Source organism: Rhinolophus ferrumequinum, chromosome 21 (assembly GCF_004115265.2).
Source record: "Rhinolophus ferrumequinum isolate MPI-CBG mRhiFer1 chromosome 21, mRhiFer1_v1.p, whole genome shotgun sequence".
NCBI classification, from domain to species: domain Eukaryota; kingdom Metazoa; phylum Chordata; class Mammalia; order Chiroptera; family Rhinolophidae; genus Rhinolophus; species Rhinolophus ferrumequinum.
In genome coordinates, this window is record NC_046304.1 from 41,685,171 (window position 1) to 41,757,259 (window position 72,089).

Here is a 72,089-nt window from a genome sequence, read left to right on the forward strand (position 1 = left end):
TCGTTTTCTGAACACACAGGACCTGCTGAGTGGCGGTAGCTGCCCCCTCTGCCCTGAGCCAATTTAGGTTGGGCTTTAGGAGACCCCTAACGGGCAAAAGAATTAGCTAGGGCAGCTTCTCAAAAACAGAAACTGAAAACTACACAGGAACCATAAGCTTATTTCACAGCAGCCACCGAGCTGTCACCTAGTGGCCCTGGCCTCTGGAGCAGGAGAAGTCACAGGCTAAGTGCTGCACTGCAGGGCCTTGGATCCCCAAACACCCTGGGGAAAGCATCTCCACCCTTCCTTGTCACTGTAACAGCCTTCCTCTTTAAAAATTCAATCAGTGCCTCCCTGATGGATGTGTGTGTGTGTGTGTGTGTGTGTGTGTGTGTGTCCCCTAAATGTGGCAGACTGTGCCATTCTATATTTATGCTATTTTAACCCTATTTCTGTGTCTATCAAATAGGGAGCAGATTTCATAGCTCTAGGCCCGGGAATAAACACCCTGTTTGGTACACCAGGGACATGCTATTCATAGAGCAGCCCCACAGATGCTGCAATGCCTCTGGGAGGCTCTGCATGGCTCCAGCTGTGAGTGGAGTGCCTGCCATTCCCGGTAGTTCAACTAGGTGCCAATGCACAGTCTACGAGCAACGAGAGGAAACCAGAGAAAGCATCCGTCTGCCCCAAGACTATGCCTTTGGTCCGACTTCCTCATGTGCTTGGCCAATAGCTTCCTGCATTCTGACGGCCGTACACTTTTAATTGTTTTCCTCAGGTTATAAAAGTAGTCGATGTTCCTTGTAGGAACATGTAGAAGAGGATGAAGAAGAAATAACGCCCCTCCCCCCAATAATCCAAAACTCCGATGTAACTGTTCAGGAATTCAGGGGTGGGTTGCGAACTCAAGACCCCTGGGCTATTTTCATCTTGCAGGTTGTACTTGGGCTCAGCATTTGAACTTCGTTAACGTCTTCCGGTGCAGCATGTATGTGCTGGTTTACCCCGGGCCCTGCAGCCCTGGTTTTATATTTCTCCTGCCATACCCTCCTATTCCCTGAAGGCATTGGGGTCTCTCTTATCTAGAAATATTGTTTTAAGAAACAAAATGGGGACATTTGGGCATACACAACATTATGTCCTGCTTTATTTCCTTACAACTTTTATTGGGACCATTGTCTCCTGCCATTAAATTATTTCTCAAGAGCACGATAGTGATCATAGTATAAGGACACATTATATAAATGTATTTTAATTGAACGCTTCTCCTATCTTTGGGCATACCGATTGTTTTCGAGTTTTTGCTGCCACAAAGTACACTGTGATGAATGTCCTAGCTCAGACATCTTTGACTACTTGTCTTATTTTCTTAGAACAGATTCATAGGAATTGGAATTGCAAGGTCGAAAGGTACAAACTTTCCAAAGACTTTTGACACATGTTGCCAAATTCCAGTTTGTACCAAGTTACTCTACAGGTAGGATATGAAAGCATCTCTCTTAACCATGTCACCAGCAATGCATGCCAAGGGCTTGGCATAGCATCTGACACAACAGTGCCCAGGAAGTGTTAATTATTAATTTCACTATCAGTATTGAGTATTATTTTAATAAACTTTCATCAATTTGGTAGGCCAAATTTATGTAAATTTGTATTTATTACTTAGTGAGGTTGAAGTTTTTCCTTCCCAAATGTTTAGTAGCTACCTACATCTCTTCTGTAAAATTGTCTGCTCTGCCTCTTCCCCATTTTTTCCGGTAAGTTTTATTCATGGTTTTCTCATTGATTTGTAAGAGCTTTCTACATATTGCCTCTTTGTTACATTTGCTTCAAATCTCTGATATAATTCAAACGTCTGGCTCCTGCTCCAATTGATGCAAACCACTTTAGCATATGAAAAAAAAGAACAAAAGAGAGACTAGTGTGGAAATAATTAGGGAATGATAAGGAGCACTGAATATAATATAAAATTGAGACAAATTCTCAATGAATCTCAGGATAACGGAAGGTGTCTTCTGGGTGCAGATGGAGGACTGTATGAGCCTCAGGGGTCCAGGAAGGTTTCACGCATGGGAAACCTCACCTTTCAAATAGTATTCAAGAGTTCATCGAGGGCCATTGGGAGGTGGCAGGAGAGAAACGAACAATAGTTCACTGCCCACTATAGTGCTGGTCAGTATATTATTTCCTTCAGTTATAGCAATGCAATGAAATGGATTTCATTATTCTTATTTTAAGACAAGAGAACTATAACCCAGAGTGGCTACTTGACACCCAAGGCTCCACTGCTACCGTGTTTCCCCGAAAATAAGACCTAGCCGGACAATCAGCTCTAATGCATCTTTTGGAGCAAAAAGTAATATAAGACCCAATATTTATATTATATTATATTATATTATATTATATTATATTATATTATATTATATTATATTATATTATATTTATTATATTGAAGACCCAGTCTTATAGTAAAATGAGACCAGGTCTTATATTAATTTTTGCTCCAAAAAATGCATTAGAGCTGATTGGCTGGCTGGGTCTTATTTTCAGGGAAACATGGTAGGAGGAAAAAGAGCTGGAATTAGAAGTGAGGTCTTCCCTTCCCGACAGGAGGCCTTAGGTCATCGGGGCCTGTGGATGTCTAGGTGCTACAGGTTCACATATGCTCTAACTGCCCCTAATTCCAAGCCATCCAAATGCTATCATCTTCTATATTTACATGTGTCCATTTCCATATTTTAAAACAAAGGCTACTGTGTTCAGTGGGTGGCGAGGAAGTGAGATGCTCGGTGGCTCCCCCAAGGGGAGAACAGGTCCATGGCAAGGCTGGCTGTCAAGTGCGGCTTTCCTTGAGTCCCACGAGGTTCTGTAGGCCCTGTCTTTCTGTCTGCCACCACAGTAGAGGGCAACATGGTTAGCAGAGCAGCACGGCTTAGGCCTTAGATGAATGCTCAGGACTGAAAGAGGAGGTGTCCACCAAACCAGCATTTTGAAATAAAGCATACATTCATTTGATGTTATTTCTTACACATGTAGAACTTGACACCTTGGATCAGAGGGAGAAGACCTCTGTGGGATGTGAGCAGTTTGCCCTCCACACACAGCCACCCTCCCCTCCTGGGAGGTGGGTGGGAACTGTGGCCAAGTGAGACATTCCCAGAGCTTCTCCACCTCCCATTTCTGCCCCAACTCCAACAATCATCACCCACCACCCAAATGCCCTCTCTGGAAGCCTAACAGTGGGCAACCCACTCAAAACCATGCACAGTCACGCTTACGCAGTAATGACAGAGAAAAATAAAAAATAATCTCCCCCCTGCCCTGCCTTTCCCCACCAACTTAAGGAAACTAGATCCAGTGGTTTGCTTTTAAAAGCTTTTAAGTGTTTCATTTTAAAGTGCACTCCCCTTCACATAAAAGCACAAGTGTCTAAAAAACCCTATAGAATTCATCAGGTAACAGCACAAGTCAGTTCTCCTCTCTGAGGAACGAGACGCATGAGCCCCGGGTCCTTACCGGCTCCCCTGAGGGTCGGCACCTTCGCAGGCAGCAGTGATTTCTGTCTGCTTCTGTTCCCACATGCTCTTGGGCAATGTGTGTCTGGGCTGATGGTCAGTCTCCCCAGGTTTGGCCTCCTCTTCCTTGATAAAATCTGTTGTGCCTGGGCTGCTGAAAGGTGCAAAATCTTTTCAATAATTTTTTACAGGAAAACATCACCTGTCTAAAGAATGCTCAGAGGGCCTGCAATAGGAAAGGCAGTTAAGAGAATGGACCCAGGAGGTCAGAGAAGAGTTGGAAGAAGAGTTGGATTTGAAACCTAATTCCATGCCCTTGTAGCCATGTGGGCTTGGGCAAGTCACTTCACTTTTCAGAGCCTCCGTTTCCCCACCTGTTATGTGGAAATAATAATACCTACTTTACAAAGCTGTTATAACCATTAATGAGCACCCATGACACCTACAATGCAGAGTCTGAAGGGGTCTTTTGCTCTGAAGTTTCTAGCTTCCAGTTCATTGAGGTTAGGATGAGCCCGTTGGTAACACTATCCAGAACCTTCTATAGCTGGGGCACACAAAGGCCCTGCTCCTTACATGTCATCCGAGTTTGAATCACAGCCTGTTTTGTACCCGCATATTCCTATCCTCAGGTTGTTTATTAGCTAATATGGCCTTCCAATGCGGTCCCAAGCATTGGGGGCATTGGGGACCATATACCTTTTTTCTTGCCTTTGAGTTACTCACCACAGTGCTGGGATGATACACTCACGGGAAGACGGTAGCTAGAGTGTACACATGGATTGAGTTGCCAAGGAATATATATATATTTTTTTCTTTTTCCCTCCAGAGCCCATCAGCTCCAAGTTGTTGTCCTTCAATCTAGTTGTGGAGGGCGCAGCTCAGCTCCAAGTTCAGTCGCCGTTTTCAATATTAGTTGCAGGGGGCACAGCCCACCATCCCATGCGGGAATCGAACTGGCAACCTTGTTGTTAACAGCATGCGCTCTAACCGGCTGAGCTAACCGGCTGCTCCTGCCAATGAATATTTTTAATTTACATTTCAAATTAGGTTGCTGATTGGTCGGAATAATCTCAATTTCCTTCTTCACAGGTACTGAGCATCAGGGTGCGTGAGTTTGGGAAAAAGTTTCTGTATTTCCCATGCATCTCCACAAGTTCTTGAGTTCACAAGCAGTTAAAATTGTGAATAGCTGGACTAAATCCTTCCAAGAGAATTTTCCTGGCTCATCCCCTTTTGGACAGTTCAGAAATTTCACAAATAGCTGTAGCCAGCAGGCAACAGGGGTAAAGCTGGGAAGGGTCCCTGTGTTGTGTGCGAGTGAGCAGCTTTCTTGGCACATGAAGACAACTGGATTTATGTTCCAGAGTATAAATTGTGGTTGCGTGAATAGTTTTCCTCCAGATTCAGGAAAGGAATGAAGTTCTCCTTGGCAGCCCATGAAGTCTAGTTTCATACAATGATAGGTACTACCTACTTTCCAGGATAGGCCCCAGGAGGGGAAGTCAGTGAGTTCTGTGCCTGAGACAGACAGGATCATGTTCCACAGGAAACTTACTAGAAGAGGGAAGCTGCCTCTGGTGTCGGGTCCAGCTTAGGGCCAGTTAGTGGAGCCCAGAGAAGCTGTGGGCGTGACCAGAAAGGAGAGGTGAGAGCTCTCCAGAGATTGAGAATATAGTCTTTGGAGCGTGGAGGGTGGTTATTAGACACAATTTCCCAGACCAAGAGGAGAGTGAGAGGAGGAGGGTGAGAGAGAGGGATCAGGGGCTTTACAGTAAGGGACCCAACACGGTGAAATGGGGGAGGAACTTTCTCAGCACCAAGAGTTGCTTTCCTCCAATCCAGCTGCTTGTCCTTGAGGCCTCATCCCTCCGCAGCTCTCAGAATTCAACAACTACCTCCTGCCTCTCACCTGACTGACAGGGGAAAAAGCAGCAGGATTCTTATTTACTGAGGAAGAAGTGGGGGGCAGGAAGGGGTGGAGAAACCACGGAAGGGGCCGGCTTGGGGCTCAGGCCAAGTCCAGTGCATATTTGGGACCCAGCCCAAAGGTCCTAGTCACAAACATTTCACTTTGATTCCCAGCAGGAACCCCCATAGAATATTCCAATTTCCTTCACACCCCAGGCGGTAGAAGAGTCACAATGCCCACAGCCTACTCCTCCACTCCATCCATACCACTCACCCTCAGGGGGAGTGACCCTCGCTCTCAGAGGGCCTGCCAGCCAGTAGGTCCTTCAAGGTCTATTTCCAACTGTATGTCCACCAAGTCTGCTCTGATTGTGCTTTGGCCAGAACGTACAGGGTTCTTATGTCCTTTAGCATTTAAATACTCCGCAGTTGCCTATTGTGTGTCTTTTCTCTCTAACTGGAATGTAAGCTCCTTAAGGTTGAGGACCCTGTTTTAGCCAGCCTGTGTGTTGTTTCGCACTCCCTGCAGGACAAATACTACTCACCTAGTACGATCTGCAGGGCTCGAAAAGGTGCATTCAGCTGAAACTATGGGGAAATCCCAGAAGTAGAACAAATTTTTTTTCTTGTGCAAAACACCCAAGGTGGCTTACGGTGGCAGGTGATTTTCTTGTCTTATTCAAAAAAGTGCTTTCTTTAAAGCATCAGATCTCTTAAATTATTTCCATTACCATGTCTCCTCTAATCAAGTTTTCAGCAAACTAAAGTAACGAAGCTGAATGACTAGAGATTGTTTTACCAGGTTTGGCAGTGAAAACATCACCATTGGTGGTGCAGGCAGAATCCCCTGACCTTTGGCAATTTGAACCTCAGTATTGGCATCTATAAAATGGGAATATTCCTATCTTGTTGAGCTAGGGTAAAGTTTAGCACTAATGTATGTAAATGATCTAACACAGTGTCTGGTACTTATTAGCTGCTAAAAATGGTAGCTGCGGCTTCTTCTATAAATAGTCATAATAATTGGAAATCTGAAGTCACTCCCATGAGAGAACTGAATTTGACCAGGACCTTATTGTTATGCAGGCTTCATAGGTTGAGAATAACTTATTCAGCAACCTTCATTCCTGACTCCCTCAAACCTTTCACAAAATCCAAAAGGCAAATAGCAACTCTCTTTTTATTATAATTTGTTCGACAAATACTTGTGTGTCTTTGCTTTGCCATAATTTGAGGATGCGCAGAGATGAGTAAGTTCTTTTGGTCATAACCTTAAAGATTATCATCTAATTTGGCTGTACCCTGTGAAACCCTTTAGGTTCTATGGAAAGCTAATTCTTGGGAACTGTTCCTTCGTGTCCGTCTGTAACTGCAGTCATTAATGAGGTGCCTTGCACTGCATAGTTTGTATGTACCTGGACTCACCTCACACATTCCCCAGTCATCAGTCACCTCACACACTCCCCAGAGTGAACCAAACGTCAGACCTTTGGGGCGTTTCCAGGATTGTCCTCACCATGGCACGGTCCATAGATTAATTTGCAAGGAGACCAAGTCTCATTTACAGTGAAAGATGAAAGATAACTCCCTCTTCAGGTAGTACAACAGGCCTTTTGCCTCACAAAGAAGGGAGGGCACTGTGTTCAGGAGATTTGTCCACCAGGCAACTCAATAACCTGAAGTTTGTCCGTGAATTTTGGGAAGATCGTGGTTTGCTTGGGACAACATGAAACCTGTACTTTGTTGTTCTATAATAGTATCTGAGCAAGGTGACGCCTCCAGTAGCAAAGAAACCAAACAGATGAAAGTTATCTCGCCTCCGTTCTCTTGACCATGCTGGGGCACTGTAATTATTGACTGAATGGTTATGAATTGGACCAGGAAAGGAAATAAAGGTAGAAATCTCTTATTTATACAAGCCCTTGACAACTGGGCATCAGGTCCATTTAACGGTTCACATTAATTCCATGCACCTCACAGTTGTTCAGTTCCTCACATCACTCACCACACACAGATACAGTTCTTGACACACGAAAAGAATGAGAAGGCCCCAAATTCCTGAACCTTCACCCCTTCCCCTCACTGCCTTGACTCGAATGCCTGGTGTTGAGGAGGTGCCAAGGTTCTAAGAGATGCCTTTTAAAAATTTTTATTGCTTCCTTTAATTTAGATTGTGGGGAGAATTATAGCTCACTTGCCAGTGCTTATGTTTCCTTGGTGTAATAGGCAGCTTTCTGTACAGTCACAAATAATAGGCCACGTCTATTTGCCTATTTGTGTGTGCTGGAAATGTGTGTTGTCTCACATACCCAGAGGAGATCTTAATTAAAGCTTAATTATGTACCATAAATATGTTTTATTTTTGAACCCAGGAGGTGGGATTTTTGATTTTGGGAAATGTAGTACCTAATAAGTAGGCAGAAAAGGGAATGTAAACAGTGACTGAGCCCTTTAATTTGTCCCTCCTCTGTGTGGCTCTGAACGGGTTTGCAGTTCCAGCCTGTGCATTCCCAGGGCCCTGGCCCAGTGTCTCCCTCTCAGGGCCGCCTCCCACGGGCAGACAGGGAAGAGCCCGTTCGGTTTCTGGGGGTAACATTCCAGAGTGTGCCAGACACAGGAGTGAAGAAATCAAATGAGTCTCCAGGGATGACGGGATTTTATTGGTCGCTCATTCCGCAGTGCTACAAGGGTGCTGAATGAAGTGGCAGCAGCTGTCTTGTCTTCCTGCTCCCCTGCACACCTCCCCTCCCGGTGCTGGTTGTTCGTGGCATTGCCCTCTGGGCCCCTTCCCGTCCACCTGCCTTCTGGAAGCCTGATGTTCTCCTCTCCCTGACTCGACTGTGCTGTGTGCCTGGCCGAGGGTGACTTACCACAGGAGGTAAATTCTACTGGGCCTTCTGGGGCCAGGTAGGCACAGCACTGGGGTCTCCCCCTGGGTGGGGCAGGAGACTGGGAAATAGCACAGGGCTGCTGGCGACTCGGGTCCAGGGTCCAGGGAGGAGGCAGTGGGTCTCATGAAGGAGGGCAAGGAAGCTGGAGGGAGATGGGACGAAGAGTCTTGGGCTACTGGGGTCGCAGGTGGCACTAGTGGCAGGACGAGGCAGCAGTAAGTACTATTGGGCTGCAGGACAGGGGAGAAAGCAAAGACGGAGCAGTAAGGGGAATATTCAACACAGAACAGCGGATGCTCGCTGCTGTCACCTGCACAAAAGAAAAAGAGCAGTCAAGAAGGAGCCTTCACAGTGGGAAAGGACAGAAAAAAGTCCGTGAATGAATCAAAACTCAAAAATTGCTCTTCGGGGGTGGCGTCTCCAGGTTCAATGGGGCAGGAGGCGCCTCGCTTGGATTCCAAGGTCGTGGAGGAGTTAACCCGGGAAATGGCATCAACCACCATCACACCCTTTTCCAGCCAATAGTCTCTGGAGTCCCTGACAGATGCAGGAAAGTTCTTTCCCCACTAAGTTCCCGTGTGGAAGCTCTCGCTGCCTTCTCTGCTCCCACAGCCAATGTAATTAGCTATTCTGGCAGCAACATATGGTGGCCGGCAGGATCTCACTTAGGTAAGGCTCTCCCCGCCCAATCCTCCAGCTGCCCCTGGTTGGAGGTTGTGGTCATGCCTTAATCTGGCTTTTCTGCTGCAGAGGGGAAGCTTGGGAAAAGAGAAAGATGCAGAGAAATCCTGGTGGGATCACGAGAAGGGAGAGGGACCAAGGATGGGAAAGGCAGGTGGACGAGGGAGGTGTCCAAGTGAAGCTAATGATTTGTTCACTAACCTCACACTCAATCTGCCAGCCTTGCTGGAGGCAGAATATGGGCACCTGACAGAGAAGTCATGATCAGAGACCCCCTCACGCATGACAAATCTCTCAGCTCTGCCACTAACCAGCTGGGTCACCTTGGATCACCTGCCTATCTTCCTGAAAACTGTTTCCTCATCTGCAAAGTGAGGCAGGTGTTTGCTCTAGCCTTGCTCCCCCAAAGGTGGTCCTTGGACGAGCAGCATGGAGATCACCTGTGAGCTTCTGAGACCTGCAGAAACCCAGCCCACCCAAACCTACTGAATCAGAACCTGTAGTTTATCTAGGTCTCTGGGTGTTTCTCAGGAACTTTAAAGCATGAGAAGCAAAACTCTGAGATAGGTGCCCAAACCTCTGTGAGGAGAATCACCTTGAGTGCTTGTTAAAAGCACAGTTTTGCACGTCCCTTCATTGGAGATTCTAGTGCTGTGGGTGAGAAAGGGGAACCAGGAATGAGTATTTTAATTAAACACCTTCCTCGTGATTCTTATCATCAGAGAAGTTTACGAAATGCTGCACCTAAAATCAGTTCCAATTCTAAAATGCCATCGTTGTAAGCATCCAGTTGAAAACCATTAAAGGCATATCTCGTTTTACCGTGCTTTGCTCTCTTGTGCTTCACAGGTTTTGAGTGTTTTACAAATGGAAGGTAGAACCCTCCACCAGCAGAAAGACTATGGCTCGCTTTAGTGCAATAGTCGCTTTATTCCAGGGGGTCTGAAACGAAATCCACAGTATCTCTGAGGTATGCCTGTCCCTATAATGGGAGGGGTCTCGGTCCTTATTTACCTGAATCCTCTGTAGGATCTGACGCTATTATCCACTCCTTCCTTTCCAGATGCTTCCTTTGGCTCCTGCAGTGGTTCCTACCTCTCAGATCATTTCTCTGCTGTTGTCTTCTCCCATTCTTCCTTTAACTGTTCTTATCTCTCAAGGTTCTTTTATCATCACTCTTCTTACTCCATCTGTTCTTGCAGGGAATACACTCGTGGTTTCACCTGTCTTTTGTTCACCGTAGGCTCTGGGATTCCTACTGGCGGCCGAGGATCTCTGCTGAGCAGCAGACCTGGTTATCCAGGAGCTTCCTGGCGTTTCCTCCTGGACCTCCTGCCTACCCCTCAAAGACAATGCCCACAGAATGGGACCCACCCTCTTCTCACTTTTTCAGCCTTGGCAAAGGCAACCACCATTGGCTTACTTTTCTGGTCCAGAACTCCGAGTTCTTTTTAATTCCTCCTTTTTCTTTACCCCCACACCCAACAGTCACCAAGTTCCTCCAGGTTTACTTCCTTCAGCATCTCTCAAGCTCGGGCCCTCTTCTCTATCCCTTCTGCTTTTGCTACAGGTCAAGCCCTTCTCATTTGTCTCTGGGTCCATTGTAACTACTGCTTGTCTGGTCTCCCGGCCTGTGTCTGCCCTCGTCCTCCCAACAAGTCCCCTTTCTGTGCTATGGACGGAGTCAGGTTTTAAAATACTGATCTTCAGGTGGGTACTAGACTTATCGGGGGGATTACTTTGTAAGTTATGTAAATGTCTAACCACTGTGCTGTACATCTGAAATTAATGTAATATTGAATGTCAGCTGTAATTGGAAAAAACATTTTTCCAATTAAAAATTAAGATGCCGATCTGACCGCATTACTTCCTGCTCGGCCCGCGTCCATGCCTGATGCGCCATCACCTTCAGCTTGACATTCAAGGCCCTTGAGGACCTGGTCCTTGCCTGCCTATAGGGTGTCAACTTTAGACTCTCCACTTCCTGATTTGTAGCCTGACCCTAAATCAGAGCTTCTCAAACGTAGAAGTGCAGGGATCTTGTTAAAGGCAGGTTCTGATTCAGTAAGTCTGGGTTGGGACATGAAGTCCTGCATTTCTAACAAGCTCTCAGGTAATGCCTCTGCTCGTAGTCTGGGGACACTTGGAGACACAAGGCCCTAGACGATTTGTCGTTCCTCAGTGTCTGCCTGTCTGTCTCTCTCTCCTCCACGCCCTTGTGCACTTAGTATATCCTGCTGGGCACATCGTTCTTGCCTTCCTCCTCTGGCTAAATTCCTTGTCCTTCAGGAATCTCACCCCACTCACCGCACCCAAAGCTCTTAGAACTTACCTTGGTCAGGGCCTGTTGGCGTCCCGCCCTCCCACTAAGCTGTGAGCCCCTGGAGGGCAGGTCCTGTGTGTTTTATCTCTGTATCCCTGGGACCCATGCAGTGGCTGGCAGGTAAGCGTGCGGTAAATGAATGCTGAACTGCTGAATGAATGAGTGATGGGTGAGCAAACCTGTGCCCCCTGCCATTATGTACCCTGGGACAGTGGGGGCAGGTAAACATATTTGCTAGCATCCCATAGATACTGGAAAGTAGTTGTCATCATCGATAATCAAATAGTTAAAATATTTAATAATCAAGCTATAACCTCTCTTACGCCCCAAACTACAATTTCTCTTATAAAGATGCTAACCTGAGAGCAGCCTATGGGAGCAGGCTTTATAAGCAGAGGGAGGACTGGGGATTAACCTTTACCTAAGGCCCAGTCTACACTCAGCATTTTAGTCCTTCTGTCTACCTGATGAGGCAGGTAATAACTCGATTTTGCTAATGAGGAAGCTGAGTTCGGAAAAGTTGCCAGTTCACATTTATAGGGCTATAGAGTAATAGATTAGGGATCTGGACCTCAAATTGTGGGCTCTGTAACACCCCTGAACCCCTCTGTCTTGGAAGTGTTACCATAAATGGACTGAGAATTATGATTATCTGTGTAAGAAAGGGAGCATTCCCTTATGTTGGTTGTTTTCTGACTTGGGCAGATAGCTTGGAAAGTTGTTGGACACCAGTGGACTTGCCATTAATCTTGACCTTTCAGAGAAAATCTTCATCAGAATTTATTTGCAAAGTAAGTTATGAGGATTTGGGATTTGCCTCAAATTTCTTTTCCAAACTGCTCTTCCAACAGATATTTCTGAATTTAACAGAGTTATTTTAGATGTTTATCTTTATAGATCTGAATTCACTGCTTTTCCTTGGTTTTATAAGAACATGTCTTCATGATAAGCGACTATTAGGCTGAATATGTTTTACTGCTCTTACAAATCTGAGTATGGTAATGACCCCACTCAGTAATAAGGGAGGATAATTTCAGAGTGCCTGGCTTTGCTTTAAAGGGCAAGATTTTGGAAGCAGGTTAACAGGACTCCATCCAGATGCGTTTTCCTGGCATATAACTAGGGGACTATGCCCAAGCGCTAGGTGAGACGAGAGGGCAGGAGAGGGCACCCTCACCTCCCATGTGCCTGGCACTGGGGTAGAGAGCACTTGAGGACTCCAGGAGCCAGAACCCTGTAACACGATGGCTGTTGGATGCCTCTAATGCCTGGAAAGGAGAGGTGGCTCCTTTCCAGCTGAGGCTCAGGCCTGGGAAGGGTCTGGGGAGCAGGAGGAGCCCAGGAGCTGGAGGTAACCGAGCTCTCTGCACTTCCCTGTGTCCCTATGCTCGCTGGGCCTGCCTACTGCTTTGTTTCTCATGGGTCCATACAGAATTCTGAAATCAGAATGTGTAACTCTGCTAGGCTTACTTCTCACCCGATGTCAGTGTTCACCTTGATCATGAAATAGGATTTCTGAATCGGTTGCACATCAGACCCAGCTGTGTCTTAACTCTGTCTGGATTTTCCATGTCTTTTTGGAGATAAAGCAAAGCTCTGGCTTGGTAAATGCTTTCTGACTATTCATCTTTTCCCATTTGGTGTTTTGCTTTGGAAATTCAGGGTGTAGTAAAAGTGTCTGTACCTGCATTTATGGTAGAATTTAAAAAATACAACTCTGATCTTTGGCAAAGGAGGAAAACGATTAGAGGGAAAGGAACAACAGTAAGACAAAGAAAACAAAATTTTCTAGTTCATTCTTCCTATGAAATGCAGCTCTCATGTGCTTGATTCATAATGCTAGAATGTACCGAGGGCTTAAGTTGGCAGGCACCCTTCTAACAGCTGAGCATATGTTTTACCATTGAATCATCACAGCAATCCTAGCAGGTAGGATCTGTTTTGACCCCTCTCCCCCATTTTGCTCATGAGGATACTGAGGTACAGAGAAATTACTTGCCCAAAGGTACATAGCAAATAAGAAATGGGGCCCAGATGCTTATCTAAGCATTTTGACTCCAAAGCACTTGCTCACCCATAAGCCACACACCCCACACTGCATAGAGATAGCAAGAAGAAGCACAAGCCAGCTCATTTAGAAACATTTCCGTGGAATATAGGAGCTTAATTTAAAATGCGCGAATTCCTTCTAATACAGTGTGAAGAACAAAGAAAATCTGATTTCTCAGTTATAAATCTATTTCTAGAGGGCACTGATAATTCCTATATTGTAAATAGCCATTTTAGGGGTTCTTGATGGCAGTTCACCTATAAGGAAAAACTCTGTGATACGAGTCATCGTTACATAGATTTGTAAGTCAGTGTAAATCAAACCACGTCCCCAGCTATGTTAATTCAGTAAAAGTCTGGCATAACACTATATGGAAGGTTAACCTACCAAGCAGATGTTGCAAAGGGATTTTACTGTGTTTGATGCCTCAGTTTTGCACAGAACCTGAGGTCTGACATGGGAAGAGGTTTGGTGACTCACTGCCAACTTTGGATTGCCCCCAGAATGCGTTAGGAAAATCTTTCTCTCCAGAGGTGAAGAAAAGCAGGAAACTATAAATTCACCTGGTGAATTGGATCGACATGTCCAGATAATTCAGGTCCCAAATCTTTTTTTCTTTTTCTTTTCTGTAATAGCAGAGTATTTATCTGATTTTTCTGTATGGTCACCACCAGTTAACTGGACTTTTCCTGGACAGACTCAGCTTAAATTCTTGCCCTGTCTCTGGGCTCTCATTTTGCTATGTTGATTAAGGAACTCTGACAATGAGTCTACACATGTAAATTGCGTGGATCTTAACACACCAAGGCTTTGCTGTTAGCCAACTTCCTAATCAGCCCAGTTTGCCGCACAACAGATTTGGCTTCTGGAGCAATGGATACCAATCAGCAGGACTGCTACCCTCGCAGGACAGCCAGGCCACAGTCCAGCTCACGTCGGCACGGGTCTTGGACATGGTCTGGGGCCATAATATGACGATAAGGCTGGTGGTTTTTAAAGGCTTTTACTACAAGTAACATCCCTCCTTTGATGAAATAGATGTCTTCCTGCCAACTTTGCTCTCTTGCCTAAACCTTGATGTTTTCCAATCTAGTAATTCTTCAGATTTATTATGTTTTTTAGAATGTAAAGTGAATTAATCCATCCTTTTTGTCAGTGTTGTAAGTTACATATGGAGAACTCACTTCTGTATTAATCAGACAAGCTAACATCTCCCCAGATGACGAAGCATACCATGTGAATAGCTACCCAGTTTTAGCAAGAAAGCTCAACATTTTATCGAGTGATGGACTTGCATTATTTAAACTTAAATTCATTTTTTTGATCAAAACATCCTCAATTCAATAAATTGCAATATGTATTTTGAAATATTTGGGGAATGATCTTCTCTGCCTTATTTCACTCTTAAACAGCTGAATTAAAAATTCAATTCCTACTAAGAATCTTCAAAATGAGAAATTACCTATGAGGATACAGTCCCCTGGTTAAATAAGGAAAAAGACTTGGGGCTTTGCCTGAAAGGACTTCATTTCAGAAGTCAATTTGTTTTTTTACTTCATGAAAGCAATAAAATGTGGAGGGTTAATAGACAGCTGCCATTTTCTAAAAATGCATTAAGACAACTGGGCGGGTGGTTGCCTACAGGAGCTATTTCAGATTAGAAAGTAGCTGTGATGAGGATGTAAGTGAATTGCACATGATTGACGAATTCGTCGGCAGTTAATTTGGATGTTTCCATTCCACGGCAAGCAGAAGGCAGACCTTTCTGTCTGGTTATCCCAACTTGGACATCAGTTCCCAGAAGAATCGAGTGTGTCCTATAGAGGTTGGCTTTAATGGGGATCAGCCCGAGGGACTGTAAACTTTCCGTTGAATTTATCCCCTTTCTGGATACTATTAAATCACTCCTGCCCCAAGCAGAAGACTGGTCTTTGCTTCAAAGGCAGCTAAAGAGTGAATTATTTACCAAATTGCACAAAAGGAAGAATTTATCAAGCCCCCTTTCTCCCAGAGAGAACAACCCCAGAAGTCGAGGACTTTATTGCTCTTTCTCGGCTATAAATTATGCCATTCAGATGCTTATAAAAGCTTCTCTTCATGCTCTTGCTTGAGTCATAAAACTTGATACCTGGGGCCAAATGCCTTTATCCCCCCAGAAGGGCGAAGAAGATGAAAAGGCGGCAGTTCTAGGCCAGTGCCACACAAAGCCAATGATTGGGCAGAAAATGCTGGCAGTGGAGACAGTTACTCTGCATAATTCACGCCTCCTCAACCTGATATTCTACTCTGAAATGCATTTTAATGTTTGTACAAGATCATCAGACCCTCCAAAACCTGAATTAGCCACTTGGAAAACCCTGGGTGTCACCAACATTCACCAATTTGATTGTTGTCATTACCTTTAATACTAGGATTTTAGAATTTGTGAATTTTAACAAACCAGCACTCACCTGAAGACGGTTTGCTGGCGCCCACTTTCTCTGGTTTCCTTATAGTCATGGTACTTTTATGTTGCTGCTTGACTGATGTTTGGTCAATTGCTGGAAGTTTGGAATCACACTTAACCACAGAATTCTTGGTAGATAATCTTGGCTCGGCTAGAGCATCCTCCTCACCAGAACTCTATCGAAAATGAAAGGTGTCTGGGTGTCAGTGGCCTAGTAGGTCATCTTCGCTGGACAGAGGGGAAAAAAGACAAGCCAAATGCAGTGACTCCTCTATCAATAGCACTGAAGCAACCTGCCGTGTGTGATCAATAGCCCTTTCACCAGAACTTGGTGTTATCATTTAGAAATAATAGAAAAGCTAATGAGTCTATTGTGTAGGACATTATGAAAAGAATGCATGTCTGACCCTTAAGAAATCTGATGACCAGCAAACCAGCTCATGTTAAAAGCTACATATGAAAGCAGGAGAAACTAGCAGTGCTTCTAAACTTCTTGCTATTTGTAATTTGAACTACTTTGGGGGTGGGTGAGAAAAAAAACGTTCCTTGTGTTAATCCTATACTTGACAATGAAAAGGAAATTTAGATAGTGTGTTGGGACTGAATAAGTCAGACCTCAGTTTCATATTCTGAGTTATTGGGTGCAACATAAGACAGACTAATCTTTTTAAAAGCCCCCTACTTGTCAGTCTGCTATAAAGAAGTCAGTATAAATCTACGCACAGACAAATCATGATTCCTGCAGTGTCCGAATATCTCAACACAGCCTTGCAGAGGCAATAAAAATTATCCAGGCATTTGATAGTTTTAATACTTTGCCACACTTCCACCCACCAAAGAAATGATGAAAACAATGTAAATGGCTTATGAGAAACCTGGTCTTGAAGGGTGATTGAAGTCCTGCCTTATGGTTTAGGTCCTGGTGTTAGTATGATTTGCTAGGTGATACACTCAGCAACAAACAAAACCACAAGACTCCCCCCATATCCACCCTGAAATTCTCCTACCACTGATACTAAATTCTCCTACGTTGTGCATTGTAGTCCAGTATTAAAAAGTCCTCTGAAAATGCAGTGCTTGGTAGACACAGGATGCTAAATTAATGCCCCCCCCCCACTTCCCCAACTGTGGCAATTTGTATTGATCTTGCTCATTGTGTTCACTGACAGTTGTGACATTTTCATTTCAAGGCTCCTGACTCAGGAAAATAGTCCGAATAGCTTTGAATTATTGGGTGCACTGTAAACCCTCAAAAAACCCCCTAGTCGTCCGTCTTCTCTAAAGAAGATGAAATCTACAGGTGGACAGGTCGTCATCCTCTAAAACTGTAAATCATGTTTTGTAAATTAGTGTCTGGATGCAGCCTTCCAACAATTATTGTTTCTCCCTACATTTTCAGAAAACAGACCACCCTCAGATAAAGGGACAGGAAAAGGAAAGGACATAATGAATTGGTTGTTCTCCCTTTTCCCTTTTGATTCTGGAATTTAAATAGAAATCCTTGAAAATTATTCTGAAATGTCAAAGATGAAGCATTAGGTCATTTATGAACATGAAATAGGCTCTCCATTCTGAGAAAGGGAAGTGTTGGCAAATTTTAATTATGACACCTAAGATCGTAACAGGCAAGAAGAACATCAGTGAACATGGGACAGAATTTCTTTCAGAAACTACTCACATTCTTTGTTTGCCCCAGGCAGTGGTGAGTTGGGAGGAGTTGGTGAAGAGACTCTTTATTAGATGGGGTGTTAAGCCAAGTTTATGCTTCTTTCACCCATCCATCATCCTTGAGCCTTTAACAGCACCAAAGAAGGGAAAGAAAGCTTGGCATATTACATACGGAATCATGTACCTGTGTCCTACATATGTCCTTCTCTGGTTCCTGGTTCCATCAACCTTACTTCCAGTTAGTAAACATTCTTAATAGTCCAGAAATTGCCCCTGGAAGTGGGTGTTTTGTCAGTTGAAAACTAAAGCCAGAATGGCAAGAACTAAAATACTTATGAATGTGCTACTGGATATTTTCCTGCTTGCTTCATTGAATAATCTTAAGCAAATCACTTGAACTTTTTGTGTCTTTATTCATGTCCTCTGATGTACTCAGCCATTCTCATCTATCCTCTCATGAAAACCCGTCTTATTTTCTGGAGAGGCAGATCCTTGGGTGGAAGAAGTTGTAGTAACTTATTCTGACACTAGCGTGTGATATTTAAGACTCAGAGTCCAGCTTCCTGGGAGTGCACCCTGGCTCTTTCATGTTGTCATTGTGTGACATTGGGTTAGTTCTCTCTGTGTCACAGATATTCTCATTTGTGAACAATGGTATTCACCTGTTGGTGGTTCTCTGAAGATTAAATGAGTTAAGGTATGTTCATAGCACTTAGAACAGTGCCAGGCACACAGTAAGTGCCATGTAAGTGTTGACTTTTGCACCTGGCCATTAATTAATGTTCAACCATTTTAAAAAAAGATTTTTATTAAACTATAGCTAACATACATTATTATATTAGTTTCAGGTGTACACCTGAATAGTTATTCAACATTTATATACCTAAAGAAGTGATCACCATGATAAGTCCAGCAACCATGAAACACTGTACCATGCTATCACAATATTATTGACTATATTCCCCATGCTGCACATTACATCCCCGTGACTTATTTGTTTTACACCTAGAAATTTGAACGTCTTATTTCCCTTCATCTTCCCCCCCTTTTAAAAAATGTTCAATTATAGTTGACATTCAATACTATTTTATATTAGTTTCAGGTGTACAGACAGCATAGTGGTTAGACATTTATATAATTTACGAAGTGATCCCCCTGACTAGTCTACTACCCACCTGGCACTATACATAGTTATTACAATATTTTGACTGTATTCCCTACGCTGTACTTTATATCCCCATGACTATTTTGTAACTACCAATTTGTATTTCTTAATACCGTCACCTTTTTGCACTCTGCCCCCCAAACCCCCTCCCATCTGGCAACCATCAGCTTGTTCCCTGCATCTATGAGTCTGTTTGTGTTTTGTTTGCTCATTTATTTTGATTCCATATGTAAGTGAGATCATATGGTATTTGTCTTTCTCTATCTGACTTATTTCAGTTAGTATAATACCTTCCAGGCCTATCCATGTTGTTGTAAATGGTAAGATTTCACTGTTTTTATAGCCAAGTAATAGTCTGTTGTATATGTGTACCACTTCTTTATCCATTTGTCTATTGATGGACACAGGTTGTTCCATATCTTGGCTATGGTAAATAATGCTGCAGTGAACATAGGGGTTCATATATCTTTTTGAATTAGTGTTCTGGATTTCTTTGGATAATTACCCAGAAGTGGAATTGCTGGATCATAAGTAGTTCTATTTTTAATTTTTTGAGGAACCTCCATACTGTTTTCCACAGTGGCTGCACCAGTTGGCAATCCCACCAATTGTACCTCCACATCCTAGCCAGCACTTGTTGTTTGTTGATTTATTGATAATGGCCATTCTGATAGGTGTGAGGTGATAGCTCACTGTGGTTTTAATTTGCATTTCACTGATGATTAGTGATGTTGAGCATCTTTTCATACGTCTATTGGGCATCTGTTTGTCCTCTTTGGAGAAATGTCTATTCCGGTCCTCTACCCATTTTTGATTAGATTATATATATATTTTTTTGGTGTGATGTTGCATGAGTTCTTTATAAATTTTGAATATTAACTCCTTATCAATGTATCATTAGTGAAAGTCTTCTCCCATTCATTGGTTGGCTTTCTGTTTTGTATTTCCTTTGTTGTGCAAAAATTTTTTAGTTTAATGTAGTCCCATTTATTTAGTTTTTCTTTTGTTTCCCTTGCCCAAGGTGACATATCAGAAAAAAACTATTATTAAGAGCAATGTCCGAGAGTTTACTGCCTATATTTTCTAGGAATTTTATGGTTTTGGGTCTTACATTTAAGTCTTTAATCCATTTTGTGTTTATTCTTGTATGTAATGTAAGAAGATGGTCTATTTTCATTTTTTTTGCATGTATCTGTCCAGTTTTCCCAACACCATTTATTGAATAGACCGTCTTTACCCCATTGTATATTTTTGCCTCCTTTGCAATAGATTGACCATCTACGTGTGGGTTTATTTCTGGGCTCTCTAGTCTGTTTCATTGATCTATGTGTCTGTTTTTATGCCAGTACCATGCTGTTTTGATTAGTATAGCCTTGTAGTCCCTTGATATCAGGTATTGTGATACCTCCAACTTTGTCCTTCTTTCTCCAGATTGCTGTGACTATTTGGGGAGTTTTATGGTTCCATATAAATTTTAGGATTATTTGTTCTAGTTCTGTGAAAAATGCCATTGGTATTTTGATAGGATTGCACTGAATCTTTCGATTTCTTTGGGTAGTATAGACATTCTAATGATGTTAATTATTCCTCTCCGTGAGCATGATATATGCTTCCATTTATTTGTATCTTCTTCAATTTTTTCCTTCAATGTCTTTTAATTTTCTGAGTACAAGTCTTTTTCTGAGTACAAGTCTTTTACTTCTTTGGTTAAATTTATTCCTAGGTATTTTTTTTTTTTTTTTAAGATTTTATTGGGGAAGGGGAACAGGACTTTTTTTATTGGGGAACAGTGTGTACTTCCAGGACTTTTTTCCAAGTCAAGTTGTTGTCCTTTCAATCTTAGTTGTGGAGGGTGCCGTTCAGCTTCAAGTTGTTGTCATTTTAGTCTTAGTTGTGGAAGGCGCAGCTCAGCACCAGGTCCAGTTGCTGTTGCTAATTGTAGGGGGCGCCGCCCACCATCCCTTGCAGGAGTCGAGGAATCGAACTGGCAACCTTGTGGTTGAGAGCCTGTGCTCCAACTAACTGAGCCATCCAGGAGCTCAGCGGCAGCTCAGCTCAATGTGCCATGTTCAATCTTAGTTGCAGAGGGCAGAGGCCACCATCCCTTGAGGGATTCAAGGAGTTGAACCGGCAACCCTGTGGTTGAGAGCCCACGCTCCAACCAACTGAGCCATCCCGGAGCTCAGTGGCAGCTCAGCTCAATGTGCCATGTTCAATCTTAGTTGCAGGAGGTGGAGCCCACCATCCCTTTGCGGGACTCGAGGAGTTGAACTGGCAACGTTGTGGTTTGAGAGCCCACTGGCCCATGTGGGAATCGAACCAGTAGCCTTCAGAGTTAGGAGCATGAGCCACTGGACCGGTCCCTATTCCTAGGTATTTTTTTGATACAATTATAAATGGGATTGTTTTCTTAATTTCTCTTTCTAATAATTTGTTATTGGTATATAGAAATGCAACTGATTTCTGAATATTAATTTTGTATCCTGCTACTTTACTGAATTTATCTATCACTTCTAATAGGTTTTGTTGGAATTTTAGGGATCTCTATATATAATATCATGTCATCTGCAAAAAATGAGAATTGCTTTCTTTCTTCCTGATTTGGATACCTTTTTACTTCTTTTTCTTGTCTGATTGCTGTGGCTGGGATTACCAATACTATGTTGAATAAAAGTGGTGAAAGTGGACATCCTTGTTTCTGATCTTAACAGAAATGCTTTTAGCTTTTCACTACTGAGTATGTTAGCTGTGGGTTTGTCATAATGGCCTTTATTATGTTGAGGGATATTCCCTCTATTCTCACTTTGCTAAGAGTTTTTATCATAAATGGATACTGGATTTTGTCAAATGCTTTTTCTGCATCTATTGATATGATCATATGATTTTTATCTTTAATTTTGTTTATGTGATATATCACGTTAATTGATTTGCAGATATCAAACCAACCTTGCATCCCAGGAGTAAATCCCTCTTGAGCATGGTGTATGATCTTTTTTTTTTTTTTTTGACCAGAGTTCAACTTTTATTGAACATGTTACAAAAGAAGTTTAGTCAAAGAAACCCAAAGCCCATGTCATCATCAGACTCCTCAGATTCTGTCTTTGATTTCACTTCTCAACTGGGACAGCAGTGGTGAAGGGGGCAGGACCTCCTGCTGGTGCTATTGGGGCAGGTCCACCAGCCCCTACATTGCAGATGAGGCTCCCGATGTTGACATTGGCCAGAGCCTTTGCAAGCAAGCCTGGCCAGAAAGGTTCAACATTTACACTGGCTGCTTTAATGAGGGCATTAATCTTATCCTCCATGACTGTCACCTCATCATCATGCAAGATGAGGGTCCAATAGATGCAGGTGAGCTCCGACACGGAGGCCATGGTGCAGGCGAGTGCTGGGCGAGTGCTTGGCAAGCGTTGCCGGGCGTGGTGCTAGTTGCCAGATGAAGTGAGGGCCTTATCCCAATGCAGCCTTAGCTTCCTTAGAAGGACTGAGCACCTTACCGAGAGCTGAGGAAAGGGCATGTATGGTCTTTTTAATGTATTCCTGAATTCGGTAAGCTAATACTTTGTTAAGGAGTTTTGCATCAATGTTCATCAGGGGTATTGGCCTATAATATTCTTTTTTTGTAATGTCTTTGTCTGGCTTTGGATTCGGGGGTAATCGTGAACTCGAAAAATGATGTTGGGAGGCTTCCCTCCTCTTGAATTTTTTTGGAATATTTTGAGAAGGATAAGCATTAATTCTTCTTTGAATGTTTGCTAAAATTCACCTGTGAAACCATCTGAACCAGGGCGTTAGTTTGGAGTTTTTTGATTACTGATTGGGTTTCGTTAGTAGTAATCGGTCTGTACAGATTTTCTGTTTCTTCTTTATTCAGTCTTGGAAATTGTATGTTTCTAGGAATTTATCCATTTCTTCCAGATTGTTGAATTTTTTGGCATATAACTTTTCATAGTATTTTCTTACAATCCTTTGTATTTCTGTGGTGTTAGTTGTCACTTTTCCTGTTTCATTTCTGATTTTATTTATTTGGATCCTCTCTCTCTTTTTCCTGATGAGTTTGGTTAAAGGTTTATCAATTTTGTTTATCTTTTCAAAGAATCAGCTCTTGGTTTCATTGAGTTCTTTTATTGTATTTTTTAGACCCTATTTCATTTACTTCTGCTCTGATCTTTATTATTTCCTTCCTTCTGCTCACTTTGGGCTTCGTTTGCTGTTATTTTTCTTGTTCCTTTGGAGTAGGGTTAGATTGTTTATTTGAGATTTTTCTTGTTTCTTGAGGTAGGCCTGTATTGCTATGAATTTACCTCTGATGGCTACTTTCACTGTGTGCCATAGATGTGGGGTCACATGTTTTTGTTTCCATTTGTCTCAAGGTATCTTTTGATTTCTTCCTTGATCACATTATTAACCCATTCATTGTTTAGTAACATGTTATTTAGCCTCCATGTGTTTGCGTTTTTCAGTTTTTTTCTTGTAATTGATTTCGTTTCATACCATTGTGGGTGGAGAAGATGCTTGGTATGATTTCAACCTTCTTAAATGTATTGAAACTTATGTGGTCTATCTTGGAAAATGTTCCATGTGCCCTTGAAAGTAATGTATATTCTGCTGCTTTGGGGTGAAACGCTCTAAAAATATCAATGAAATCCATCTGATCTAATGTATCATTTAAGGCCACTGTTTCCTTGTTAATTTTCTGTCTGGAATCTATTGATGTAAATGGGTGTTAAAGTCCCCTACAATGACTGTATTATTGTCAATCTGTCCCTTTGTGTTGGTTAATATTTGCTTTATGTATTTAGGTGCTCCTATATTGGGTGCATAACTGTTTATAAGGGTTATATCCCTTTGTTGGTTTGATCCCTTTGTCATTATAAAATGTCCTTCTATCTCTCTTATTATAGCCTTTGTTTTAAAGTCTATTTCTTTCTGATGTAAGTATTGCTACCCCATTTTTTTTTCCATTTGCATGAAATATCTTTTTCCATCCTTTTACTTTCAGTCTGTGTGTCTTTCAATCTGAATGGGTCTCTTGTAGACAGCATATGTATAGGTCTTGTTTTCTTATCCATTCAGCCACCCTGTGTCTTTTGATTGGAAAATTTAATCCATTTATATTTAAAGTGATTATTGATAGCTATTGAAGTTATTGCCATTTTATTGTTCATATTTATGTTCTTCTTTCCACTCCTTCTTCTTCATTTCCACTCCTTCAACATTTCTTGTAATAATGGTTTGGTGGTGATAAATTCCTTTAGCTTTTTCTTGTCTGGGGAGCTCTTTATCTCTCCTTCAATTTTAAATGATAGCCTTGCTGGGCAGAGTAGTCTTGGTTGAAGGGCCTTGCTTTCTATCACTTTGAAAATTTCCTGCCAATCCCTTCTAGCTTGCAAAGTTTCTGTTGAGAAATTAGTTGACAGTCTTATTGGAGCTCCCTTGTAGGTAACTAACTGCTTTTCTCTTGCTGCTTTTAGGATTCTCTCTTTGTCTTTAACCTTTGGCATTTTGATTATGATGTGTCTTGGTGTGGATCTCTTTGGGTTCATCTTGTTTGGGACTCTCTGTGCTTCCTGGACTTGTTTGTCTAGTTCCCTCTCCAGGTTCAGAAACTTTTCAGTCATTATTTCTTTAAATACATTTTCAATCCCTTGTTCTCTCTCTTCTCCTTTTGGTACCTCTTTGATGTGAATGTTGTTATACTTCATGTTGTCCCAGAGATCCCTTAAACTATCCTCATTTTTTAAAAATTCTTTTTTTTTTAGCAGTTCTGATTGGGTGTTTTCTGCTACCTTGTCTTCTAAATCACTGATTCAATCCTCTGCTTCATCTAATCTGCTGTTGATTCCTTCTACTGTATTCTTCATTTCAGTTATTGTATTCTTCTTTTCTGACTCGTTCTTTTTTTATGGTTTCTATGTCCTTTTTTATGCTTACTACCTATTTGTTGAAATTCTTACTAATTTTCTGAGCATCAGTGTTTCTTATGAGCAGTGTTTTGAACTCTATCTGGTATATTGCTTGCCTCCAATTCATTTAGTTCTTTTTCTAAAGCTTTCTCCTGATTTTTTATTTGAGACATGATTTTTTATTTCCTCATATTGTCTGCCTCTCTGTGTTTGTTTCTGTGTATTAGGTGGATCTGCTATGTCTCTCAGTCTTGTCAGGGTGGCCTATGTAGTTGGTGTTTGGTGGGGACCAATGATGAGTCTCTCTGGTCACCTGAGCCAGATGCTCCAGGAGTGTCCCTTGTGTGGATTCTGTGTGCCCTCCTGTTGTAGTTGAGCCTTGATTGCATGTCAGTGGGTGGGATTGACCCTTAGGCTTCCTGGTTGTGAGGACTGGCCATGACCATAGTGTATGAGCTGCTGTTCAGGGACTGACCCATGGAGTGGGATTTGCCCCAGCGGGCTCTGGTGCCTGCCAAGACCACCCTTTGTGTGTGCTGCTTGTGGAAATAATCGGGTGGTGTTCTGTTGCAGTTTGAAACCAGCCACCAGGTGTGCTGGTTCTGGGACCTCTTGGAAGGGGCTCCTGTGCAGGCCAAGATTAGCTGCTGCCTCTGATTGGCCCAGTGCTACCTGGTAGGAGCTACAAAGCAATCTGTAGTTGGTCACTGCCTGTGCTGGATCTGGAGGTGTGTAGAAGAAGCCATGCTGTGAACCAGGGCTGGCCATCCCCAGTTCTGGACCTGGGACAGCTCAGGAAAATGTCCAGGGCACCCTGAGGCCTGTCACTGCCTGCCAGCTGTCCATAAGCTCAGTTGCCAAAAGAGCCTCAGGTTGGTATGGAAGTTGGGTGGGGCAGGGTCTCAGGGAGTCACCAGTATGAGGTGAGTGGTGTTCACCAGGCCAATGAAAATTCAGAAAAAAAGAAAAAAATTCAGATTTGGGGGAGGGCTCAACACAGGCACAGTGGCAGCTTTCCCTCCAGTCATTGCCCTGAAGCCACACAACTCAGTCTCTCCCTTTATGTCTCTGGCATCTTCCAAGTTTCTGTCCCTCCACCAAAGCCCAGGGTAAGTGCCTGGGAATGAGAGATGCTGTGAGTGGGTCTTTTAAGAGGATGCCTGGGTTTTTTGCTGCCTTCTCTGTCTCACCCAGATGGATGGAATCCCCTCTGATTTTTCACAGCCAGATATTGTGGGGGCCACTTTTCCCAGCTCTGGTGCTCTGGGCTGAGGACCCTGGTGTGGAGCTGGGACCCCTTGCTCTTCAGGGGGCATCTCTGCAGCTGAGATATCCCTCCCAATTCTCGACTGCCACACGTGGGTGTGGGGCCAGCCCGTTTCATGTCTCTGCCTCTCCTACCAGTCTAGAAGTGGCTTCTTTATATCCTTAGTTATTGGGTTTCTGTTCAACTAGTCTTTGGATAATTCTCCAGATTGGTTGTTCTATAATTTAGTTGTAATTTTAATATGGTCATGGGAGGAAGCAAGCAGAGCATTTATCTACTCCACCATTTTGACTGGAACCCCTGTTCAGCCATTTTAAAAATTAACCAGCTAACTATTATACAGTAACTACCCACTGTTGAAATGAAAATCAAAAGCTCCAGTGAAAAATTCTACTGGGTTTTCACCTTTTCAACATATGAACAGAGAGATCGGTCAATTCCTATACTGGACTCTTGTTTTTTTCTGAAGGCTATATAATTTATGATAGTTTTATAAATAGCCAGTTGAAATTGATCTACTCTTAAGAAAATATGGTACAATTTCTCTTTCAGACAGTAGAACTCTAATGGCAAATATTTAACAACATTTAAAGATTCTCAAACAATAATAATTAAATTATTTGGATTTAAAAACTATGTGTTTTCTTCTTGTAATTTTGAACAGTAATTACATTTTTTATTTCTTCCCCCATATGTTCCTAAGTTAATATGTCACATGGAGGTGGAGGCTATAGCACATTGTTATTCCTTCGGGGGAAGAAAACCAGATTTCTTTTTCAAAATCTAAGCCTAAAACATAAAATAAATAAATAAATAAATAAATAACCAAATTGCATGATACATGTGTAGACTTTTCAGTTCCCTATTGATAATATGATGAGAAAGTCCTAATAAAGCCATGTTAACTAAATGAAGTTATTTTCAAAATCAATCAATATTTTCTGGAACACTATTTTTGTAGTTAACATTTTCTAAAGATCTCTAACTTGTGATTCTGGCATCATCCATACTAAAATAGAGGTATAATCTTGCCCAAGGCTAGGCTCTCTCAAAAGTTCAGAGAAAGACTCACACTGGGAAAAGAAAGGATTTACATTAGGGAATGTAAGTGGCACTGGGCACTACAGTAATTGACTTAGTAACATTATAAACCTCCTGGAAGATGGAGAGCCAAGGATTGTGAAGTGGGATGCATTTCCTCGGGGACGTGAAAATAGCTAGATTTTTAAACTGGGATCTAACAGCACTGAGAACATATAAAGTTATGTTCTACTGAGTCTGAAATGGCAAGGTGACAATGAACAGAGATGATCAGAAGAGCAAGGGGACTGAAGCAGTCAGGGCCAGAAAAGACGAAGTCATTCTCCAACTCTTGCCTGATGGCTCATTTCCAAGACCTAGGAAACTGGTTCTCAACTAGCATTCCTCCCTCCCGCCCCCAGGGTGTGCTGCTGAATTCAGATTGATGTGTACAAAGCCCATTTTTGCCACGAGTCATGTGACGGAAGGCTGAGCTGAGTGGATCTTATGACATAGTGTAGATCAGAGCATGACTTGCTGTGAGTAAGAGAGAAGAGGCAAAGAATAGTGTCAGGCTGGTGCCAGAGAAAGACTGTCTGTTTATTATATTTGAAATAAATGTAGTCTCATGAGATTATGAAAGAAAATAGAACGATCAAGGCAGTGAACCTCGACACTCAAACAGTAACAACATGGGAAAGATGACCAAGGGACTGTGGATGCAAATGAGTATTTTCAGAGTGCTATCCCCAAAGTCCACATTCAAACCATGCCTCAAGCAAACAAACAAAAAAAACTGCCTTGAGGAATCGAGGGCATCTTGTATAAATAGCATTCTGGATAGGACGGATACCTTTATGTGTTCAAGAAATATAAAGTTCTGTTCTACACAGAATGCTGTTGTAGCACAAAGCAAGCTAAACTTTCTTTCATCTAAAAAAAAACTCGAAGAGCAGCAAAGTCCTTCACATGTTCAGGACAATTTTGAGCTTATCTGAACTGTAAACTTGCACAACAATAAAGAACAGGGATGGGTAACTTTTTCTCTTTTTTTTGACTCACGTCCCGCCCATCTGAAGCAAACTGCAGCTTAACCCCATTTCTGCTTAATCCCACCTGAAGACTGGCTTCCAGGGTCAGCAAGGGAAACCCTTGCTCTCCATTTGCCACAAGATGCTTTTCAGAGTCAGCTGGGCTGCCATGTACATAAATACCATGGGTACCTATCTCTACCATTGACTTCTGTAGAGACTTCTCTCCCACCTGCCTCCTTCTCTCTGATTCTCATGCTAGCAAGTTTTGGAATAACCCAACTTGAGACACTGTTCTGAGAGCAACAATGGCCTGCATGACGAAAGTCTTCATAATGTTTGATAACCATTGGGTCTGCTCTCTGAACAAGAGGCACGTGGCACTTTAGAACTTGCTTCATGATTACTACCCATCCCACTATGGAATGGCCTCTGGGTGAAACTTAGAGCCGCAAGCTACTGAAATGGCAAACATGACGTGTCTTCTGACACTTGCTAGGTATTTCATATAATGCACATTAAGCCCTTGTATGCTGTGGAAATCACTGTCGGTTTATATGGGTGTTAACCATGCATTTTCATATTTTGAGGATAAGTGTGTATCGTGTTCTCTGGGATGGAGTTTTGCGTGGTGGGCAGTGAGTAAGGAGATAGTATGTGGCCACAAAATTGCTGGATTTAAAAAAGTTGACCACTGAAAAAAGTTGACCACAGAGAGTTTAGTAGCACGTTGAGACTGCCCTCAGTTGGGTATTTTTCAAGCATGGTTTTGCTACAGTGTATTTCTCCTTCCTTTATTTGAATTCACATTCTTCTTTTAGCTAGGGGGAGCATCTGAGGAATACCAAAGACTTGGCCATCAAAATGGATCTCATCCATGAAAATACCTCCTACTCAAAATAATAGATCATAAAACCTGGAAATTAACTGAGAAATATATGTACCTACTATGTCTTCAACCCCATGCTAGGCACTGTAAAGGAATATAAAAATAAGACACAATGGGAGAGGTAAGATTTATATTATACCAGCAAAATGCAAAATAACATTTAATTAAGTAATCAATTGGGTGGTACCAATTCTAAATTCCAAAGGAACTCACAGAAAAAGGTGAAAAGTCAAGGAAGGCTTCATGAAGGAGGTGGTGTTTTCTGGGACCTGAAGGATGGGTAGGAACTGGCTTAGACTGGAGGCAGCACATGAGCCAAGGTATGGATGGAGTGAAAAGTGTGGCATGATTCTTGGACAGTGAGGTGAGTGGCCAGAGCAGAGGGTATGGGGAGGAGAGATGAGAAATAAAGCTGGATGGTAGGGTTGGGTCAGACGGTGGGAGACTCTGAGATTCAAGCAAAGAAGTAAGACTCAATGTGATAGAGAACAGCGTCCAACTGAAGGTTTCTGAGTAGAAAAATGCTTAATGTGGTATTTAAGATTAGCTTGTATGTTTCTTTCAGAGAGAGAAAACAAAGCATCCTGCAAATTTGCCAGTGAAATAATCTTTTTGTAGTTTCAGTGGTTTATTTTTGTAAAGTATAATTCTTTTCTTTATTACAAAAGAAATGCAGTTCATAATGGAAAAATAAAGACAAGCAGAAAGAAAATTTAAAACACTCAAAACCCCATTAACCTTGAAATAAAAACTGCAAATAGCTTGCGTTATACTTTTTCAGACCCCTTTTTAACGACTGTAATGGAGACTACTGGCTTTACACTGAAATCCCTTTTCATATTTGAAGCTGGGATGTCGCTGCCCACCTTGAACTGAATGTTTCAGCCTCTCCTGCAACTAGGTGTGGCCTCAGGAGGAAAGTCTAACCAGCGGAGTGTGGGCGGAAGTGACATGTGCAACCTGCTTCAGAGATAATCTCTGGTCCCGCATCTTAGCTAGAAAGGTAACAACTTGGAAAGTCACATGTGGAAGACAACAGAACCATCGTCAGCCAGAGTCCCTGAAAGTCCAAGTGGAGGAGAGCTGCCTGCTGATCTGGCTCATTCAACTGGACTGTCACACGTGCAAAAAATAAACTTCGATCTTGATTGAGTCCTTGCATTTTTGGTCCCTTTGTTATGGCAGCTAACATTACCCTAACATATTTGTTTATGTATCTGTATAACTTTTTTTTTTTTTTTACAAAACTAGAATTGTACCATAAATACTATGTCACTTAATATATTGATTGCATCAATAAATACCATTCTATAATTTTTCAACCTTATTTTGAAAAATTTCAAATCTACAGAGAAGTTGATAAAATGCTACAAATAACATCCATATTTTTACCTTGCCAATTTGCTTTATTTCTATTTATACTTTTTTTCTGAACAATTTCAAAGTGACTAGACTTCATAATATGTCACCTCTAAATACTTTAACATGCATCTCCTATGAAAATAGACATTCTCTTCTCCTACGAAGCCACAATACCATTATATTACCTAAGAAAATTTAATAGTTCCATAATATTAACCAATATGTAGATCATACTCAAACCCAAATGTCCCTGAAATGTCTTTTTAGCTTTTTGTTTTCATCTATGATCAATCAAGTTACATGCATTGTATGTAGTTATTATGTCTCTAGTCTTCAGTTCTCTGCTGTTTTTACTGTTTTTTATTTTTTAAATGTTTTAAAGAGTCCCAGCCTCATAGGATGTCCTATATTCTGAATTTGATTGTTTTCTCATATAAAATTCAGGTTAATAATTTTTTTGGTATGAATATCCTACAGGTGGTGTGTTGTCCTTTTTTATAACATCACATCATCACCGAAAAATGCTGTTTGGAAAGATGTTTGATCTCTGAAGTAAGGTGGTAACAGCCATATTTCTCCAATGGAAAGGTACAGTTCTGCCCCTTTTGTAATTACTATGTAATCTATTGGATGATTCTCTGATACTAAATAGCCTTATTCCTAAACAACATTTCACCCAATGATTTTAGTATCTTTTGATGTGCTTTGCCTGTATTGATAATTACAGTGGGGTAGCAAAGTGATAATTTTTCTAGTTCTATCATCTCTTCTACAATTATTAGCTGGCATTCTTCTCTAAAAACAAAAACAAAAAACTCCATTTATTTATTTTGGTCACTGTGGTCTCATCTACTTAATTTATGGTCATCACTGTGGTCTCAAGGATATGTTTTATTCAATTACCTCTTTACATTTTTTGATGCTCAAATGTACCAAAAACGATGAGTGGGAGTCCATTGAGTCTTTGAGCACTTCTTTGCTTTTTGGTACTGTAGTCTCACCTTGTACTTTACCTGCCTCAGAACAGGAATTAGCCATTTTCTCAAGAAGCTCTGGTTCCTTTTAGTTGAGAATGGTATTTAGAAACCAATATCTGCGTGCTAGGTGTGTTCACTGCTACTGGGGTGACATTGTTCCTAAGTCTTTTCAATGGAGTTAATTAGAAACGTGTTTTAAAAATCATGAGTTCATAGCAATACCTCTAATTAAAAATTAACACTATATGGGGTTTCCCCTTCCTTTTATATTTGTATCCCTTTTCTATTACATTTTAAATATTTTTATTAATTAAATTAATATATTCATTTGTTTTACTCTGCAACAAACATGAAATAATTTCAGAATTACAATACAAAGATTACTCTAAGAGTAAACTCAGTAAGTAAAATTTATTATTTCTTTGAAGTTCTCTTTGTCTTTAGAATATATTCCTGATTGTATGGCCCCATCATAGTTCTTTTTGCTGGTCATGTAGGTTGCTTCCACCTTTTTCTATGATAAATAGTGCTATGATATATATCCTTATATGTTTCTGAGCATCTTTATCTCTTTAAGATCCTCAAAATGGGAATTTATACTATTAGATTGAAAGCATCACAAACATTTTAAATTTTTTTGTTCCCAAATTGTCCTCCAAAAATATTGTACCAATTTACATTTCTAGATGGATACAAGAATGCCAGTTTCTACATAACTTTTCCAATTTTTGTCTTTTAAAAAGTCTGTAATTTTGGGAAAAGATGATAATTTTTAACTCGTATGTAATTTTAATTATTACAAAGATTCATTTATTTGTCTAATCTATTTAGAATATATATTCCATCTATTTATAAAAAGGATCTGAGATGACTTAGGTAGAAAGTTGAACTCAAACAGTCTCTTAAAAATTGAACAAGAAGAGGCAAAACTAATGTATGGTGGAAACACTCAAAACAGTGGTTGCCTCTGAGAGGGACATGGCAGGAATTGACTGGGCAGGGGCAGGAGGGGACTTCATGGAATGATGGGTACTTGGTGGGGGTTTGGGTTCCATGGGTACATGTATTTGCCAAAAATCATAAAATATTACTCTTAAAATTCATATTCATTGTAGGTAATTTTTACCTCTAGAACAAAAACTGAGAAAAATATGAACTATCAAAATTACAAAAATGTAACTATATGTGTTGGAATATGAGAATGATGAGTAAAACAAAGATTGCCCGTATAGAGTAGTCTAAGTGGGGAGGTAGATAAGTCAATCAAATAATTATTAAATAAATGTAAAATTACAAGTCATATATATATTGTATATATATATTGTATATATATATATATATATATATATATATATATACAAGTCATATAAAATTTTTTTTTTCCTTAAAGGAAATGTATGGGTCGCCATTAGAAGATAGGGCAGAGGAATCCAGATCTAGTTGGGGAGGGAGCAGTTGGGGAAAACCTCCCTAAGGAAGTGATCCGGGCTCAGATCTGAGGCATGGTAGGAAGGTGGGGTGAGTGTTACAAAAAGTAGGACCAGCATGTGCAAAGACTCTCTAGCGGGAGGCGGCCTGGCACATAGGAGGACCCAAAGCCAGTGTGGATGCAGCATAGAGTTACAGAGGACCAGATCGCGCAAGGTCTGGTTGCCTACATCATGGATTTGGGTCCCCTTTCTAAAAGCCACAGGAAGCCATGAAAGGGGTTTAAGCAGGCAAGTAAAGTGATCTGAGTTCCATCTGTCAATATTTCTCTACCTGTAGTAGGTAAAGTGGGATTTGGGGGCAGGAGTAGAAGTGTGGAGTCTTGTTAGGAGGCCGTGGCTGTAATTTAGCCAGGTAATAGTGGAGAACACAGAGATGGATTTAAAAGATGCTGGGGAAGTAAAATTGATAGGACTTGGTGAAGCATTGATTATGAGGGTGAGGAGGAAAGCGGCAGATGCTGATGGTACCCATACAAGGAAGAATGAAAGGGCGAGGTTGGGAACTTGAGCAGTAGGCCTGTTGATTTTGAGATGTTTTTGAGACATCCAAGCAGAGGTTATTGCATAAACAATTGGATACTCAGACCTGGGTATCAAGCGAGGTTTGGGTTGGAAATATAGATTTGGGAGTCATTGGCAGATTACATCTTGATGTTTGGCAGTTAAAATCTTGATGAATTAACTTAAAGAATATACAGAGCAGGGCTTCTTGGGGATGCGGCATAAACGTGGAGGGGAAAAAAAAATTACATCTTTATTTCCACTAACCTCTCACCGAAATCTAGGTGTATGTTTCATTTACGAATGCAGACAACAAACCACAGTAGTATTAGCAGTACCCACGATTTTGTTACCAATAGAAATCACAGATATTTCCACATTTCATTAAATTTGTTGCAGATATCTCAAAATACCCTTTACGCCCATCACTTGTTATTTAATGTGTTAATAAAGAAGCACATATATTACTGAATTACAGCTTTCTAAAAATATTTTGATGATTATTTCAATAAAAGTCGTTTCCTTTGAAATCCTATGTATCTTATTTTATACGTTCGAATATATTCTGAGTTGAGGATCTAGAGAGTTCACCATACTAAGAGGTCTGTGGTACAAAAATAGGGTAAAGCCTCCAGGTATAGAGTGAGAAGAGATCTGAGCCTCGAGGGGTTCCAGGACCCAGAGCCTGGGTGGAGGAGGATGAGACAGGGAGGAAGCCAGGAGAAGAACGTGACTTTGCAGAAGCTCAGAGAGGCAGTGTTTCTAGGAGGATCGAGTAGCCAGGTGAGTGAGTCATAGTTGCTGAGAGGTCAAGCATGGTGAGGACTGAAAGAGACCTGCTGCATTCAGAGACGTGGAAGTCATTTGAAGAACAGTCATTTCTGTGGAATGACGAGTGTGGAAGCCAGATTGGAGTGGGATGAGGAGTGAGTAGGAGGTGGGGAAATGGAGTCAGTCAGTGTAAATAATTATTTTGAGAACTTTGGCTGTGAAGAAGAAGTAAGTGGAGGGGATGTGAGATCAAGGAAGGGCTGTTCTGTTTTGTTATTTTATTTCTTCTTCTTTTTTTTTTTTTTTTGGTAGGGGACCTTAGATCACGATTAAATGCTGATGAGAAGGCTCTGGTACAGGGTTGAAGATCCAGGCAGGGAAAGGATGATGGATGGAGTAGGGGTCCTGAGGAGAGTTAGGAGGTAGGACCCTGAGCACAGGTGGAGAGGTGGGAATGAGGGCAGAGTGGTGCATAAGGAAGGAGGTGAGTGGGCTGGGCAGCAGGGAGCTGAGGAAGCTTCCATCTGAGGACTGAGGGATTGAAGATTGGGGAAATAGAAGGTTTGAAGTGGGAGAGAGAGCTGACCAGAGAAATAGTGCAGCACTGAGGAGTTACAGGAGGTTAGTGGCTGTGATCTTTCGGTGGCACCATTTTTCAAAGTTGGATGGTTTTTCTCCACCAGCCACCAGTGGCCTGGGGGTGGGCTCAGAGACCATGGATGGGTGAGATTTTGCCAGAGAGATGTGAAAAAAAAAAAAAAAAGACAAGGGGCAATGGACCAGAGGTCCCCAAGAGATAGCAGAAATGTCATGGTAGAAATGGATGGGCAGGAAAGCAGGAGAGCGGAAGGCTGGTGATGATCGCTAGATTTGGGAGATGGAGACCCTTTGGTTGATGACACAGTCTAGGAAGTGCTGTTGGGAGGGGGGCACTTGAGATGTATCAGGGACTGAGAAAGTAGGATGTGGCTGGATTATCCAGGATACATGCTGAAGTCATCTAGGATTGTGGCAGGAAATCAGGAGATGGGGTGAACAGAGACAGAGACACTGCCAGAGTCTTCACTGAATAAGAGAAGAGGGGCCGGGAGACAACAGGGATGAAGTGGTGGTGGTGTGGTGGGGTGGGAGGTAGAATAAAACAGCACAAGCCTCAGTGGAGCCATGCTTCCAACAGAGCCAGGGGAGCAGTGGGCTGGGAGCAGCACTGGGGAGCAAGAAGGGCACCCTCTTGCCTCCTGATCCTAAGGATAGAAGCAGCCTCCTCTCAGGGAGGGAGCTCTGGAAACAGGTCTGAAGCACATTTCCTGTGCTGCAGGGAGACCAGAAGGCTCACCTTTTTCCAAATGTGCCCATCTCTCCTTGACCTAGGCTATTCCTTTCTGTAATGTCTGCTTACCTGTAATGTCTGCCCTACCTCAGCTCCCCATCCCCATTTCCAGTTCCCCAAATCCTGCCCATGCCTTAAGATCCAGCTGAAAATCTACCTCCTCTGTGAAGCTTTCCCAAGTTTCCTTTTGCCTTTTTATTCACTCATCGGATACTGTCTTGAACTGCAGGCATTTGTGTAACATCTTACTTCACCAACACTGTGAACTACCCGAGGACTGGGGCATGGTTTATTCATTACCGTGTCCCCAAAGCCCCTAACACAGTGTCTTGGACACAGGGGTTTATAATTCCTTAACAAACAAAGCAATATCAAAACAAAACAAAAGAAGGTTTCAGGATGAAATATGATCTATTTCATGTATGGTATAAATCATGTTTAATGCAGGTATGCACCTGAATAATAATAATAACACCTCACAATGGAAAAAATTTTTAATTTTGATATCTGAATTTTGGTTGGTTTTAACAAGTTTTTTGGATTTTAAAAATTAATTAGAACCATTTTTTAAATGGGAATTTTTAATAAAATGTAGTAAACTGAAATACATAGCACCACAAAAAATGGGAGAAAAGTCACGTCATTATAATCTTCCTTCATGCAATTTCTGAGCTGCTGAGTCCAATTAACACAGAGAGCTATGGGTCAGACGCACCAACAATTTCACAGAGCTAAGATAACAACTGGTGTTTGTATCACCCGGCCATGTGGCAGAAGCACCCTACTGGAAGGATTGACTCTAGGGTGTCTTGCTTATCTGTTGAAAAAAGCAGGACGACGTTCTGGAAGCAGCTGCGATTTAAACTGACAGTTGCCCCATTTTACTGCCACGCTCTATTTTAAAACTACCTACTGGAACTCAGACAAAGCACAGAAACGAAGGAGAAATGAGGCGCTGCTGGCTTTGCCCAAGACACAGTTATTTTTGTTTGCTCCATTAATGCCGCTGAAGGTCTCCAGCACCTTGGTTTGCCTACAGAGGGGCCTGCACACCAGGTATTCCAGTTAATCTATAATCTTATCATCAAAGAAAGAACCAATGCAGTCTGGTGAGTTATCTGGCAGAATGTTCAGTCACTGCAAGATGACTTCTGTTATCAAGTATGATGAATCCTGGGCCGACTGTGGGCCCTTCTGCGTTTCCTCAGTGCCCAGAGAGCTGCCACCCAGCTGTTCTTACGTCTTTGTGTTCTTGCCTACCTGTGACGAAAGCAACTATCAGAGCTTTAAAGAAGCCATCTGTCCCTTTGCAGAGTGGGATGCCAGGACAAGAATGCTATCTTTAGCTGGTTACTCTGGTCACCACCAGCGCACAGGCTTCCAAATTGTTGATTGTAATTGACTAATCTTCCAGCCCAAACTGGCCATAGCACCCTGGCAGCCTGGCCAAACTACTCGCCTCTCAATAATTTTAAACCAGGTCGGGGGGCATTCACCAATCCATGTAACAGTATCCCTTTCTGCTCTTGCGCAGGATGAGGATTCCTGCCCTGGCTGTTATGGCTCTGTCGCTATGCCTTCAACATGTGTGTATTCCTAAAACACTCTTGCAACTGTCAACCATCAAACATTCCCCGAGCCTCTGTTATGTGGTGATCGTTGGGAATACAACAATAAACATGCTTTGTCTTGAGTAGTTCCCAGCCTGAGGCAGGAGGCAGAGGGGAAGGTGTATGTACCTCCAGGTATGTTTGAGTCCAGAGGGTGTTATGGGAATAACAAAGGAAGGACAAGAACAAAGTCACCTGACCCTCAGGAAAAGCCCTGGAAACTCTTCTCCGAGGAGGTGCCCTCAGAGTTGAGGGCCTGGCCATCAAGGGCCTTGAGTACCTTGCTACGGTATTTGAACTTGATCCCAAAGACAATGGGGAAGGACTAAAGAATTTTTAATAGAAGAATGACATGATCCAATTTGCTTCTAGAGGGATCATTCTTACTGCAGCCCAGGAGACTGGCTGGAAGGAGTGAGGTGAAGACAAAATGGCCAGGGAAAGGACCCCTGCAACAATCCAGGCACACACAAACCAGGATCCTGGAAAGGGAGGTGCTGGTGGACAGATTCAAGAGAGAAGAGATAAGACGGTCCAGCTTTGTTGTCTGATTCCTGTGAAGTGTGAAAAGGAGCAGGAGGAGGCGTCTTAGATCATTTCCAGAATCCCGGCTTGGGCAGAAATAGATTCAGGAAGAGGAACAATTTGAGGGGAGTAGATGATGCATTCAGCATGTTGAGTCCGAGGGGCTTGTGGGACACGCCAAGGTGAGCAGATCAACAGCTAAAAGGGAACACAAACGCAAATGAAAATTCCCACAGATCCGCGCTTGTCATCCTGTGGGCTGCACACTCCCTCGCCATGACGCACGCTTTGGGCTGGAGGTGCCGTGTGCAGAGCGGTATAGTTACTCAGGTGCACCTCGAGGGCGCAGAATCTGAGCCGGAGTCAAGAGGGCGGCTGTGACAAACACCACGCCAGGTGTTAGAGATGACTCACAGCCTCCAAGGGTGGGGCCCTTTGGCTGCTAGAACCAGTGTGTGCGTCTGTGACCTGCCTCATCCGCGCACAGGCCTGGGGACAGAAAGAAGGGAGGCCTGACCCACAGGAATCCGACACCAAACAAGTAGAAGTTAGAGAAAATTACAAGGGTGACTCATGGAACGCATATGTCATGTGCTAAGCCCTGGCTGCTTTCACGACACTGTTCAGGGTGTTGGTAGGTTGACATTGACAGATTAATGGGAGAACAACTCCCGAAAGCTGTTTGAAAGAGGAGAAGCTAAAGGTTTCACAGGCAGGATAGGCGGAATAAATAGGTAATGAAAGGAGTCAGGCAAATATACCCAGTTGTGACAAAAACACAAAATGCAAATCGAGCCAGCCAGAGCTGCAGTATGCAAAGCATTATATTGTGGATTATGCAGTTTCTGGGAGGAAAAAAATCCTTCCTGGCCCAGGGGGTCTTGTCTTGTTTGTGTTTTGAACTTGACCACAATCTGGAGCAGGGCTGTCCCACAGATCTTCCCGCAATGATGGAAATGGTCTATATCTGCATGGTCCAGCACGGCAGCCACGGACCACATTGTGGCTACTGAGCATGCGAAATGTGGCTAGTGAGACTAAGGAACTGACTTTTCAATTCTATTTTCATTCATTTAAATTTAAAGTTAAATAGTCCCCATGTGCTAGTGGCCACTGTATTGGACCGCATGGTTCTAGACTTTTGTTGCCTTCATGTACAGATGGACATTCTGCTTTTTAAGCCACTGCAGTTTACTGGAAAAAGCATTATTTTTTATCCTCCAAAGTTTGTGTGGATTATCATGGACAGAACAATGAAAATGTTTGTGTTGGGTAACTGCCTTCACCCTTCGGCTTACCTGGCTTTCTGGAAGATTTAGGTGATCTCACGGATGTAAACATCCTGTTGAGCCAGGCCAGGACAGAGCCAGCTGCTGCTGGTATCAGGTGAACTGCCTCCTGCCCAATGTAACACGGGGTCCCTGTGACCTGGTACTTAGTTGCTCAGTTGCTGATGGCGGAAGGACAATAATCCTAGTCCTATCAGCAGAGCAAATAGTGCTCTTGAAAAACTGAGAGCTCGTCTCCACCTACTTTGCCAACAAAGTAAATGCAGTGACAACACCTCCTCAGTTCATGAGGTTCGTGCATTTGGAACAGTGTCCCATCCAGCAAGGATACAGGATCTTGGAAGATGAGAAGGGCTCAGGATGTGTGTTTTCATAGAAGGTTGCTGTCCCCCATCCTGGGCTAATTAATCATTGTCATCATTTTCTACATGGAAATCAGGGCTCCTGTGCCTTCTCTGCGAAGGTTTGAGAGGGTAAAATATCCTGGTGCCCCTGGCAATCACAGGTGGCTCCTCTAGGCCAGCAGTGGTCCCAGGGACACGATTTCCGGCTTGTATCGAGAGACTGCTTTGCTTGTTAGTCTACGAAATCGTCCAGCTTCTTCTAGTTGTTATGTGGAGCTGATGTTTCTTTCCCTGTTACATTCTAGTGTGATGAGGCAGTTCACAAAGTTGTATGTAACTTTGAAAAGGGTCTACAATTAAGTTGCTACATTAGGTTGGCTTTTACAAATGTGACCTGGGGCTGAGCTGAGGTATTAGAAGGTATTCTAGAAGCCTCCAGAACCTGTGCTTCCACTGATATTTGTTGGAGCATCATTTGCAAGAATAGTAAGACACCAAGGCAATTTATAATGTGATCTGATGTCAGTACGACATTTAAAAGTCTCACTCGTTCTCAGAATGATCCTGTGAGATAAGCATAATGATACATATTTCCTTGGTGGGAAACTGAAGTGCTCAGAAGTAGAGTGGTTTTGCCTGAATTCACACTGTAATGAGGGACAGAGCTGGCCCTCAATGACAAGTGTTCTTTCTACTATTCCACACCACCCACTTAAACGTATTGAGGAGGCACCACTTTAAAGAACATCTCAGCACAGGCTCGATAGTTACTGTTTTATCTTGGATTTAAGTTTAACACAACCTCTGCCTACCCAGAGGTGAAAGCCACTGGTCCTAGTGAGCAGGTTGTGCCAAATGGAGTGGACACCATGTTAACTGTGCATTTGGGGACCTGCCCACCTCTAGGCAGGTGTCTGGAAATGATAGCTTGAAGCTGGCTCTATTACTTGATGGTCAATGCTTCAATTATTTCACGCCCAACAGAATTGTGACAATCTGAGACTGGGTTGAGGAATGAGCAAGTGATGGAAATTGCAATACGTGTCAAAATTTGGTGGTGGCATGCTTGACGTAGTGACTGTACAGTGGAAAAAATTTCCATGAATTAAGCAATCCACTTTCATACTACCCACTCAATCAGAGAGTGAACTTGCCTTCATAAATCAGAGTCACAGCGTTCCTTAGCGTTTCAGCCACAGCAATCTCTAGAAGGAAATGACTCAGGGGGATGTTCGTTAGGGGAAGAGGTCTTTGGTTAGGTTTATACCATCTCATTGAGCTATATCTTGCGCCGGCCCTTTTCTGACTGACTAAGGATCTTTTGCGCTTTAGTGCCTGATGTGAAATTGAATAGAATGAGCTCTGGAAATTGGATCAGTCTGGCCTCGATTCCCTTTGGGAGATGCCAGAATTCTCCTTCACAGCCTCCTTCTGGGAGACTAGCTCCAGGAGGATCCTGCAGAAAGAGGCTTGGTAAGTTCTGTATTCTCTCAGGATTCGAGATCTAGAAGGACAGGCCCAGACTATGAAGGTTTCAGAACAACCAGATTTTCTTAGACATTTGGGTAGGGATCCAAACCTGGGAAGGGAATTCTCCAAACCAACCCATGATCCTGGGGATTGAGGATTTCCAAGACCCAGTTTGAGTCTCACACAGGATCTCTGGCTTCACTCGTACTGAACAAACGTTGTGAAGGATTGAGCCCGCATGAAGGATTGAGCCGTCATGAGCACACGAGCCAGACGGCTGTGGAGAGTGATGCATTCAGTGACATCTTCTCTCACCCTGCCCTTTGATGTCCCGAGGCCAATCCTCCAGGGTTCCCCTAAGAATATCCGTGATTTAGAAAGCCAAGCAGAAGTGAATTTCACTGCAGAAAATTCTGATTTTGTCACTCTTCTCAACAGAGAAGATGTGACCTCGAAGGCACTTGGACAATCAAGGCCCAAACCCTTGGGATATGATTATCCTGAAAAAAAACTGGGATTATGTAAGTAATGCTGTTTTGAGTTCTTTGACATAGTGAGGAATGGTGACACAGTACAAACATGAAAACTCCTGCCCTTGTACTGCAGAATAGAAATTGCCAGTTTTATGCATTTAACCACATATTTTTGTCTTTATTTCATAATTACTTTTATATGTACAGCTATGTCCTATTTTAGATGTGGTCTGAGTGTTTTGCAATGATGATTTAAGGAATGAATAATTTTTATAGCGTGAAGAAGGAAACTTCAAGAATCTGTCACCAGCTTGTCCCCCAAACAAAGTTTGTGGAGAGGAGCATGAAACGTCAAGTCCCAGAATATCCCAGATTCATGAGTATTGCCATACAAAATGGCTACAACAATGCCTGTGGGTCTTTGCATGAAAATACAAAAACCCAGCTGCCCAGTGCTTAGTAATTCCAGTCTAGGAAGATTGCTATATGTTACCATTTGACTTAAATTGCATTACTTTTTCTTTTTAATCTGTCCTTGATTTTTGTTTCTAAGTACAAAAATATGAGAAGTCATCTTAATGCTAAAAATGAGTTGCTCTAGCCAAACTAGACTTAATTTTTGGATTAATCTCACTCCCTAAATTTAAACAGCATCAGGTTGATTAAATTATATTTCGTTCTCAAGTAAGGAAAAGATCCAGGTGACACGTTCTTCTCAGCGTGGCCACAAATGTGAGATAGTCTCTCTCACCCTCACACTCGAGGGGGAATATTTTATCATGTGATTGTGTATGTGCCTTAATAGGGAGGATAGATCTCTCCCAGGGATGCAGCTACATCCATAAACATCAATCATGGATGTTTTTAGGTGTCTTTTGAACATTAAATAACCGCAGTGCGAACATCCTAGATTAAAGAAGAAATCCCAACAAGACTTGATTGATATCAGGTAACCAGGATCTATCTCAGGGGTCCACACCACTGATAAAAAAGAGAGTCCATCCTCTAGAGTATATTTCAGGCATAAAATATTAAATAAGAATTCATAAAAGGCATATTACTCATCTTAAATCAATTCACCATGCTAACAACTGGTGTTGAATGCAGCTTGTGGTACTTAGCTTACATCGGATAAGTAAAATTCTTACGCAGATAAGATCTTACACATGAAACAGGATCATATAGCTTAGTAGTTCAGAGCACCCCCCCTGGGGTTGGATTGCCTGGAACAGAATTCCTACTCTACCACATACTGGCTGTGAAATCTTAGGTAAAGTTTCTTAACTTTTCTAAGGCTCAGTTTTCTCCTCTGTAAAATGAGGCGAATATATAGAGAGATTTATGAAAATTAAATAAGCTAATACACATAAAGTGCTTCGCACCATGCTGGAACATTGTAAGCACTCAAATAATAGTAACTACCACTACTGCTATTATCATCATTCTCATATTACTACTAAATTGATATTATCATCCAGGACAAAAATATTTGAATTGGTAGTTATTATATGATACAGTTATTACTTCGTTTTACTCTCTTCATTTAAAATAAAAACCACACCCAGCAATGCAGTGGCTTTGACTTTAAGGAAAGAAGAGCAAGGCCCAGCTCGGGTGAAGAGGCAAGGTCATGTGGCTGGGGGTTGTATCCAGGATGGCAGCCCCTGACCCTGCCTCTCCCTGGCCTGAACTTTAGGATTCTTTAACATCTTTTTGAGGCAGTTTTTCCCTAAGTCACATACACACACACACACACACACACACACACACCCATACACACACGCACGCACACACACACACACACACACACACACATGCACGCACGCACACGGCCGCAATAGAGAATGTCTTCCAGAGTTCTAAGTACCTGTTTAGAAGATGAGCCGCTTGAAAACCGGGATCTCTCAAAATTTGTCTCTTGCCCCCCAGATTGATCTCGTTTCTTCTCATTTGGGTCTTTTCTGTATTCCTGTTGTCTCAGACAAGCCTGGAGAACAAAATATGCTGTTGGCTTTTTTTTTTTTTTGTCTTACGTCTATGACTAGATTTGATAATGCTACGCTTACGTCCTGTTGTGGAGAACATGAAATATCTGATGTACATCTCCAGTGTTCATCAGCCTTGTTACCAAGTATGAACAAGCTCACCTAGGCATCACTCCCTTCCTTTCGCCCAAAATGCCAGGTCGAAAATATTAGCCGTCACTTTCATAAACTCACATAATAAACATACTAAGAGGCATTTTGTCAAGTATTTACCCATAATTGCCTCCTCAAGGAAGGAAGTATGTAATATACCGTAATAATCTTCTTTCTGGTCTCTCTCTCTTCATAGCTCTTCCATACTCTCCTCCACCCTACTCTGTCCACTTGGATTGCACCCTAGTTCCAGGTTGAGAATTTTCATACATGAAACCTTTAGCACATGCTATTCCTTCTGCTTAGAATGCCTTCCACAGGATGTTCTCTTGGCAAATCTTGCTACTCCACTAAGAACTTGCTCATGGCATCTTTTAAATTTTCCTGGCCTCACTACTCTTCCCCATGCCAAATTACTTGCTCCTTTCTAGGGACAAACCTTGAATTTTGCAACTTTTTCCTATTGTATTTACTTGTTTTGTTTTTGAGCCTTTTCTCCTGCTGATCAGTGAGAACCCTGAGGGTAAGGACCACTTCTTATCTTCGGAAATCCCAGCATCTAGCATTTAATGTTCTTTGAATCACATGTTTGCTTTGGAGGAAAATATCAATCCCCAAAATGCAGAATAATAAAAATAAAATAACTTTTTATTTTTTAAAACAAAATCTAGAACCAAAATATTTCTCCTCCAGTCCAGGGACTGAACAAATCTAAAAAAATACCATGTGTTACGGGGGTTTCAACTGGTATTTTAAATACCCCCAAAGAGTAAAACTTCTTGGAGCATTTCTATGTTTGTAGATGCAGTCACTGAATTCACGACTGCCCTTCCAGAGCCAAATTATCTACTGCCATAGTAAAGAAAGGTGATGTAAAGACCAACAATATTGTTTCTAAACTATGCCAGACATGTCCTCCTTCCTGGCTGGGTTGAGAAAGGAAAGATTCCTTTGGCATTTTCCCCATTCTGTTAGAAAATACATCTCTTTCCTTGATGTAAAAGGACTGGCCAGGGTTTCCCTGCCATGAGGGAAGCCTAGTATTTCATGCTACAATATTAAGACTAGAAATGACCTGATATTAACTAAACATTTCCCACTTGGAATTGCAACCGGAGAGTCAGTTATACTGTGCACTGGCCTTCAGATCACCTGTCACAAGCAGAATCCTGGATTCCCAAGAAAAATGTACAGTTTCGGCCCACCTTGTTTGGAAAGGGAGAGTACTCCAAAATGGTTGCTGCTGCTGTTGTTGTTTTTCCTGTCCCACAGTTAATCTTATTTCCAAGAACTATGCATGTAGAGAGTAAACCATTGTAATAAATACTGGGCAGTGTTTGTTTTCATGAATAATTTAAACGAGGAAAGTCAAAAAATACTGGACAGTAACTATACTAAATATGACAAACAAACAAACACCAAAGAGAGTCAGCTGGAGAGCTCAGCGAAATTCAGCGAAGTACGGGCCTCTTTTTTTCTATTCCTTTTATAATGACTTGAGATCAGAGCTACTGCTGGGGAGGAGCTCTGGTTTGGAGCGCTGCTTCTCCAAGCGGCAGATGTCTGTGTTATCCTAACCTCCTGGTATTAAAGGCACAAGAAGAAAATGCTGATGGGCTGAAAGTAGAGGAGCCAGTCTTAGCAAATGCTCGCAGGACCAAGGCAGAGTTTGTGGGATGAACAGGATTCTTGTGGGCTGAGTGTTTTTTGAAAATTCTCTCCAAGAATGCATGCAACTTAAATATTTCTTTACCAAAAGGGGATGAGGAATAGAATGGTTTGCAATGTTGAAATAAAGTTTCCCCTCTGGTTCCTTATTTCTCCTCTCAGAGAGGAGCAGGAGAACAAACCAGTGGCAAAATAGGTACTTCCAGTTTTTTAATCTTGATCCAGCCAAAAATTCTGTGTAACTTTTACATCAGTCTTTTCCAAGTTATAGCCTTGTTGAGAAGGAACACAGGGACAGAGCCCAGGCCAGGGTTCTAATCCTAGAAACAGCAAGAATCCAAGAATCCAGCCGTACTACACCGCCCCCCACCCCCACCACCGCAAGGGTCTAGTTTTCCTGTTATTTGTAAATGTTCATGATTTTTTTGTTGTTGATGCTGACATTGTTTCTACTTTGGGGGTCCTGAAGTGACAGGGGCAGAGGAATGTGAAATCCATAGGATTAAGAGGAGGAACGGACTTGTAATTCATAGTCACGAGGGGCTCCCCTTACCCTGGAACTTTAAAAGTATCCCCCTTTCAATTTCACGTGCCTGGAGCTAGATTGCTATAAATAAGTTTCTGTTCATGTGACAAAACTGGCTGAGAGCAGGCTTGAAATTGACAGTGTGTCAGGTAACTTCTTATTCTTTCCTTCCGGGAGAATCAGGGCTTCCTCCTTCACTCCTCCGTGGTGTTGCCCCTCCTGCACCCCCATCCCCCCAAGCACTTCCCTCTGACTACAGCTCACGCAGTCAGGCTGCCTTCTGTGCAGAAGCTACCACTGTGGGGGCCGAACACAGAAGTCGCATATATGCCTGTGGGGGATAACGTGGGTTTTGTGACTCACTGTAACTCAATACTGGTAAACACCACAACCCCCAGCTCTGCCACTTTCTAGCATCGTGACCTTGGGCGAGCTGACTAACTCCATTGATTCTCATTTCCCTCCTCTGTAAGAGGGAGATGTGAGACGGGCCTGTGCTGCAAGATTGGTAAGAGATCATGAGGCCCTGTTGGTAAGATGCTTAGCAGAGTGACGGGCTCTGGTGAGTGTTCAGTATATGGCACTCGTCACCATCATCACCACCATCATCATCACCATCATCATTACGAGGCTTTTCATCGTTTCCAATCCCATTTCTTGGTTTCCTTTGGTTTCTAAAGTCAGCCTTTGCCAAATAATGTGACTCTGATCTTGGTCATGGAAGAAGAAAGAATCCTTCTGCCCAGGCCTGAGGTTTATCCTTGTTTTTCTGCCCCTGAAGGAGAGGCGTGTGTCCTCAGCCGGCCCATTCCCCACGCAGCCAACTGAGGAGAGCCTGCTCTAGTTACGCAGGTGCCTCTGGAAACCACTTCGTCTTCAGTTTTACAGCTTTTGAATCTACCGGGGTGCTCAAAGTTTCTTTCGTTTCTTTCATTATCAGTCCCCTCCTTTACCTGGGCTCCTGGTGCCTGAAGAGGCCATCCAGGTTCCACAGGGACACTTCCCAGTCTCGTAGTTCTGGTGTAAAGACCATTCTAAGACCAGACTCTACATCTCAATCAACAGTGGCCCTGGCAAGGTTATTGTTACGCAAGCTCTGCAAGCATTTGGGGAAGTGGGAGTTGCCACTGCCTTCAACTGGTTCTTTTTGGATGTTGTCCTTATGATCTAACATATGTAACCCAGAGTTTTGGGTTTTAATTATCTTTGGTGACATTATTAAATAAATGTCATTAGTTTTGAAAGGTTAACTAATCAAAGCTGTAAAAGCAGTTTGATGTGCTATTCCCCTCAAATGAGTTTATTTTCTTGTTCTAGATGTGAAGAGTAGAGAAACACATACCTCAGAGGTGAGCAGAGCAGAGAACCCTCCCTCTGACTCCCATGGGAAGGGAAGCTGAATTATCTCCATTCCCTGAACCCCCTGAGTGGATGGTTCCAAATGCTCACCCCTGGCATAGCCACCCATCATGTCCTTGAGCAGTTCATATCCTAACTTTCCGGTGTTTGATCTGCACTTGAAGGAATCAGGATGAATAAGTGACATGAAATGAAACCCATTTGAACACATTTGCTAGACTATGGAAAATCATTCTGAAATGCCAAGTGTAATCTTTTCAGCTTTCAGTGGGCATTAATGGCTAAATTCTGCCTCAAGTTACATACGCATATTTGACCAAAAGGAGGAGGAGAAAAAAAAAGCTATGCAACATAAACATCTTTGAAAACATAGAGCCAAATTCCGAGATGGCATATAATTACGTACTAGTTACCAGATTCTGAAATAGCATGTAATATGCCAAATAGATGTTTATTTCCTCTTGTTTTTTCAAAAGGGTCCCACCCAACCACTGAAAGGAGTAGCATCAAAATACCTCAGGGTGAGTTTAACCCTCCTCTCGTGCTGCGAGCACACAGACCTGTAAAGGCACTGCTAATTTGGTGTATACCAACCCTTAGCATATTTTAGGATGTAGCAGGAATAGTGTATAAAAGAGGCTTCTAAGGGCTTCAATTTGAGCCAGTTCATTAAAGGCGAGCCAAGCATAAGAAGGAATATGTGGCAAATGCGTATGGTTAGGGAGTCCTATCTAGTTATTAGGTCTCACACTATTTGTACACCCTGAAATGGGGACTCCCTACTGTCCAAGCAGGTAGCTGCACTGTGAGTAAGAGCTGGGATTTCCATAAATGTCTAGCCAAGTTATGTGATCCAGGGTTTTAATATCCACCCAATACAAAGTCTACCTTAGTAAATTATCTAAATACACATAGGTCATATATGGACCAAGTTATCTAGGGGTCGTTAAAGTCATGTCACCGGTTCTCAAACCTCTACTTGAAATCCTTTCTGGAACGAGGCAAGGCGTAGATTAAATAATATAACTGACTCATCGTGGTTCCCTTCAAAGCAGTTTCTGTGGGTTGCAATAGAGTTACTTCAACAATACTCAGAACATCTTAAAGACACCCCTATTTATTTTTTGCAGACTTTGTGGTGAGTGGCTTTGAAAAAGCTTAATGGGGGTGAATTTGACTTTTAGGGTAGTTACAAGTCAGCTGGATCTAAGTCTGGTAAACAGAGTTGGTGGTCAAATTAGGTGACACTCGCTCTCCTCAATGACCAGGTGTTTGGTTCAACAGTGACGAATAAGACACACAAAAGATAGTTTCATAAGTGACGTGAGAGAGGTATGAAAAGGATAGTAAGGTGTTGGAGTGATGGAAATGTTCTAAAACCGATGATGGTGATGACTGCAAATTTGGTAAACTTATTAAAAGTCATTAAATTATACAATTAAAATAGGTGAATTTTATAATACATAAACTATACCTTAATAAACTGTTTTCTTGTTTGTTTGTTTTTTAAAAGGTGCTATGGGAGTACAGAGGTTCCCTTTGGTTCTAAATTAAAACGGTGGTCCTCACCATCCTTGTCCAGAGAGTAAAAAAGGGGGAGAAGAGGTTACAGATGCGGTTCAGGTTTAGGCTGGTCTTGCTGTGGTTCTCGGGTCTTGGATCTGCGTTGAAATGAGGGAAAACAACCGAGGGGTTTCATGCATTCCAATGGCGTAGCCAAAGTCACATTTTAGATAGATTTCAAGAAAGCAAGATTGGAGGCAAGGAGACTGGTTATAAGGATATTATAATAGTCTTGGAGGGAAACTCGGGAGGTTGGAACCAGCCTGGTGGCAGGAGGATAAAAAGGAAGGCACAAGTTCCTGAGCTGTTTGGTAACATGGCCGGACTTGGTAACTCGTGAGAGAGGAGGAGGAGTCAGGGCAGGCTTAGGTCATTGTCATCAGACACGGACTACAGAGGAAGATGACAGGAGGATGGACATAAAGAGTGCAACTGTGGCCGTGCTAATTTGTGGTGCCAATGCGACATCCAGTTGGAAATGTCCAATGTGCATCTGATTCTGACACCTTGGGAACACTCAGGAATACAAGTCATTAGTATGTGAGTGGTGGTGAAAACGTATGACAGGATGAGATGGGTCACAGAGACCCTATGAATTAGAAGAAAATGTGGTGGAGGATGGAAAATTGGGAGAATTAATGTTTGAGAGGCAGGGAGAAGATTGTGAGAGAAGCAGGAGGAAAATCAGGAGAGTGTGATGTCAGAAAGCCAAAGGAGTAACATTTCAAGAGGAAAGGTATAATAGTGTCCAATGTAGATAAAGCTCCAGAAAACAAAAACTAAAAAGGTGTCCACTGAATTTGGCTACTGGCGAGAACAATTTCAGGGGAAGTGAGGTGACAGTCAGGCTGCAGTGGGTTAGGGAAAGAGTGGGAGGAGAGGAAGTGGAGATAGAAACGTAGCTGACTGGGGACATCTGGAGACAGGAAAGTGCCAGGGCTGTGGCTAGACAGGGACACATGGTCCACAGACAGTGCTTTGTTTAGTTCTTAGAAAGGACAGGCTTGAGCATGTTTGTAGGCTGAGCCAGTAAGAAGAAGGGACAGTTCTGAGACACAGAGGAGAAGTCCATGGATGGAGAAGGGCTGGAGATGAAGGAACACGGACCAAGATCTCAGGCTGAGCACGAGCACTCAGAGTGTCACCTTAACTCTTGTGACCTGAGAGCTGGATGGGTGTGTAGCCTGGAACAGAAGGGGAGGTGTTGAGTGGCTTCCCACCTGATGGCTGTGGGTTCTTCGTTTTGCTTCATGTATGTGTAAAACAGGAAGAGAAACTCTTTGTCGAAAGTATGGGGATTGGAGGTTTGAAAAAAGCAGAAGTTTAAAATAGTGATGATAACAGAAGGAGCTGATGGACAAGTAACCATGTTGAAGTGAGTCATTCCTTTCTCTCCCTCATTCCCCCTCTCCATCTATCAGCAAGATGTCTGTGCTGCTTCTATTTCCTGGGTTGGGCCACTTTTTGCCACCATCCTGGTCCAAGCCACCATAATTTCTATCCTAAATTTCTACTATAGTTTCTTTACTAGTTTTTCTGCTGCTTCTCTTGCCTCTTTCAGTCCTTTCCCTACACAGCAGCCAGAGAGATCTTCTAAAAATGTAGATCAGATTATACCACTCCCCTGCTTAAAATCATCCAATAATTCTCATTGTGATAAGAATAAACTCCAAATACCAGCTTTGTGCTGAAAGACTCGACATGACCTGGCCCTGTCTACCTCTTCCATACTCTCCCTTGGTGTTTCAGCTACTCTGGACTTCTTTTGTTTCCTCCAATGTGTTAAGTTAGTTCCTGCCTCAGGGCCTTTGCTCGTGCTTTCCTTCTCAGGATGCTCTAGCTGGATCTTTCCCATCATTTACTTCCACAGGCAAAGTTTCTTCCTCAAAGAGGCCTTCCCTGCTTGTGTAAAGGAGTATCATTTCACCCCCATTACCTCTATTTTATCTGCCTCATTTATTCATCAGTAACTGAAACTATCTTACATATTTATTTAGTTGTTCGTGTTCTCTCTCAGTCCTAGAACAGGAACTCTGGGAGAGAAGGGGGTTTGTTCAGGGCACTTAAATGTTATTATTAATAAGGACAGTGTTAAAAGCCCAGCAGAGATTAGAAAATAAAACCGCAATGGCTACAAGCCACACAGTTGTGTGATTTTTTTTCAGCAGAGAATATAAAATACGATTATCTTATGTGCCTGTTTTGGAGACAATTGCAAAGTCTTTTGAAACATGGGCTGCGTGGCAGAGGCATCTTTGTGAAAAGTAGATGGACTCCCAGCATGACGGGTTCGAATGTTTATGTTCTTACTTATTTTATAGAAATTCCCTCAACTTTATAGCCTTATAGGTGCACTGGCAAGTTGTGGGAGGAATTTGCTGACTCCATTTCCAGCCCCAAAGCTAAGTTGTGTTATACAGGTGAAATCAGGTTACCGAGATAGGTCTGGTTTCCTTGGTGACCTGGGAGGTTCAGTTATATTTGAAATTGTTAAAGAGGAGAAAAACCTGATAACGGCAGTTCTGTGTTTTCCTAAGGGAAGGAGCACTTTTCAATCCTTAGCCAAGGCCAAGGACATGCCTCCTGGGTTGGTGAGGGTTGACCTCCCACTAGCACCAGCGGCTAACTGCTCTCAGAATCCCACACCCAGTCTGGCAAGTTTGTCCTATGCCAGCTCTGGGTAATTGCATCATGACTCCTCAGGCTCTCTGTCTGTTTTGTTTTCGCATGTAAACACTGTTACTAGGGTGATGAATAGTTAGCTTATTGTAAAATGTGCTAACCACCTTTCTTCTGGAGGGATGACAATGGGAGGCCATATTATTTGATAAATCATAGGGTGACCCAGTTAACTCTTTAATGTCTTTTTCCTTGATAGCTGGTTTATCAAATTTAAGCCCTAGCATCATTTGTTGGCAAGGTTTGTGTGCCAAGCTCTGTGCTAAATACTTTTAAAATGTTATTTCATTTGCACTGTGTTATGAGGTGGGTACTATTATTATCCCTATTTTATAGATGAGGAAACTGAGACTCCGAGAGGTAAAGTGGCTTTCCATAGTCACACAGCTTGTAAGTCGTGCGTTGTGGATTTTAGAAAGTATTACTGTTTATCATATACTAATACTGTATCCCGAATTTTTCCATAATACTGTAAGCGAAAGTAGAAGATAATTCTTGTTTTCTGCAATTACCTGATATTCAGAGTCCACCTTATGCTGCATGTGCCGCAGATATAGAACTTCACTGACAAACTTCTGCCTGTCCCTTGCTTCATGCAACATGATTCTTAATCCCCAACCTGCATATAAAAGATAAATAAATGTGCTGTGACAGAATCCTTTGTTACTTTGCCACATTTGGAATTATCTTAGTATAGTTGCTTTTGTTCTCTTATTAATCTAATTTCCATTGTTTGAAAGGCCCAGATGCTCCTTTCAGACTGAAGGGACTCTTTGTATTGGTGTGGATGCCCTTACAACCCTCTGTTCCAGGCATAAATAATGCAGCCATCAGCTGGCTTCAGTGATCCTGTCCTGGCTCATCACAGGGAGTTAGACTGACAAACACCTGTTTCAGAAGCAGTTCTACAACATGACAAGAAAAGAACCTGGCTAAATTAGCAGTGACCAAAGTTATGAGCCTCGGGGAATTTAAATTTATTTATTCAACTCTTATTGCACCCTTGTTCCAACCCAGGCACTGTGCTGGGGTACAGCAGTTATGCTGGGGAAGGGCATAACCTGGTCTGGGAGGCCAGGTTTTCTTTCGGAAACGACACTGGGTTTGCTAAGGAGTGAACTAGGCAAGAAGTTGGACAGAGAGCATCTCGGATGGAAAAGGAGAAGGACAGCAGGTACAGAAGGGGCTGGCTGAGGAGCAGGTGGGCCAGTGCCGCCAGAGCCGAGATAGACGGGAGGGGCCAGGTCAAGGGGGTGGGGCCTTGAAGATCATGATTCCAGGAGCCATGGAAAACCACTGGAAGGTTCCAATCTGGGGAGTTAATGATTAGATTTGCATCTTTAAAAGGTCTCTTTGGCTGTTATATGGAGAATAGATGGGCGGGGTGGAGTAAAAACGTGGAGAGACCATTGGGAACATATTACAGTTATCCAGATGAGATAAGATGGTGACCAGACTTGGGCAGCAAAAGTGGAGACTAAGAGGAGGAAGAGGTTTGGGAAGAAGAGGATAAAGGGCAGGAGGAGGAGAAGAGATCATAGCTACTACTTACTGCACCCCTGGAAGTGCTCGGCACTGTTCTAAGTATTTATACATATTAACTCATTCAAATCTTCACGACCTCACTATGAGGCAGGCACTATACCTCCATTTTGCAGATGAGCAAACTGAGGCACAAAGGCAGTCAGTAACTTGCCTAGGGTTACAGAGTTACCAAGTGGAAGAGTTGGGATTTGAACCCAGAGAGTACCCACACTGGCATGGTGGAATAAGGGATATCCACGAGAGAAAGTCGCTAGGATTTGGTGGTGCATGGATCACCGGGAGAGGGACGTGTGGGGGAGGCTGCCCAGGTTACTGGCTTGAGCAGCTAGCTGGTTGGTGCCAACATTTCCCTCAGAAAGGGAGAAGGAAGGAGGAGCAGACTTTGAGAGAAAGTAACATGGAGTTTGAAACGTCGGGGGTACAGCAAATGGAGATGTTAAGTAAGTCGTTAGATGTAGGGCTCTGGAGCTGATTAGAGAGGTAAGGATTTGGTCATGGCTGGCATTTTGGAGACAATTGAAGTTGAAGGCAGAATGGGTATTGAAAAGAGGAGAACCCAGGACAAAACTCTGAGGAATGCTATCATTTCAGAACAGGGAGTGGAAGAGAAACCCTGCAAAGAAGCCAGAAAGGCAGGAGGAGAACCAGGTGGGTGCAGTTTCATAGATGGCGAGAAAAGTGTGTTTCAAGGAGGTTATTAATGACCTTGGTGAGAGCATTCAGTGGAGTGACAGGGCTGAAGACAGACTGCAGTGGGTTGCGTAAATGAGCGGTAAAGAATTCGAGTGCTTTCAAGAACTTTGGCTCTGATTGGTGAGGCCTAAATTTATGACTAAAGTTATTAAATGGACCTGTTAATAATGAGTCTGCTAGACCGATGTTAACTAGACTTCTTGTGGTGATCGTTTTGCAATATATACAAATACCGAATCATTATATTGTACACCTGAAACTAATATGTCAATTATAACTCAGTAAAAAATAAAATAAAATAATAATGAGTCTGCTAGACCTCATCTATAAGGTTATCAAAGTTTCCATACAATTCCTGCTTATTGTCCAGTGAAGTTTTTTTCCTTTATTCTACATGTATGTTTTAATGATTACATGACAGGTGCTTTCTAGGCTTTGGGGAAACAGCAGGATCAGACAGACAACATTCCTGCCCCCAGGTGTCTACATTCTCCCACTTTTCTTCCCTTTGGTTTATTCAGTTGTGTAGATATTGGCAGAATCAGCTTGCCCTTGATTCCTGGTGACCCAATGTCTGGTCTCGTTGCTGTGAAATCTTTCAAGGTTTATTGCCTAGCCCTGAGCAACAGGGAGAACTCCCGTTGGTCCCTTGGGGTTTATTTTTCGGTTAAGTATAGAAAGTTGGTCTTTGAGAGCAGGAATCTGAAACTACAGTCCAATAAGTAGTTGTGGGGACAGAGCCAGGAGTGCAGCTTCCAGGCTCTCGCCCTCACGTGGAAAGGTGCTCACTCGGGTAGTAAATGGCCATCAACTGTGATTGGATGGCCATCAGCTGTGGCTAGTTGGCCGTCAGCTGTAACCAGTGAGCCACTGGCCACTAATATAACTGCCGTGGCTACGCTAGCAGCAAATGGGGGCTAGCAAGAAGATGGTGGCTGAGCTAGCAAGAGCGGATTGCAGTTAGCAGGGCGGATTGCAGCTAGCAAGTGAGGTTGGTTGGCAGAGAGAAGTGGACGGCAGGTTGCGGATAATGTGGCTCCTGCTTCCTGGGTCTCCAACCCAGCCGCCAGCGAGACTATAGTGGTGTGACCCCCCATCTATGGCTCCGTGGGTGTTCCTTTTTGGCCTCACCATATCCTGCGTTCTTATGTGGGGAGCAGGAGCTGAGACCCCGCATGATACCCTGCATGACAGTAGTTCCACAATCTATACACAAAACCCGAATCTCTGAGTATTTTAAGAGTCACTTATGAGATTACATTTAAAAGATCACTTTGAATTTGTACCTGCATGGAATGAAGTTATGTTCCCACCCTTTTCAGAAATCAATGGTGTTAAAACAGGCAGAAAGATGAACCCTTGCTGCTACGGTTTTGTTGGAAAGAGAAGACTGTCTGAATATTAATAGGGGCAGGGAACATAAGAATTCATAATGAAAATGTGTTAATGGTCACTAAAGGGGCACATCCCAGAGTTTACCTTGATGATACCTTTTGGTTACAACGTTAACATAGAAAAGCCAACTAATCTATCCAGGCTTTAATACAGTGCTAGTTTTAGGAGGCTTCTAAGTCAAGAGCCATGAAATAACTTTGCCTAAGTAAGTAGGAAATAACACTATTTGAATTACTTGCTAGGTTACCTCTGACTTCATAATCACCTACCAAATAAAGGACTTTAAAATTATCTCCAAAAGTTTCTTTTCCCTCCCATAAACTCTATTGCTGTACTTTACTGTAAAATGAGTAGACTCATCATGGTGTCACATGTAATTTCTTATTTAAATATACCAGTACTTTGCAAGATTAAACAAATACTATAGACACCAAGGAAACAGATTGTTATAGAGATCAAGGAGATAGATGGTCTATCACCGCAGTTTAGGCAAACACTCTCCACGTTTCTGAAGTGTCACTTGAACTTTATACTGTACTGCAGGTTTGAAAAACTGACCAGGATGAACAAGAAACAGAAACAACTATGGAAATAAATCCACATGAGATAATGCTTAATTCATGGATCTCAGCTTTGTGGGCCTACTCAACCAGATGGCCCCTTGAAGCCAAAAATTTTTCCTCAGCAAATACAGACAGGTGGGGTGGGGGTTGGAGGTGGGGAGAACGATAATAAAACGTGGGCAAGGCACTCGTTTCTAAAATAGCATCCTGTATTTGTTTCTCTTTCTGACCTTTGAACTGCTTTTCAAGTTCAAATCCTTTCATGGATGGACATGCACACTTCTGTTTTAAGTCTCTGGTGATAAGATAATGTGTCAAAATTGTGCTTTAGGAATCAACGTAAGATGCCATTTTAAGTTGGGAGAGGGAGAAGAAAAGGGGAAGAGAGTAGGAGGGATGTGGAAAAGAGAAGGGAGTCGGCTTAGCTAAATAGCAAGAACCAGTGATTTATCTTGGCCTCAGAATTTTACATATCTGTGAAATTTCAATGAGGAATATTCTAAGAATTTTGTGACATATGCATTTCTCTCTAGTGTAAATTTCCAGTGAATTCAAACCGAATTCCCCTGACTAAGGAGAACAGAATCTCATTGTGGAAATTGTTTTTCAGTTCTCCAAAAAAATCCTATCTGTATAGGATATATATATATATATATATATATATATATATATATATATATATATATATATGATTTGGAGGCAGTTTTTTTAAATAACAATTAAGCTATTTTACGGTTTTCTTACTATGTTCTCATAGTAGAAATATCATTAAATGAATTTGTTATTGGCTCAGCAAATAAAGAAAAATGTAAATTTAAGCCCTTCTTTAGGTTGAAGTTTCCCTTGAAACAAAATCTAAATGGCTATATAAATACCTGACAATCCGGTTTATAAATTCCCCTTAAGATGTACAAATTGCCAGTTATAAAAACAGTCACGAGGATATAAAGTATAGCATCGGGAATATAGTCAATAATATTATAATAACTATGTATGGTGTCAGATGGGTACTAGACTTATCTAGTCTTCGTAAATTATATAAATGTGTAATGACTGTATTGTACACCTGAAACTAATATAATATTGAATGTCAACTGTAATTTAAAAATGAAAAATATTATTAATGAAAATAAATCCCCCCTTTTCCACAACTGGGTGCCTAGAAGGATTCAGGAGAACTTATTCATTCTTTTACATAATTAATTAATTTCTAATGACAAATATCACAGAATTTGTTTAACTCTTAGCTTTAAGAAAACTTAAGATTTTTAAAATCTTATAAAAATGTCGAGTATAAGCGACAGAAGGGAGTGATTTGGGCCCAATTTTCCTCACACTCGCTGAGAGATTACTGTGACAGAAGAGAAAGGAAGAATCGAGAGGGGTGAGGGGAGATGATTCGACTCTTCCAGCCAATTTGGCTTAGGAAATTAGGGGGTGAGGGCTACAGTGGGCTTGTAAGAAAAGCTCCTTGGGGGTGACTCTTCATTTTATTGCGAAACTGTGAAAGAGATGAGCAGTCACCCACTGACCATCACGCCCAGAAGGGAGAGACGCGGTGTGTAATTGGGAAACTTGGGTGGGGGGGTGGTAATGTCACGGGCTTGACAAGCACTTCGGGGTTCTCAACAGGAATAATACCAACAATTTCGTACTCAGAGGTCGGAGAGGCCGTGTCTCTATACCTCGCCCGGACTTGCAGACCAGGGAAATCTACGGACAAGTTACGTGGATGCGGGGAGGCCGCCAGTGTGCAAATAAATGATCACAGAGTCCCCAAACCTGTCCCTTCGAAAACACGGGGGCTGTGGCAGCCGAAGGGAAGGAGCGGCCAGGCCGTCGGGCTTCAGGCCTGATTTCCCTCCAGAATCGTTTTAGTCGGAAGGAGAGGTTGTCGCCCTTCTCCTCCCCACACCTCGCAGGAGGACCAGTAGAGGAGCGCGGGCCCGAGCCCGGCCGTTACCTGGCGGGTCGGTTCTCTCTCCCCGGGAGGGGCCGAAGGGCGGGGCAGGCAGACTAGTCCAAGGCGGAGGAGTAGCCCATCGATCGTCGGGCGGCCTTCCCCGTGCTCCTCTTCCTCCTCCTTCTTTCTCGTCTCCCCTCCCTTTACCAGCCCCTCTTCCTCCTCCTCCCGGAAGGCGGCTTTCCGCGGCTGCGGCCGGCGTTTCTCGGGGCGGAGGCGGTGGGGACTGCTGGCTGGCGTCCGCCCGTTTCCTTGGCAACCTGGCCTCCTCCCTCCGCGCGCGCAGGGGCCGGGGCTCGCGGGCGCGGGGGTGGGGGTGGGGCGGGGGGTCTCGGCCCCGCGGTCCTGAGCGGGGACGTGGGCGCCCCTCCGGTTGCCGTGGGAACGAGTGGGATGTGGTTGCGAAGGCAAAGCGGTGATGGCGGCGGGCGGACAAGAGATGCTGAAGGAGGGAGGAGGTGATTGGCTTTGTCTTGCTGTCCAAAGCCCAGACCTGCGTAGATACCGAGGCCTTCTCTCCTGTCCTGAATCAGTGCTGTGCTTTATGAAGAATCAGTTAGAAAACGGGAAAATGTTTTTAACTGATTAAAATAATATTAAAGGGAATACGTGGGTAAAGGGAAAGGCGGTGCAGCCTTGGAGTGTGAGTTGTGCAGGGGATCTCTGAAATGCCTGCTCCAATATGAAAAGGAAGTCACAAATGATCAACACAGACCGAGATAAGAACCCACTTATCTCCTGGTTATCAGTTGTCTTGGCTGCCTTTCCCAAGGAAGAAAGTTCTTAGAGGTTTAGAGCAGTGTCCACAGAGCCTCACCCTGTCTCTTCCAGATTTGTTTCTGTCTGTGGTTTTCATAGGCAAAGATGATTCTTCCACTTATTTTGCATAGTTAGGCACTGGATGCCTTGCCAACTGAGACTAAGTTAGGGCATTTTTGATTGGGTAGAGAATAGGGAAAAAGGAGAATAAAAATTTTGGGACCTTTCATCAGTGTCCTTAGGTGTCTTCTCACCGCCCTCCCACTTCCAGTTGGCAGCCATGTCTTCTGCAGCATTGCACCCCTCTTTCTATTCTTGGGGTCTCCATGACCTAACAACTGGATTATTGTAAGGGCGTCCTAAACACACCCTGCGCTATGTATTCCACACCCTAGTATCTCTACCGTTTCCCCTATTCTCTAAGCAACATAGGTCTAATGTCATTGGTCCCCTGCTAAGACGCTTTCAAAATTCTTCTGGTTTTGGAATGAAGTCTAAGCTCTTGACTGTGGCTTTCCCTGTGCCCTCCCCCAGGGTCCACTTTCTTGGTTTCCCGCCTTCAACACTTCTTCACTCATACTTCAGCCAGATGAGACTATGTGTTATTACCCACTGTACATTGCTCCCTGCCTTCACACCAACTTCTGAGGCATATCCTGAGCAAGGCAGAATCCAGATAAAATGTACATAGGTGAAGTCTTTGTTTTGGGCACTTTGTTATCCAGCTACCAGCCATCAGCACCTTTCATCTCCAGTAGCCCAAACCAGGTTCCATTCTTGTTCTCAGCTAGCTATCAAGTAATCCTTATTAAAGTATTAACTGCTAATTGAAGCATTAACTGATAAGTACCCTGTTTCCCTGAAAATAAGACCCAGCTGGACCATCAGCTCTAATGCGTCTTTTGGAGCAAAAATTAATATAAGACCGGTGCCCTTGAAAAAGGGTGAGAGTGCCAGAGGTCAACCTGTAAAAAGTTATTGAGCAACTCCAAGTTTAGTATTTAATGAGTAAACTTAAGCTCTGCATGTAAATTACAAATAAGATTAGCTTTAGCATTAAAAAGCAAAGTGATAAGGAAGTGAAGTATTAAAGTAAGGAGGAAACACAATTCCTGGTTGAGAGAATCCAACTCTTCATGACTCTTTTTGTACAGTGTCCCTGGTAGATGATGAATAAGTGAAGACAAAAAACTTAGACTTAAGTAGATAGTGGATTCTAATGATTGAAATATTTGGTGTTTGCAAATAAGTACCAAGAAGTTCTTTAGTTTAAGAGTTCTGCAAAGAGCAATTTCAAGTATAAAATTTCAAAAGTAGATCTGGTATTAAGTTTCAGAAATAATATTTTTGAGGGAAATATTTAATTCGGTGCAAAGAGTAAGCTGTCCAGAAGGGGTAGCTATACTTTCTAAGCCTCCCAAGGCTTCTAGGACTGGGGTATCTAGGAGCATCATGGAGAATTGGCCCAGCTACTTGGTACGTGAACAACTCATGCTCTCCTTGTCTACCTCGTATTTCCTCTTCCTGAGAGAGAGAGAGTCTAGATAGGTCACCTTGCTACTATCTAATCAGGAACTCTCCTGATGGGTATAGAGCTTCATGCCAAGAGGCCTCAGAAGCAGATGGCCTCCTTCATATACAATATGGTGGTTTTCACCTTGGGCCTCATCATGGCTAATGGGTTTCTGTTCTCATCAGTTGAGTCCATTGTGGTGATGTTGCTTTCATTCGATGCACATGGCTGAAGCCATGGCAGTTTGTTTGTAGAGAAAATGTCTAGGAGTGGCTTTCCTGAAGGGGACTGTGGCCATGTTAGTCCTTTAAAGTTTCATGGCTTCTCCTCCAAAACCCCTTTGTGTAGGGGATTCAACTGATTAATTTTTAAAACTGGCTAATGGCTTGTTGAACATGCTATGGACTGTCATGACATCCTGTACTCCTCCCATAGCTCTTATTTGGACAGATTGTGAGTATGTAATATGACAGTTTCTTAATGTCACTCATTAAAAGTGGTCCTATATCAATGTCGTTAAGATGGCCAGAGAGCTTGGTAGGCTATTTCAAGGTGGGCCCTCTGGTCTATGTATACATTTTGATGGACGTCAGTGAAGACCCGGGATTGAGTCCTTGGTTTTGTAGGTTCAGAAACACCATTTTAGCTAATGCAGAGCTGATCTTTTTGAGAATTGATTCCCAGTAATTCTGCTCAGCAGAGACTAAATGTCCTCCTCCTGACCAAGTTATTATTTTATCGCAGAGAATAGAACTGGCAGCTGACCAGCCTTGGTCATGTGGACAAGGTGTTTCCTCCCAGTGGAATGGCATCCCCAGGAGATCAAATTAAAGATCAGAAGGTTTGGTGAATACTGAATTACATTCGAGGGAATTGAGTTCTTAGGGGATATCCCTAGCAGGCTGAGGAGGCTGTCGAGAGTAACCTTCCTTACCTCCAGAGATGTTTTCTGTCGGGATAACTGATTTGGATAATTCACCTCAAAGCTGTTGGAGACTTTTACCACATTTTTGTTTCACTTAACTGCCTTTCTACTCAACTTCACGGAATCATTCCTCATCCACTTATGCATTTAATGGTATACTTTGCAGTTGAAAAGACTTTAGTTGGAATCCCAGCAGCGGCACTTGCTGTATAATAGTGAACAACTTTCATCCCCCTTCGCACCTCAAAACCCTCATAGGCAGAGCCTCCTCACCAGCTGTGAGGATTAACGAAACAGCAAGTGCAAAATTTCTGGCATTGTGCTGGACACATAGTAGCTGCTCAACAAATGGTACCTATTGCCATCACTTATATTACGGAGATTTAATTCTCCTTGCTGAGATCTGAGGACATCCTAAGAACATGAACCAGAGATTGATAAAAACATCTCTAAAGTCTTGTTATTTCTTTAAAATGTTAACCTTATGCTACTAATATCATGGTGGTTAATGTTATGTTGATTGCTTTTTTAGTCCTGAATTTCAGAGGATGACATTTTATGACTTCATCCCTGAATATGAGGGTATATCTAGTTTGAGGTTTCCAGCCATCATGAACTCGGTGAAATTTAGTAATGCCTGCTGGGCTTTTGTAGGTCAAATATTTGACACCTGCAATCTCTTGTGGAACTAAGCAGACTCTATTAGAAATTGGCAAACTCCCTACAATTAATAATAATAATAATAATAAAAGCATATCCTTTGTGGGATCCCTTAGCATTTTCTTCGTTTAAAATTGTAGCTGGTCTATTGTGCTGTCTGACAAATAGAGGGCAAACTCATTAAAGTTTCTGGATCCTACAGTGTTGAGATATTTCTCAAAAGTTCAAACAGGCTTTGATTTCTTTATCCATTTTGGAAGCTTCAGACTTTTCAAAACCCTTCATTATGGCAATTGATGCATCTGATACCAGATTGAATGTGATTATAAGAACTTCGAGAACATAAAATATACTGCTATTCTGAATTTCTGAGACAGTATTACCAAAGGAAAGAATTTGACATCTGTCCAGAATGAGTATCTTATTTGTTTGGACTTTGGATAAACTCAAGCCATGCATGTTTGGCCAAGATTTTAATTTGTGAACTGATCATCAACCTCCAGGCAAGACTCAGGCTTCAGAAAGCTATGACAGCATCAGCGGTTTCACGTGACCATGAAACATGTTTCTGGACAAATAAGTGCTCGGGCCAAACAAAAAAACCCTTCTAATCAAGACGGCAGGGTAACATGAGCACCGAGTGACTGCTGGATCTTCAGGAAGTGTTATTCTGTGATATTTTGTTTGGATAAAAACTCCAAGCAAGCGAGGGAGAGACGAGCAGGGGCAGCACTGGTTTTGGGGGCAGGTGGCCTCCTTTCTAATCACCCATTTCCTGGCTGTGGCAGTCATGGAGCTTTTGCCGTGTGGAGTAGGGATCCCTTACATGCCCATACCACACAGAGGAACATTCATCCCTGACAGAATATTTCTAATATCTGCCTTCTTTTCCTTCCAGGGCTCTTCCTTTTGTGAGTCTTTCTTTTTCTAATTATATGAAAGGGGCATCAGATTCATTACTAACTCTAATTTATTCCTTTAACCCGGTGTGCCAGGACAGTAGCCAAATATTTGTGGATAAAATGAATGGATAGAATGTTCCAGATTCATTGCTTTGGGACACACAGCTTTGCTGGCAGCAGTCCCCAACAACCCATCTTTACTTTAAGTGTCCCCTCCTCCTCCGTGCTGCTCCACACCTAGTTCCCACCTAGGCCTGGAAGCTGTCCCCACTGCCTGTGAATATCCTGAGTCGGTTACCCCCTAGTTAGAGGGGAGGTAAGCAGCTGTCCTTAGGTGGGGCAGAGGCAATGAGAAGCCACAAAGGTACAGTGACAAAGGATACTGACTGGTGATGGGTGGTGATGGGAAGGGTGAGAGCCTGTTGAGACAACGAAGTCAGGATGGCCTCTCTGGGTGAGACCTGAAGGAGGAAGAAAGGCCGGCTCTCTGAGGGAGGACAAGCGGCACAGGTGAAAGTAACAGCATTGGCAAGGCCTGGATGTGAGAGAGAGCTCTGGGATTCAAGGAACTGAAAGGAAGCCAGGATGGCTGGAAGACTGTTGTGAGGGAAGGCTGGTGGATGAGGTTGCAAGAGTTGGCGTTGGATTTTATTTTAAATACAATGGAAAGCCATAGAGTGATTTCAAAGCGTGCCTGTGTGTATGCATGTGTGTGTGTGTGTGTGGGTGCATATGTACGTGTGCACGTGTGTGTGAGACATATGTGAAGACCCCTGAGGAGGTTCCTCACCAGAACTGGTAGTTATGATCTCACAATCCCTAGCCCAGCCTTTGAGGAAACTTCAAAATGTCATTCAGGCACGTGCTTGTCCGTTGGCACGAGACAGGATGATTCAAGATGAATTATGTAAGATATTTCTCCCAGTCCCAGGACACTGACCTGACCAGGTGGCCCTTATTGGGTAGTATATTCTAATATTTAGCTTCTGGTCTCTCATTGCAGTGCATTTCCTAATAGTGTCCTTTCCAGGTACATTTCTGTCACACACTGAGTCTTGCTCGTTATATTCGCTTCCCTTTCTTCCTTTCTTGCCCTCCTCCACCTCTCCTTCCTCTTGTCTCCTTCCCTCTCCTCTCTTCATCCCCGTTTCTCCTCACTTCTCATTCTGTCTTTCTCATTAAGCATCTGAGTTACTCGCCAAAACACAGGTCTTAGATTTCTATTTTCCCAAACAAATATTTTGGCTGTTCATTTTTTTTTTCCCATTGGTTTTCTCTTCTTGTTCCATGCCAGTCCCATCTCTGGTTCCCCTCACCTTTCCTAGATGCTCTTCTCCCCACTCTCCCTTCACTCAGCAAGCCTAACCCCCAGGTGATACAGTTGAGAAAATGTCAACAGGAAAAAAACCCTCTTGTTCTAGCCCTGTAAGAAGACGATGTGAGGGAATGAACCTCGGGTGATGTCACTCTATGGCCGTCAGTACCGTGGAAGGCAGTTCTTGAAAACCAGATGGAACAGAAGGTATCCCTGTGCAGCCTCCCTTCTGTGGCTCGCTGCGCCCTCTGAGTCAGGATAATGAGAGAACATTCTTAAAATATGACTTAATCACGCTCAGTCCTCAAATTCCTGGATGTGTGTGGAATACGCTCTAACAGCAAGCCCGAGCACAGATGTGTGTGGCGGGCTTGTTAGCACTTCTCAGAGTTGCTACCTTTACAGAGCTACCTTCTGAGCCAGGTAGTTTGTATTGAAATACATTTTTAAGTTTTTTTTTTAAAGAAACCTGTGCAGCAAGCAGACACACTGTGGGCCCTCTCACAGCTGCATTTTCATAGTTTTGTATTGTGGTGACGGGAGCTCTGTCTTGTGGTATTTGGGGGCCCTTGGACATCATACATTAGCAGAAAGATGTTATGGAAATTTCTTGTCAGACATAGAAAACAAACCAGGATATTGTTCATTTACAAAATACAAAAGAAGTAGAGAGTCACGAGTGCAGTTTGTCCTTCATTTTACCTACACCTAGAGGTGTGTGTGTGTGTGTGTGTGTGTGTGTGTGTGTGTTTAACACAGGCGGCTTATCTGAGTGGATTTTAAGAAATTAATTTAACTGAAAAATGATTAAATTACAAAGAGAGGAAAAAGCATTTGGTTGGCATCATACGGGGTCAGAGGCCACTGCTAATGCAATCTTTCATCAATTGACTCATTGCTATTCTTTCATTGATGTGATTTAGTTTCTCAAATAGCTCTTATCGTGGCAGGCTTGCATTGGATACATTGTACAGATGTCTTATAATCATTTCAGTGTGTTTACTTAAAATTTTTAAGAGCAATTAAGCAACTCTAAATATATTCATGTGAGTGAGTGAGTGTGAGTGAGTGTGTGTGTGTGTGTGTGTGTGTGTGCGTTATCCACAGGGAGATTTTATAAAGATTCGGGCAAGGGCTCTGAGTGAACACTAGGGCAAGTGTTAAATTTATACACTGTAGTGCCCTTCATGCATTTCAAAGAGCTTCATGCAGACTAATGTTAAGCTTTCTTCATACCCATTGAATATACCATTATCTCCTTTAATACACTGAAGAAACCAGAGGACAAAGAGTCTCCCTGTGTTGCTATCCAAGGCCACACAACTGTTCCTGAAACCTTGAGCTTTCTGAGTGCCAGGCACTTGCAACATATCGCAAGTGTGGAAGATAGTGGTGGGTCAGTTTGTTAAAAAGTATAATCATCTACTATTGTGGGGGGTAGGGTTTGGATATATTCTGCTTTGTATTTATTTTGATACAAAATAGAGCAAAGCAAATCAGAATAATGGTTTTTCTCACAGAAACCTACTGAGGCCTGGGGTAAAACAGGAGCACATGTCCATGGGAAAAGGCCGAGCAACATTTTGGCAGCACATAAATAGGTATGTGCGCACATGGATGGCAGTGTCTTCATGCCCTGACCTGTCTTACACCTCTTCCCCTTCACCTTTGTTTCAGAATGTTGTGTCCAGCGTGTGGAAGTGCAGACACAGTTTGATGTAGAGGTTTGGAACCGAGTGCCATAGGCAGAATGATAGACTTTCCTGGTGCCTCCAATGAGGCCCCCAATGAGGCAGGCGGGTGTATTCATTCATCAAACCCTTATCCAGCACGTAAGTGCCCAGTGCTGTACTAGGTTCTGGGGACTCAGAGGAATAAGACAGGTCTTTGTGCTTGTGGGGGAGGAACAAAAGTAAACAAGACCGTGAAGTAAGTTCTACAACAGAAGTAGGTGTGGGCCTGGGAGAAGCTGAGGGGGAGATGAAATGAGTGAAAAGAAAGGTTCTCACGGTGAGCAATGAAGTGCCTCCAAGTATTGCTTGAGGCCCTACTCAGCGTAGCCTGCGGCTGCGTCAGTTCCCTTCTGACAGAAGCCTTTCTCACAGTGCCAGACTCTGGCTAGACGTGAGCTAGATGACGTTGGCTGTCAGCTCTCCCAGCCTTCCTGTCTCTGCCCTTTTCCTCCCTCCCACACGTTTCTTTCCCTCCCTGTCTGGAGGGCCGCCTAGCCATCTTATCAAATTCAGCTTAGAGCCACCACACAATCAATATTTATTGCATCGAACTGATCTGAAAAACATGCACATGAAGGCATAAATGACTAATATGGGGTGTACTGGGGAGCAAGTGCGTTTAAGAGGCCTCAAAACCTTAAGCTAAAAGAGTTTCAGCCAGCCAAGGAGAAAAGCGTTTTTTCAGTGTGCCGGAGTGCTGCGTGCACCTCTGAATTCACATATTCTGGACAGTTGCCTACTCTTTCTGTACTTAGAGCTGGCCCTATTTCTAAACATTCAGTCTTACATGTTTTCCCTCCCAGCCCTCTATTGTGACTGCATGATAAGGCCGGGTGGGGGCCCTATAACTACTAACCTGAGTCCTTGGGGCTGAAAAAATCCCACAAGACTGCAGAAACAATCGCTTTGACGCATTTGAGACACCAGTGATGAAAAACAAGTTGGGTGAATGGATGTTTAGATGTTGTCCCCTCTAAATGCACTCACTAATTCAGTTCATTCTTGACTATTTGTATGTTTTCTGCTTCAGGACAGAACTGGCACAAGTGAGTTCATGAATGGGGACAACATCGTGAACAGGTAGATATGTTGAAATTATATTCCTAATGTTGGGTGGGACGAAGGGGAAAACGACCAGTAACTTCCACTAGGATTCTCCCAAGGGCCACATTTGGGTATATAAAAGAGTCCTATTGGCGTAAAGTACTGCTTCTGATTTGTGTTCCCATCCAGGTAAGGTTGTGCAGGTTCATCTGTTGTACTAAAAGTAGTCCCCTTGGGGGAGCTTGTGCAGTAAAGACTAGTAATGAAATGTTTTTCAAACCTCACCTTAGTTCATTCGGAGGAGTGGTCTTCTTTTAAGCATTATAAACTTCAATTAGAGTTTTAGAAAGTGGACACGTCTTTGTCGGCACTGTCCAATAGAACTATAACGTGAGCCATCTAAATAATTTAAAATTTTCTAGTCATCATATTTAGAAAAGTAAAAAGAAACTAGTGAAATTGATTTTAATAATATATTTTATTAAACCCATTATATTAAAACATTATCATTTCAACATGTGATTGATATAAAATTATTAATGAGAGTTTACTTTTTTTGTACTAAGTATGTAAACTTCAGCATATATTTTTTACTTCTGGTGCATCTCAGTCGCAACTAGTGTTCACCCAACATGTGGCTGGTGGTTACCTATAATATTATACTGTGAAGCTCTTGGTATCTTTTAAACGACAACAATTTAGATACCTTCTCTGGAAACAAATATTACAATGTGGGAATCAGTGCACCTTGGACAAGTGATGCCTAAATACGGTTGTGGAGAGTGAATTTTAGACAGCGGGTGATAGAATTTGGGCTTCTAGTCCAGGTCTCTTTTAGTGACTTAATAAAAATGAAAAGCTATGACTACACCCTCCCCCCCCCCCATACACATATGCATATAGTGTGAAATGAATAGTCTGTGCTGGCAAATCTGACATAAAGGAGAAATTAACAGGGCAAATGGCTCTTCTTCTGGCACGTGCTCCCAAGCCCTGAGAACACAAAATTGGAGAATGGGAAGGAACCTTGGAGATCGCGTCAACTCATCTCCTTCTCGGTGCCTCAGAATCACAGAGAGGAACTTTGGGAAAATACTGATTTGGGGGCCCCCATTAGAGAATCAGATTCAGTTGGTCTGGGGTGGGATCTAGGCATCCGTATTTTTAAAAGTCCCCAAGGTGATTCTAATGTATGGTCTGGGCTCTGAATGCAGAAACATCCCCTTCATTTTACAGGTGAAGAAACAGGCTGAGTTAAGTGACTATCCTAAGGTCCCACAGCTTGTGGGAGGCAGAATGGGGCCCAGAATCTGGGGAGTCTTCTGTACCCCATCTCATATATAGAGACACATTTCAATAATACCTCCATTGTGGGTCTTTTTCCTTTTTAATCCCAGAATCACTCTCATTTTGAATTGAGATACATTACCCAGCTCAACCTAGAGTAGACATAAACTTCAAGGAAAGGATCTAAACCCTTATTTCCCAGAAAATCTTCAGATCAACGATAACTTTGAAGTGATTCTGATCTAGGACAATTGCCCTAAATGCCCCATTTCAGGTCCAATTGGGACCTGGAACTCTGTACTTAATGTAGAGTTTTATTGGAAAGGCCAGCTAGAGAGGAACCCCAAAGGAGCAAACACCTGAATCTAATCAGCCTTTTCTTCATTGACCCACCCAGAAGCCAGAGGGGCCTCACGCACACATAAATCCAAGCACCAAGCAGGAAGTGCCTGTGAGTAAGATGGGCTAGGGAGACTGACTACCTGGAGCAGAGCAGGGACTTGCCTAGCTCCTGGCCCTCTGCCATGGCACAACCACGTGGATGCTATGTGGCCAGGCCTTTGGAATGTTCAGGAAGATAGAAATGCAGGTTTGTGTTTGTTTCTGTTTTTGTGAAATATCCTGATTTGTGAATGTTAGCAACAGATTCAATTTTTAGAAGAACATTCTAAGGGTCAAATAAAGCCCACTCATGAGCTCTGTTCTACCTGTAAGCCTTCCGAGTACAACCTTTTATGTAAATCAAGACTTCCTCATACTCAGTCTTGAATTTTATTGGTTGACAAAATGTTGGTCTAATACCATCATGCTTACATTTGTCTTCAACACTGTGAAGCTGATGCAAATGACATTAGTACCAGAAGGGAAAATAGTAGAAAAGTAGTGCCTCCATTTCCTTTTAAATATTGTTCATTTTCTCATTGTTCACATTAGTTCTTTTGGGGTTGGCACCTCTCATGTATCATAAATTTTCATAATGAAATTTAAAGTGAAGGTCATTATAGTTCATAAGATCTAGTATAACTTTTTGTTTTGATGAAAAACTATTTAATTCTTCAAGAATCTAAAAACAGACCAAACATGTTTTGCTGTGAACACTTTGTAGAGACTAAGTGAGGGAGGAGTTTGAGTAGGAAAAAAAAAAAGAATCAGTGCAGTGAAGGAAGGGTAAAGAATGCAAAAATTCAGATATTCTGTGGAGGGTTAGTAGAACTTATTTTTAATTCTTTTTGAACATATAACGAGTCAGGCTATTACTAGCATTGCCTTGGGATAGACTAGTTCTACTATGCACAACTGTATAAGGAAAAATGTTTTCACTCACTGTAAAAAGAAATGGAAGTTTCCATTGTAGCACTGGGGCAACCTCAGAGCCAATGAAATGATAATCCAAATAAAAAATCAGAATTACTCTTACACACATTCTTCATTTCAAGAAGAAAACACCCTGCATAAGTACACAGCGTGACATTGAGAGCCCTTGACTTCAAATAAGCTAAGGTGTTAATGATAACAGATGGAACCTGTTTAGTTAACCATTTAAGAGTTGATGCTAAATTACCCTTTACTCTGAAGTATTCATACAGCAAAAATAAATGTAAGGTATTTGTGAAGCGTATTAGAGATTAAGGTAAAAATATGTATGTCATTTATATCTTGGTGGTTCTCCCCACACATAACCTTGAATTTTGCCACAGTTCTTTTTTAAAATGTAAAAAAACTTAGAATATGTATTTGCGAGCATCTGTTTCAGGTGTATTTCTGGGAACAGTTCCACTGTCCTCAAATAACCAGAGGTGGGTAACAGTTTCTGACAAGAGCGAAAAGGAACAGGATTAAACGAGAATTAGAGCAATTATATTTTCTTTATCTAAAACCTTCAAGGCTTTGGAAAGCTGCGTGGTTTCTATTCTGAGCACACTGCCCACATATCTTAACGACAGAATTTTTGCATAATTTTGCTCTTCCTCTTTTTATTTCTGTTTGGGTGTATTTATTATTTCATATGTGATGATGCAAAGCTCATTAAAAGGTCCATTTATATTCTCGTTATCTGTAGAGGGATCTAGCTGTTTTTCTCTGACTGTTTATAGAACCCTCACTGTAATATTCAGATGTGCTGGCAACAGTCCCTTTCTAACACAGTATACATTCCATTCCCCCTCTGTGGCTCTATTTATGGGAGTCTATGTGACTTACTCAAGACTAATAAAGACAGTGGAAAAGGATGGGTCATGGATTTATTCATCCATAGAATTTTAGCACTTTCAGAGGGAGGTTTTCTTATGTTCTTTCTTTTTTCCAATTTAATTAAAACAAACAACAAAAAAAGCGTTCGTCCAAATGAGTGACAGTTGGCAGATCTGCATTATTCAACTGGAGGGCCTCCAGAGTTTCTGATGCTTGGAGATGGACAAGTAATTACCTCCTGTGTGTGACTATTTTCTACCAGGCTAAGCCCAATGTTTATTGTAAACTATCTGCCATTAAAAGCTGTAATAGCAAGCCTTATGTTCCCACACCATAAATTTGACTTGCACTGTTTTTTAATTTACCTTCATGTTTTATTATATTCTTTGAAATGTTTCATTTTAAAGGAAGATAACAGAAGAATGAAAATTGAACAAAATCCCAATTCATGCTTGACAAAAAGATATGCTTAGCATATATATGTTTTTTACGTACACCCAGATTGTCCTGATAGCTACTTTCTGGATATTTGCAGCTTCTGTGGGACTATTTTATGCAGAAGCACTTGTGAAATGGTCCAGAAAATAACCTAAAAATTAAAGTTTAACCAGACCACATAGGCCCAGGGCAGTGGTTCTCAAACTTTTTGGTCTCAGGACCTCTTAATACCGTGTTTCCCCGAAAATAAGACCTAGCCGGACAATTAGCTCTAATGTGTCTTTTGGAGCAAAAATTAATATAAGACCTGGTCTTATTTTACTATAATATAAGATCAGGTCTTATATAATATAATGTAATATAATACGGGGTCTTATATTCATTTTTGCTCCAAAAGACGTATTAGAGCTGATTATACAGCGAGGTCTTATTTTCGGGAAAATATGGTACTCTTAAAATTTTTGAAGACCTGAAAGAACCTTTGTTTGTGTGGATTATATTAGTATTTACTATATAAGAATTGAGAACTAAGACCTTTCCACAATATTTGTTTAAAAACAATTTTAAAAACCCATTATACATTTAACATAAGTAACATTTTAAAAGGAAAGTAACTATTTTCTAAAAACAAAAAAAAAGTTTAATATGAAGAGAGGAATTGTCTTAATTTTGTGACTTAATGGAAGTCGGTTGGATTCTTCTATCTGCTTCTTCATACAATCTGTTGTGATATGTTGCTTTGGTTAAAGTAGATGAAGAAAATCTGGCCCCACATAGATATGTATTTGGAAAAGGGAGTATTTTAACAGCCTTTTCAGATAACTATGGAAATTCTTCTTTGATCCCAAACCCAGATTCAACAAAAGTGGTTTCTTAAAGGTTAGCTGCAATGAGGAATCTGAAACCCTATCAGTGGACTTTTTTTTTTCTTAACATTTTAGAGCTGTTTTAGGTTTACAAAAAATTGAGCATAGAGTACAGAGTTCCCGTATACTATCCTTCTCTCCTGAATTTCCCCTATTGTTAACATTTGTGGTACATTTGTTACCATCGATGAGGCAATGTTGATACATTATTAAACTAAAGTCCATAGAAGTTAGTAGTTTACATCAGGGTTCACTCTTTGTGGTGTATAGTTCTACGTGCTGTGACAAGTTCTTGTCATGTATCCAGTATCATACAGAATAGTTTTACAGCCCCCCAAATTTTGTTTTCCACCTATTCATCCCTTCTTTTCCCCTGAACCTCTAGCAACTATTGATCTTTTTACAGTCTCTGTAGATTTGCCTTTTACGGAATATCTTAGAGTTGGACTCATACAGTATGTACCATTTTTAGACTGGCTTCTTTCACTAAACAATATGCATTTAATGTTCTTTTATGTCTTTTCATGGTCTGATAGTTCATTCTTTTTATGGCTGAATAATATTCCATTGATGAATTTCTTATCTATTTACTTTTTGAAGGACATCTTGGTTGCTTCCAGTTTTTGGAAATTATGAATAAAGCTGCTATAAACTTTTGTGTGCACGTTTTTGTGTGGACATAAGTTTTAAACTATTTTGGGTAAATACTAGGGAATGTGATTGCTAACTCCTCTGGAAAGACTACGCGTAGCTTTGTAAGAAACTGCAAGACTATCTTCCAAAGTGGCTGTGACATTTTACTTCCCATCCACAATGAATGAGAGTTCCTATTGTTCCAATCCTTGTCAGCATTTGGTATTATCAGGTTTTTCTCTTTGGATTTTCGCCATGCGAATAAGTACGTAGTAGTATTTCATGTTTGTTTTAATTTGTACACCCTAATGACATACGATGTTGAGCATCTTTCCATATGCTTATTTGCTGTGTATCTTCTTTGGCGAAGTCTGATGAGATCTGTTGCCCGTTTTAAAATTGGGTTGTTTATTATTGTTGAGTTTTAAGAGTTCTTTATATATTTTGGATACTAGTCCTCTATCAGATGTGTGTTTTTATACATATTTTTCTCCCAGCTGGTGTCCTGTCTTTCCATTCTCTAAAATCAATGGCTACAGTTTGGTGCCACTGTCCTGATTTATGCTAAGGCTCCATCAGTTTTACCCACCATTATTGTGAAACATCAGTGCAAATTAACACAGAGTAAAGTCAAATAACATCTTAATATTGTTGTGAAAATAATGTTAATTCTCTGGACACCCCGAAAGAGTTTAAGGGATCCCCAGGGCTCATGGACCATGCTTTGAGAATCACTGGCCTAGAACAAACACGTACAATCCTTACTACTCTTTAGTTCGAGCTTCAGAAAGACCAAATATAATTAGAAATGAGTTTTCAAAATGTGAAATGTTAACTTAGTT

General features: G+C 42.1%; 2 protein-coding genes across 4 annotated transcripts; both read right to left on the bottom strand.

Annotated features, from left to right (window-relative positions):
• Window positions 1-8,082: 8,082 nt before the first annotated feature.
• Window positions 8,083-57,392, bottom strand: MARCHF10 (membrane associated ring-CH-type finger 10). 3 transcript variants are annotated; one of them, XM_033089123.1, is made up of 5 exons: window positions 56,983-57,390; window positions 51,336-51,442; window positions 42,758-42,877; window positions 15,807-15,978; window positions 8,083-8,612 (listed from the first exon to the last, which is right to left on the bottom strand). In XM_033089123.1, exons 2-5 carry the CDS (start codon window positions 51,423-51,425, stop codon window positions 8,278-8,280), a joined length of 717 nt encoding a protein of 238 aa, XP_032945014.1. In that variant the 5' UTR covers window positions 51,426-51,442; window positions 56,983-57,390; the 3' UTR covers window positions 8,083-8,277. The 3 variants fall into 3 exon arrangements, with proteins under 3 accessions (XP_032945014.1, XP_032945016.1, XP_032945017.1); XM_033089126.1 differs by having other exon boundaries at window positions 8,390-8,532; window positions 56,983-57,387; XM_033089125.1 differs by lacking the exon at window positions 15,807-15,978 and having other exon boundaries at window positions 8,083-8,532; window positions 56,983-57,392.
• LOC117012727 (60S acidic ribosomal protein P1-like) lies at window positions 21,743-22,009 on the bottom strand. Its single transcript, XM_033089127.1, has one exon. It carries the CDS (start codon window positions 22,007-22,009, stop codon window positions 21,743-21,745), a length of 267 nt encoding a protein of 88 aa, XP_032945018.1.
• Window positions 57,393-72,089: the final 14,697 nt, after the last annotated feature.

Excerpts from the sequence above, each read along its gene's own strand:
- LOC117012727 (XM_033089127.1), bottom strand. The coding sequence starts at position 22,009 with ATGGCCTCCGTGTCGGAGCTCACCTGCATCTATTGGACCCTCATCTTG.
- MARCHF10 (XM_033089123.1), bottom strand. The coding sequence starts at position 51,425 with ATGTTGCATGAAGCAAGGGACAGGCAGAAGTTTGTCAGTGAAGTTCTA. Across the intron at positions 42,878-51,335 it reads AGGTGGACTCTGAATATCAG|GCTTGTCTGAGACAACAGGA; the intron begins GTAATTGCAGAA and ends TTTGTTCTCCAG. Across the intron at positions 8,613-15,806 it reads CGCCAGCAAACCGTCTTCAG|GTGACAGCAGCGAGCATCCG; the intron begins GTGAGTGCTGGT and ends TCTTTTGTGCAG.